A 72089-nucleotide genomic window follows, 5' to 3' on the forward strand; every position below is an offset into this window, starting at 1 on the left:
CGAAAGGCACGCGTTTTAGCTCACGCAGGCTGGCGTGAGGTCTGGAACAGGTCAAGGAAATTAGACTAGCAAAAAAGGACGTAGCTGTGGAATACTTAACTTTAATCCATAAATGGTGAACATTGTTCTTGACGGTACATGTTTTACAGTATCAATAGTATCTGGTAATGGCGCCTTGCTAGGTCGTAGCAAATGACGTAGCTGAAGGCTATGCTAACTATCGTCTCGGCAAATGAGAGCGTATTTTGTCAGTGAACCATCGCTAGCAAAGTCGGCTGTACAACTGGGGCGAGTGCTAGGAAGTGTCTCTAGACCTGCCGTGTGGCGGCGCTCGGTCTGCAATCACTGATAGTGGCGACACGCGGGTCCGACGTACACTAACGAACCGCGGCCGATTTAAAGGCTACCACCTAGCAAGTGTGGTGTCTGGCGGTGACACCACACCTACCATCAGTGAAGTTGCGACCGCCTTAGTTGTCGAATATCTTCAGCGACAGAATAAAACGATTCAACCTGTCGCTGAAACACATTGATCATACAATTCGGTGCAGTATCCCATAGTTTTTTGGGTGGGACAGGACGGATATCATTTGCAGATAATACGTACAATTACAGCTAAATACTGATAACTTTATTTCATTTTATCAAATGAAAATATTACTTTCTTTTTAACTTTCAAATAATTTTCTTCTTCTTTTTTTCATCATACACAAAGGTTAAAACTCAGCACAAGTGTATCAGCAATGAATTATTATTCATACCAATAAATGATGCCTTAGCAAGGAACAATTCATTTTCTGCAATGCCATCAACTATTACAACAATACGTGGTAGACTTGTGTGAAAAAACTGAATCCGAAGTTTTGTTATTCATTCACTTAAATCAAACATCATTGTCCTCTGAAGAATACGTTTTTTTACGCCGGCCGCGTTGGTCTAGCGGTTCTAGGCGCTCAATCCGGAACCGCGCGACTGCTACGGTCCCAGGTTCGAATCCTACCTAGGGCATGGATGTGTGTGTTGTCTTTACGTTAGTTAGGTTTAAGTAGTTCTAAGTTCTAGGGGACTGATGACCACAGATGTTAAGTCCCATAGTGCTCAGAGCCATTTGAACCTTTTTTTTTTTTTTTTTTTTTTTTACGATATGCAATGGCAAACGATGGAAATGTTTCCGACATTGGCAAAGTGGTAGTATTTCCAGCAACGTTCACTGGCAGCCCATGACGTATTCATGAATACGCAAAGATGCATGACATGTTTTCGTTCATATGGCCGCCCCAACTTCATCACATTTACTTGTAATCCAACATGGGACGAGATAAGAAGAGCTTTTATTGCTCTCTCAGCGTACATTCGTTCGACAAAATTTAACTGCACGAATATTAAAGCAAAAACACACTACATTGATGAACTTAATTGTGAAACATCACATTCATGGTGAAACTTGCTTCTGGTTGTAAGCAATTGAATGGCAGAAATGAGAAGTTTCACGTGCTCATATTGTCATATGGCTCAAAATGAAAATACACGCAGCTCAAATTGATGATGTCATTTCTGCAGAAGTTCCTAATCCTGAAGAAGATTCACTGCTGTTCTAAACTGTGACAAAAACGTGGTGCATGAACCAAGCGGAACAATGAACCCACCGTTTCCTTGCTTGGCAGACAAAAAAAAAAATGCACGGAAAAGGATCCCACCGTCTCCTTGCTTGGTAGATAAAAAACTCCACTGGAAACTATCCCATAGACTTAGTTCATGAAACACCCGCTAATGACGACGAAGATACACAACACAGACGCCGAAAACCAGAAGATGGAGGTCCTGCAATAACAATCAGAGTGAGGAATGTTTGCATTGAAATCGGTAACAGATGGATTGTGCCACATTCTCCTTTGTTATAGATAACATTTAATACACTCCTGGAAATTGAAATAAGAACACCGTGAATTCATTGTCCCAGGAAGGGGAAACTTTATTGACACATTCCTGGGGTCAGATACATCACATGATCACACTGACAGAACCACAGGCACATAGACACAGGCAACAGAGCATGCACAATGTCGGCACTAGTACAGTGTATATCCACCTTTCGCAGCAATGCAGGCTGCTATTCTCCCATGGAGACGATCGTAGAGATGCTGGATGTAGTCCTGTGGAACGGCTTGCCATGCCATTTCCACCTGGCGCCTCAGTTGGACCAGCGTTCGTGCTGGACGTGCAGACCGCGTGAGACGACGCTTCATCCAGTCCCAAACATGCTCAATGGGGGACAGATCCGGAGATCTTGCTGGCCAGGGTAGTTGACTTACATCTTCTAGAGCACGTTGGGTGGCACGGGATACATGCGGACGTGCATTGTCCTGTTGGAACAGCAAGTTCCCTTGCCGGTCTAGGAATGGTAGAACGATGGGTTCGATGACGGTTTGGATGTACCGTGCACTATTGAGTGTCCCCTCGACGATCACCAGTGGTGTACGGCCAGTGTAGGAGATCGCTCCCCACACCATGATGCCGGGTGTTGGCCCTGTGTGCCTCGGTCGTATGCAGTCCTGATTGTGGCGCTCACCTGCACGGCGCCAAACACGCATACGTCCATCATTGGCAGCAAGGCAGAAGCGACTCTCATCACTGAAGACGACACGTCTCCATTCGTCCCTCCATTCACGCCTGTGGCGACACCACTGGAGGCGGGCTGCACGATGTTGGGGCGTGAGCGGAAGTCGGCCTAACGGTGTGCGGGACCGTAGCCCAGCTTCATGGAGACGGTTGCGAATGGTCCTCGCCGATACCCCAGGAGCAACAGTGTCCCTAATTTGCTGGGAAGTGGCGGTGCGGTCCCCTACGGCACTGCGTAGGATCCTACGGTCTTGGCGTGCATCCGTGCGTCGCTGCGGTCCGGTCCCAGGTCGACGGGCACGTGCACCTTCCGCCGACCACTGGCGACAACATCGATGTACTGTGGAGACCTCACGCCCCACGTGTTGAGCAATTGGGCGGTACGTCCACCCGGCCTCCCGCATGCCCACTATACGCCCTCGCTCAAAGTCCGTCAACTGCACATACGGTTCACGTCCACGCTGTCGCGGCATGCTACCAGTGTTAAAGACTGCGATGGAGCTCCGTATGCCACGGCAAACTGGCTGACACTGACGTCGGCGGTGCACAAATGCTGCGCAGCTAGCGCCATTCGACGGCCAACACCGCGGTTCCTGGTGTGTCCGCTGTGCCGTGCGTGTGATCATTGCTTGTACAGCCCTCTCGCAGTGTCCGGAGCAAGTATGGTGGGTCTGACACACTGGTGTCAATGTGTTCTTTTTTCCATTTCCAAGAGTGTACTAATATCAACGTCGAATATTGTCATTCAGTCAAATCGATCAAGTATATATCCAAATACGTCAACGAAGGCACCGATGTGGCAGTAGTCAGTAGTGATGGACCTGCGCGCACTGATGAAATCAGCCAATTTCAAACAGGTCGATATATCAGCAACAACGAGGCATTTTGGCGTGTTTCGAGTTTCCCACTTCTCAATCTCCAGCTCAGTTGTTCATCTTGAAAATGGACGAAGTATTTTTTTTCTCTGCTTGAAGATGAATTTTCCAAGACTTTCCTGTACACAGAAGTTCCAGAGTACTATACATGGAATGTTACATCCAAGCAATTCTAACGACGGGAGCACGGCTTCCGTGTTGAAGGCTAAGAAAATCTGTATTCGTCTGGCGCACTGGGCCGTATTTACACAGTACATTCAAATATTGCCGAGAGTTACTATTTGAGAAGGCTATTGGTTAATGTCAGATATCCTGTTTCATTTGCAAATTTGAGATCGGTTGATGGTGTAGAATGCCGGACGTATATAGAAGCTCGTCAAAATCTGCACTGGGAAACACCATTGAAGAACGCAGGTGCCAGCTGTCATCCGCAACAAGTTCGAACAATGTTCGCCATCACTTCGACGAAATGTCTGCCATCCAACCTAAACGGTTTCTTTGAACAATTTAGAGAGGATTTGAGTGAAGACGTTTTGATCCGTATTCGTACAGTAGCAATAATTCCATAGAATTTTTTTTCGGACGGTATTTTCAATCAAAGCTCTAATCAATATCGAGGACACACGCTTAACCATCAACAACAAAGAGCTCACTCATCTTGGTATGATTGCGCCAGAACGTACTACACTTGACCTTTATGATTGCGATTTAGTGAGAGAACTGCAGTATAAACTAATGATTTGCGTGCATTTTTTGAAGCAAATGAACAACTTTTGTTTGCAGAGCAAAATTTGGTCTGCGGCACAATTACAAATGCCCTGCCAAATGGCAGAGGTGATCTGCTCTTCACTGATGCGCCTGGCTGTACTGGAATAACGCTCATCATCAGTTTGCTAGTTGCTCACAACTCAAAATTGAATTGCTTTCGCTCTTGCTTCACCAGGTATTGCGGATATATTATTAGATGGTGGACGAACTGTGTATTGGGCAGTCAAATTGCCAATGTAGATGCGTTTCTCGGATGCTACAACATGTAACATTTCAAAAGGATTTCACATGGCTAAGGTGTCTTGAAGGGAGGATATAAGATGAACATCAACAAAAGCAAAACAAGGATAATGGAATGTATCCAAATTAAGTCGGGTGATGTTGAGGGTATTAGATTAGGAAATGAGACACTTAAAGTAGTAAAGGAGTTTCGCTATTTGGGGAGCAAAATAACTGATGATGGTCGAAGTAGAGAGGATATAAAATGTAGACTGGCAATGGCAAGGAAAGCGTTTCTGAAGAAGAGAAATTTGTTAACATCGAGTATAGATTTAAGTGTGAGGAAGTCATTTCTGAAAGTATTTGTATGCAGTGTAGCCATGTATGGAAGTGAAACATGGACAGTAAATAGTTTGGACAAGACGAGAATAGAAGCTTTCGAAATGTGGTGCTACAGAAGAATGCTGAAGATTAGATGGGTAGATCACATAACTAATGAGGAAGTATTGAATAGGATTGGGGAGAAGTTTGTGGCACAACTTGACCAGAAGAAGGGATCGGTTGGTAGGACATGTTCTGAGGCATCAAGGGATCACCAATTTAGTACTGGAGGGCAGTGTGGAGGGTAAAAATCGTAGGGGGAGACCAAGAGATGAATACACTAAGCAGATTCAGAAGGATGTAGGTTGCAGTAGGTACTGGGAGATCTAGAAGCTTGCACAGAATAGAGTAGCATGGAGAGCTGCATCAAACCAGTCTCAGGACTGAAGACCACAACAACAACAACAACAAGGTTAAGAAATTTTGCAACGACATTGTCTGAGACGAATACACCATGACTCAAAAGAAATCGCTTGAAGCGCTTGGTCGAACTATTAAAGATTTACTATCAAATGCACAACCGTTCGGTGGCACCCTCATTTTGTTATCTAGCAGCTTCCGACAAACTCTTGCAGTAATGCACCTTCTGCCAGGATAGTGGCCGCTCCTTCAGCGAGGTCCGGACAGGAGCGGGGGGTAGGGGTTTGTTAGTAATCGGGAGCTGCAATGTTAGGCGGGTCGTGGAGCCCATCAGGAACGTGGCGGCTAGGGCAGGGAAGAAGTCCAACATTCACTCGGTGTGCTTGCCGGGGGGCCTTGTCCAGCATGTGGAAGAGGCTCTTCCGGCGGCTATCGAGCGTGCGGGGTGCAGCCAGCTGGAGATTGTTGCACATGTCGGCACCAACGATGCCAGTCGTCGGGGTTCCGAGGAAATCCCTGGGTCCTTTCGACGGCTGGCTACATTGGCGAAGGCGGCCTCCATCTCTCGAGGAGTAGAAGCCAAGCTGACGATTTGCAACATCGTACCCGGGGAGGACCGGGGTCCTCTGGTTGGTTGGTTGTTTGGGGAAGGAGACCAGACAGCGAGGCCATCAGTCTCATCGGATTAGGGAAGGACGGGGAAGGAAGTCGGCCGTGCCCTTTGAAAGGAACCATCCCGGCATTTGCCTGGAGCGATTTAGGGAAATCACGGGAAACCTAAATCAGGATGGCCGGTCGCGGGATTGAACCGTCGTCCTCCCGAATGCGAGTCCAGTGTCTAACCACTGCGCCACCTCGCTCGGTACCGGGGTCCTCTGGTTGTTGGTTGGTTTGGGGAAGGAGACCAGACAGCGTGGTCATCGGTCTCATCGGATTAGGGAAGGATTAGGAAGGAAGTCGGCCGTGCCCTTTCAGAGGAACCATCCCGGCATTTACCTGGAGTGATTAAGGGAAATCACGGAAAACCTAAATCAGGATGGCCGGACGCGGGATTGAACCGTCGTCCTCCCGAATGCGAGTCCAGTGTCTAACCACTGCGCCACCCCGCTCGGTGGGTCCTCTGATTTGGAGTAAAGTGGAAAATATAAACCAGAGGCTACGTCGACTCTGTGACGAAAATGGTTGTAGATTCCTCGACCTATGCTATGGGGTGGAAGGTTGTAGGTCGCCCCTCGATAAATCAGAAGTGCACTACACACAGGAAGCAGCTACATGGGTAGCACAGTACTTATTTTTTTATTTTATTTTATTTTATTTATTTATTTATTTATTTTTTTTTTTTTTAGATTTGGTTCCTCCCCACGGTAAACAAACCGTTGGCCTGAAAAATTACCAGTTCATGACACTGATGTGGGTGTGCCAACTGTAAAAATTGTTAGTTCGCCTAAACAGGTCATTCCAAAGGATTTAAATATGCTAAATCTCATGTTAGTAAATTGTCGAAGTGTCTGTCTAGTAGTCTGTCGAAGTGTAGTAGTGCCAATATTGTATTAGGTACCGAAAGCTGGTTGAAACCAGACGTAACTAGCAGTGAAATTTTGTACTCGGATTGGACAATGTTTAGGAAGGATAGGACTGATGCTATGGGAGGTGGTGTGTTCATTGCAGATAAAAGCTGTTTAAACACAGTTGAGATCGATATTGGGTCGGACTGTCAAATAGTCTCGATAAAGCTGTCAATCACACAAGGAGTAACCATTGTATTAGAATGTTTTTTATAGACCACCAACATCCGCAACAAACGTCGCAGAACGTTTCAGGGAAAGTCTTGAGTACATAGGAAATAAATATCCAAATTATCCATTAGTTATAGGTGGTGAATTTAATCTGGCGTCCAATGACTTGGAAAATTACACGTTTATCACAGAGGCAAAAGCAAAGACTCGTGTGAAGTTACTCCAGGAGCGCTCTCAACATACAAGCTTGAGCAATTGGTTAGAAAACCAACTCGAGATGGGAACCTATTAGATATCTTGGCGACAAACAGACTTGATGTTTTTGAGTAAGTTAATCTAGAAGAAGGTATTAGCGACCATAATATCGTTGTGGCTCCTATGTCAGTGAAAGTTGGAAAAAGACCAAAGAAACAGAGTAAAGTTTTCTTGTTTGGGAAAGCAAATAAAAGTGTCATTAATGAATATCTTCGTAGTCAGCTTCAAGCATTCACCGCGGGACACCAAGATATTGAGCATCTTTGGTCGGAATTTAAAGGTATTGTCCACCACGTTCTAGAGAAATATGTGCCTAGCAAAAATATAGGGAAGGGAAAGGATCCACCTTGGTTCAACAAACATATTAGGAAGTTGCTGAGAAAGCAGAGAATTTTGCACAGTCGTTTTAAACGTAGTCACGGCCCCGCCGACAAACAGAAATTATGCGAAATGAAAGTAGCTGTCAAAAGGTCAATGAGAGAGTCTTTTAATGAATTTGAAAGTAATATTTTATCTGAAGATTCTAAAAATAACCCCAAAAAATTTCGGTCGTACGTAAAATCGATGAACGGTACAAATAATTAAATACCTTCTCTTGCTGACAGTACGGGTAAATGTAACGGATGATGATAAACAGAAAGCCGAAATTCTAAACCCAGCTTTCAAAAACTCGTTTACGGTAGATGACTGCAGCACCATTCCCCGTTTCAATTATCGAACAAACGCAAGGATGGCTGACATAGTGTTTAGTGTATCTGGAATTGTAAAACAGTTAAGATCCTTAGACGCCAGGAAGGCGTTCCGCCCAGATGGTATCCCAGTAAGATTTTATGGTGACTATGCTACAAATGTTGCACCATTCTTATCCATCATCTATCAGAGATCACTGGAACAGCGGAAAGTTCCACGGGACTGGAAGAAGGCCCAGGTCATAACAATCTATAAAAAGGTTAGAAAATGGGATGCACATTATTACCGGCCAATTTCGCTGACATCGATTCGTTGTAGAATAATGGAACATATTTTGTGTTCAGACATAATGATCTTTCTAGACTCCGAGAAGCTCATCTGCAGAAACCAGTAGGTTTTAGGAAACAGCAGTCATGCGAGACACAGCTGGCCCTCTTTGTGCAACAACAGGCTCTAGATACTGGTTCCTGTGTTGATGCCATATTCCTCGACTTTCTAAAGGTGTTCGACTCAGTTCCGCACTGTCGCTTGCTCCAAAAAGTGCGCGCTTACGGTCTATCCGATGACATATGCGGTTGGACAGAAAGTTTGCCGGTCAGCGTGGCCGAGCGGTTCTAGGCGCTTCAGTTGACTTCATGATAGAAATTTGCCAAGGACAGTACTCCTACTGATGGCATGTATCGGTTAGAAAAATGCACCGATGATGATCAGTCAAAATCGGTTTGCAGAAAGATAAATAAATTATGTTTCCGCGACTTGTTGCTACATTCTTTACATTTTTATATTCCACGGACGCTGCGCAGAAAGGGAACCTTATGGAGCCCAACATTCATATGTACAACAGCCACGATTATTAATATAGGGAGTAATTACTTCAAACAAAAATGCTGAAGTGTCCCATATCCAAACCCCCACACAGAATGTAGACTGTCCTGAAAATTCATTTTGCCTGTGTATTTTCTAAATCTACATTCACATACATATTATGTGAAACACTGTGCTGGGCGTGACAGGGGGTACTTAGCACGGCTCACGTGCGTTCCTATCAAGTATAAAAAGCGGGAAGAATGAGTGCTTACATGCCTCTGTGCATGGGTCACTTAGTCTAACCTTGCCTTCACAGTACACATGGGAGCAGAACGTTGGAAGATGGAAAATGTCTACTAGATCCTTCACATAATACCAGGTCTTGAAATTCTGTAAGCAGTCTTTCAAGGGATAACTGTTGTATAAACCGTAAGTCATCTGCGGATTCAGGTGCTTTAACATTTCCAAGTCCGCTCCCTCCCCCCCCCCCCCTCCCAAACGAACCCCTGAACTACCCGTGCTACCCTTCTTTGTAGACTTCTAATACCTGCAGTTGGTCCTGTTTGGTAACGGTCCCACACAGTTGAGCGATATTCTAAAATGGGTCGCACAAACGATTTTTTAGGCAGCCTCCTTTGTTTTCTGACTGCGTTTTTCACAGTGTCGTGCTGATGAACTGGAATCTGCCCCCTAGCTTACTTACTATTGAGCCTTTGTGATCATTCAGTTTCATATCTCTGCTATTTGTTACAACCTGGTACTTAAATATTGTCTGCCAGGTCTTCATACACGCGAAAAGCAAGTGTCCCAAGACATTTCCTTTGGGAGCACCTGAAGTTACTTCTGCTTCTGTCAATGACCCTTTGTCGATAACAACATGCTGCATCATCCCTATCAAGAAACCGTCAACCATTCTCCAATTTCGTTTGGGAGCATATCTAATTCCATTTTTGCTAGCATGTGTTTGTTTGCTATCAATTTTACAATAAATTTATGTCTTTCGAGGTGAAATAGGATTCGTGTGCCAACCCTGACTGGCAGTGCTAAAAAAATACGTTTGTCCTGCGGTGCTTGTCTCCCTGCAAAGAAAGCCATATTGGATGTTTAGAACAGCGTGACTGTGGCAATGATATTTAAGAAGTGACATTACAACCACTCACTGATTTGTCTTAAAAACTTGATTAAACTTTATCGGTTACAGGTTTCGGATGTGTTTGCGTCCATCTTCTGAAGATGAGCGTTTTTTATGCCATCCTAATACATTTCAAATGTACTGAAACAATTGTTCCCATTTGCTTGTTTTTCATCTCCCCTAAAATTGTAGCCCTAGATCTTAACGCCTTTGTGAGGAGCTTGTGGTAGCTCCAAAATACCAAAATGAGTAGTCAGTAAGAGTGAAAAGAGTCAAACTACAGAGTATCCACGTAATCATGATCAGGTTGTCAGTTCTGACGACGAAGGTCTGGGGCGCAAATGCGTAAAACTGAAAATCATTATACAGTATGCCTTAGACGAAAATGTGCCCACTAAGGTTGTGAGGAATGGAGAGGGCCTTTTGTACTTGAACACCCGTTTTAGAAAGTTACTCGGAAAGCAAAGTGACAGGTCTCCGATGTAAGCAAGTCAGGCGTGGTGGAAGCTGAGTGAAGCCAAAATGAATGCGATAAGCAGTCAGTGAATCTCAAAGTAAAATTTTGCCTAATGATCTGATTAAAAACCCTAAGAAGCTCTGGTCTTACTTAAAGCCAGGAAGCGGGTCATATATTCTGTCGCTCATTGATCATACGGAAACATAAGATGACAGAGACAAGGCCGAATAACTGAATTCGGTCTTCGGGAAAAGTTGCGCTGTGGAATAACATAATGAATTTCTTCCTTTTGTAACGCTTAAATGCATCTCCTCCTATTTCCATCTATTGTACTATAATTTTTTTCCTTGTTTTGTTACCTCAAGATAAGACATTTCTGTGTCTTTATATATTGTAATTGTTTTACTATTTGTATATATATAATGGATTTATATCGATGTATAATTGGTTGTTTTGTAAATATTATTTGTATTTTTACGCTGGGTCTTGCCTAGGGAAAACTATGCTATCGAACGAATACATCGATAGGTCGTGTGGAGAACCAGAGTGTTTAGGATCTTTGGTAGTGTTAACTCTGCCGCGTGGAGCGCGGGCAGAGCAGAGAGAGTCTGGCTGGAGGAGTGCGGTTGAGCAGGTGTGTTGTGTAACGCTCCCACGAGTTGCCGGGCTTTTGGGGTTTGGCAGCATGTAATTGCGCTCGACTTGCGATGATAGTTTCTGACACGGTGTCGCGGACGGGAAGCATTAGCTGGCGCACATCAAGAGCCCGTTTCACCTGGTGACCGTGTCGAGAATAAGGCGCGCCAACATCCAGCTTCTGCAACAGCGACGGACGACAATGAGTGACTATCGCCGCCTCCCCGACCGACGACTGCAAACCTTCAGTCAACCAACAAGGAAGACTGGAAGCACGTAAAGTTTTAGAACTGTATGGCAGAACTCAGCTTTTAAAATTATTCCATTCACAAAATTACAGCGACTTAGCATGAACCTTTGTTGCTAGTTGTCCCAATTTCATTACCAAGCAGGGTCCCTGCCTTTTCCTAAATGAACCCGAGTGTCGTTGAAATTCAAACGCCAGCATTAAAGTAATATCATTCCATTTCACTGCTTTAATTTCAAAGTTCAGTTAATGTAGTCATAGCTGGCTACAATATTTAGATTACACAAGCACAAATTAAGAGTGCGAGTTTTGTTACCATATTTTCACTTACCTGTGAGTGCAGCTCAGCTTGGTACGTACTAAATTTTACTATTGTTAATTGTTCAGAATCATTTAGTTCAAGTTCAAAGTTAAATCTCTTATTTCTAAATTGCGTAGATTCAAGCAGCTTTTGAAATGATTGTTGAGGTAGCCCAAGACTAACCTTATTTTACTGAATTTCGTAGTGCTTCAGAAACGAAGCTCACTATTAATTTCAGTCACTAAATTAACTTTCAATTTTCCGGTTTTATTAATTCTTTTGCTAAATTAAGTCAGAGTGTAGCGAAATTTATTACTCCTGACAAACTTTCAGTTTTCACACTACACGTGTCAACCTTCAGTTGCCACGCTTCCAGTGCTAACTATATGTGCAATAACCTTTCTTTTTCAGTTACTATAGTAATTGTTCATAGGACTGGCGACCGTAATTTCCCCCAAATCTCAAATATCTAATTACCGCTAGTTAATTGTTAACATAACGGCCGCACATTTACTTTCTTTATTAACTTTACCCCTTTTCAAAATTAATTTCCACCAGTTTCATTTGCATTTTTCCTTTCATTTAGATGTAACCCTTTCCTCCCTCTTTACCGACAAATTAACTTCGGTGATGATTGCTTTTCCCAAATTTCCATTAGGTGCACACGGTTTAATTTTTCACTGTCATTAAGGTCGATAAGTGAGGAGGAGGTTACACTTTGTTATCCCTCAGTGGCAAGTACTGAGATCGCGGAATAGAAAATAAACAAAAATACTCAAAAGAGGAAAGGCAACGAGTTCGGATGAGAAACCTGTCAGTTTCTAGAGAGATTATCCGAAATAAATTGCACCCCCTTTTTTTTCTATAGTTTATCGCAGGTCACTAGAGCAACGAAGAACACCTAGCGATTGGAAATAAGAGCATGTCATTCCCTTTTTCAAGAAACGCTAATGAATAGGAGAGCTTTAGTGAAGGCCAGTAGCACTGATGTCAATTTGTCACAGATTATGGAACATGTTTTATGCTCACATATTATGAATCTTTTTGAGAACGAAAATCTCCTGTGTAAATCTGAATATGGTTTCCACACACAGAGAGATTGTGGGCCTCACCTTGCTCTGTTCGTCTGAGATCCACTGCCCAGCAGACAACGGCTCCTAGGCTGCTGAAGTGTTCCTCGATTTCTGGAAGGCATTCGCTAGAGCTCCGCACTGTCTTTTAATGAACAACATGCGATTTCACGAAGTATCTGACCAAATTTCGTGGAGATAGAACTCAATACAAAATAAAGATAATTTCGAGAGTACCCCAAGGGAGTGTTATAGGTAACTATTATTTATAATTTATATGAATGGTCTAGTGGATAATGTCTGATGCTCTGTGAGGTACTTCACGGATGATGCTGATATCTATAGGAAAGTTACAATGCCAAAAGACAGTAGCGAAATGCAGAGAGCTGGCGATTGGTACAGGGACTGTTAATTGACCCTGGACGTAAATAAATTAAACGTAAGGCAAATTATACCACTGACGACAAATTACTGAAAACAGTAACTTAAGAAAAATGCTTAGAACTAACCATCCGAAGCGACCTAAAGTGGAACGGCCACATAAACCAAATAGAAAGAAAGGCAGATTTCAGATTGAAGTTCATTGGAAGACTCGTAAGGAAGTGTAATTTATTCACGAAAGAAGAAGCTTATAAAACACTTCTTGCATACTGTTCGTGAGACTGTGACACTTGCAAAGTACGAATAGTAGAAGACATAGACAACATAACTTTGAAGAGAGATGAGTTTCTTCAAGAAATCGTTTTAATGGGCACGAGAGTGATAAACAGGTGGTAGAAACGTGGGAGATACCACAAGAGAGGCGTTGTGCACCACGGAAATAGTAGGGTAAGGGAGTTCCAAGGACACTTTTGATATCAAAGTGACATGAAAATTAATTAAATTAGTCAACCCCCACTATTGGATGATGTCACGTGTTTTCCCAGCCAGCATGTGAGATCCCACCCCATCCCCCTCCCCACCCCTACAACTCCCACTCCCCCACCTACCCTATTGGTGGAATTACGAATTTTGGTGGTGACTGCGAATTTTGGCGGGGACTTCGAATTACTACAAGCAAAAGTTGCCCTAAAACAGAGATGGCATAAAACAAGTAAAAAAATCCCCAGAACAACCAAGGGAGGTATATTAAGTCCACTTACTAGAACGGGTGTCAATCGAGAGTCTTTATCAAAGATGGTTAGACACAATAATGGGCACAGTTCCAGAATCAGAGAGTATTGAAAATGAGTGGGAACAGATTAAGAACATATTAAGAATTGCAGCCAGTGAAGTTTTAGGTAAAACGAAAGGGAACACAGTAAGAAGAAAAAAGGCCACATGATTTGGACAAAAGAAATTGAAGAGGCCGTTGAAATAAAGAGAAAACTATATAAAAATATCTACAACACCCAAATCAGGGGAATAATGAAGCATACAAGAAGTAGACAGCAGAAATGTAAAAAAAATAAGCAGGAAACTCCGTCAAGATGGTTGGAATAACTTTGTTGCCAGGATCGAAAACGATGTCCAGGGAAGGCAAACACTTGCATGTAAAATGGTAAGACACTTGAATAACAGCGAAAAGATATGGCAAATATCAATGTAATAAAGAACAAAGACTGGCTGCATTATTACAAAGAAATGTGAACTGATGAAATGAACACAGAAAATGATGAAGATCTTGAAACAAATCCAGATCATCTTGAATTCCAAGAATTAGAACATACTCTCAGATATACAAAGAACCGAAAGGTACTAGGAAGTAATGGCACTCACAGCGAACTAATAAAATAGTCTTCAGTAGTATTTAAAAAAAATGGTTCCTCAGCTTTTTGAATCTTTGGTAGATAACAAAGCAAATCCCAAAAGAATGGAATATCTCACTTATAAAATCAATATTTAAAAAAGGAGACAGATCAAAATCCGAAAGTTATAGAGGTATATCACTATTAAATACAGCGTATAAATTATGTGCTAGAATAATAACCGAAAGACTAAAACACATAATGGAGTGCCTGCTGTCATAGGAACAAAATAGATTCAGGAAGGGCAGAAGCAGTACAGACAACATATTTATGCTGGAGCAAATTATTGAAAAACATTAGGAATTCAATAAAGAAACACATATCCTTTTCATCGATTATGTAAAGGCTTTTGATAAAGTAAATAGACAGCTACTGTTGGAAATTTTAATAAGAAGTATACCAACACACATTGTACAGGTAGTTCAAAAGACCTATGTTAATACAAGAATCCAAATAATTGAGGATAATGAAGAAACAACAAAGGTTATTAATTTAGGAGTTCGACAAGGTTGCAACCCCTCTCCCTGCTTTTCAATATGTACATTGACGATATTATACGGCAGTGGTGAATGAAACTGAAGAACTATACATGTAACTTCAACCAAAACGATTACGTTATGACTTTGTTATTAGCAGAGGACCAAGTGTTAATTTCGGATAATGAAGATGGACTGCAGAGAGCTGCCTACGAACTATACCAAACATGCCAGATATATAATACGTCAATATCAATACAAAAAACAAAAGCCATGGCTTTCTGTGGAAAAAATCCAGTAAGAACTAAAATAATTATAGACAACAAGATTATAGAGCAAGTAGATAGATTCAAATTTGTAGGAACTGCTGTCATACAGGGGAGGATACTTCAAAAAGAATAAACGTGATGCTGCACATAGGGCCTTCAAGCGTAACCCAACTCCCGAGGCGTACGAAGCTTATAGGAAACTCCGAAATAGAACCAAGCAAAGCGTGAGGAATGCCAAAATCAGACATGCCCGCTCTGTCGTATGCGGTATAACAAAACCTGCTGCACTGTGGAAAAAGCTGCGCAGTTTCGGTATAGGGCAGCGAAGATCTGACGCTGTTTATCAAGCGTCTGCAGAAGAATTCAATGATTTCTTCTCAACAGCTATAAACTGCCACGCAGCGACAAATTACCAGCCCCAAGATATCAATCTCTCGAGAGACAAGTTTTTCCTAAAACATGTAACTACTGGCACAGTACACAAGGCAATTATGAGAATCTCTTCCGAGGCAGTAGGAAATGATGGAGTGAGCATTGGCATGATTAAGAACGTCGTAGACACTATTACTCCAGTTATCACAGACATCTTCAACCTGTCTCTTGTCAGTAGTACATATCCTACTGAGTGGAAGCAAAGTTTAATTTAACCTATACCCAAGACTGACAACCCTAAGTCGCCAGGTGACTACAGGCCGATCAGCATACTACCTGCAATATCTAAAGCCCTAGAATACATCGTCCATGAACAGCTGACGGATTACCTCAAAACTCATAACATCCACAACAAATATCAGTCAGGCTTTCGAAAGCACCATAGTACAGCAACTGCATTAATCAAAGTAACTGATGACATTAAACATGCTATGGACAGACGTGAAGCTACCATCCTAACACTGCTTGACTTTAGCAAGGCTTTTGATACAGTTGACTTTGATATATTACTAATTAAAATGAAACAGCTGAATTTCTCAAACAGCGCTATACACTGGTTCGACAGCTACCTCAAAAACAGAAGTCAACAAGTCATTTGTGGGTCGGAAAAGTCATCATGGAAAAACGTGCGCTCTGGAGTTCCCCAAGGCTCCGTCCTTGGTCCATTACTCTTCTCACTGTACATTAATGATATTTCTTCAGTGATTCACTCCTGCAACTACCATCTATATGCCGACGACATCCAACTGTACATAAGTGCAAGCCCCAAGAACATTGCTGACGCAGTAGCGAGTATGAACGCAGATCTTTGCTCTGTTTCTCAATGGGCGCAGAACCTAGGTCTGAAACTAAACCCCAAGAAATCCCAGGTCATACTTATATCTCATCCAAAGTTACTCAGTCGGTACTTTCGCGAAACAGTCCCTCAAATACTCCTCAATGGTACCCAACTACCATACCAAAAAACAGTAAAAGACCTTGGAATAATCTTGGATGAACACCTAAACTGGGAAGAACAAACAGTCACAGCTTGCCGGAAATCGCTCTCCTCCCTACATGCAATTCAAAAATTTAGAAAAATATTTCCAACCCATGTTAAACAAAAATTAGTCCAACCACTAGTCTTGCCTAATCTTTACTACTGTGATGTAGTTCAACACGGCACAAATAGTGAAAATTCGAGATGCCTCGAGCTAGTGATGAATGCTAGCGTTAGATACGTATGCAATATACGGTTGTATGATCATATCAGTCCTTCATACTCCCAGCTAGGTTGGATACGCCCACATAAGGCACGCGATCTCCACACGATGTGCTTACTTCAACGATTTCTTAGCCACTGGTGCCCCCAATACTTATCTTCTCACATTAAACACCTATCATCATTCCACAACCGCAATACCAGATCGGATACATCTAGCATCTTGGCTGTACCTTTACATAACACAAAATCTTTCTCTGTGTCATTCTCCATCTCAGCCATACGACTATGGAACGCGCTCCCCTGTGATCTGCGTCTTATCCAGAACCACTTAACATTCAAGAGGGAACTCAAGACTTACATATTAGGGACGGTATAGCCACCATTGTCGTGCCCCTCTCATCTTTTTCTTTCTCCTCTCCATCATAGCTTCGAATTTTACCATTCTATTTCTCCTCCTCTAACTTATCTACCTTTTCTATATCTCTTTCACCCCATTCTATCGTCTTATGTCTCTGCTTGATGAGAATAACTCACAAGCTGCAAGAATATAACGAGAAAATTCCCAATTAGCAATAGGACTGACATTCATAAAAGAAAAAATATGTTCACTTTCCTATACATAGTCATTACTATTATTATTATTCTTGATTATTATAATTATTTTTTGATGGTTATAATTATCATTGTAGTACTTTTATAATCTCTAATTTTTTCTGTAACATTAATACTGTGTAACATGTTATATGTCCTTAATGTTCTGTAGAAACTGAAATTTGTTGAATCTGAGTATGCCTGGTTAGGTGTAAGAGAGGGCCTGAAGGCCCTAATCTTGCCAGGTAAAATAAATGCATAAATAAATAAATAAATAAATAAATAAATAAATAAAATTGAGAAATTTTAACTACTTAAATGGCACATCAGAAGAGCCCTCCAACGTTAAATAAGAACAGAAACATATCAAAATATTTATAAAGTTATGTTAGTACCAACATTACTACACTCCTGGAAATTGAAATAAGAACACCGTGAATTCATTGTCCCAGGAAAGGGAAACTTTATTGACACATTCCTGGGGTCAGATACATCACATGATCACACTGACAGAACCACAGGCACATAGACACAGGCAACAGAGCATGCACAATGTCGGCACTAGTACAGTGTATATCCACCTTTCGCAGCAATGCAGGCTGCTATTCTCCCATGGAGACGATCGTAGAGATACTGGATGTAGTCCTGTGGAACGGCTTGCCATGCCATTTCCACCTGGCGCCTCAGTTGGACCAGCGTTCGTGCTGGACGTGCAGACCGCGTGAGACGACGCTTCATCCAGTCCCAAACATGCTCAATGGGGGACAGATCCGGAGATCTTGCTGGCCAGGGTAGTTGACTTACACCTTCTAGAGCACGTTGGGTGGCACGGGATACATGCGGACGTGCATTGTCCTGTTGGAACAGCAAGTTCCCTTGCCGGTCTAGGAATGGTAGAACGATGGGTTCGATGACGGTTTGGATGTACCGTGCACTATTCAGTGTCCCCTCGACGATCACCAGTGGTGTACGGCCAGTGTAGGAGATCGCTCCCCACACCATGATGACGGGTGTTGGCCCTGTGTGCCTCGGTCGTATGCAGTCCTGATTGTGGCGCTCACCATCATTGGCACCAAGGCAGAAGCGACTCTCATCGCTGAAGACGACACGTCTCCATTCGTCCCTCCATTCACGCCTGTCGCGACACCACTGGAGGCGGGCTGCACGATGTTGGGGCGTGAGCGGAAGTCGGCCTAACGGTGTGCGGGACCGTAGCCCAGCTTCATGGAGACGGTTGCGAATGGTCCTCGCCGATACCCCAGGAGCAACAGTGTCCCTAATTTGCTGGGAAGTGGCGGTGCGGTCCCCTACGGCACTGCGTAGGATCCTACGGTCTTGGCGTGCATCCGTGCGTCGCTGCGGTCCGGTCCCAGGTCGACGGGCACGTGCACCTTCCGCCGACCACTGGCGACAACATCGATGTACTGTGGAGACCTCACGCCCCACGTGTTGAGCAATTCGGCGGTACGTCCACCCGGCCTCCCGCATGCCCACTATATGCCCTCGCTCAAAGTCCGTCAACTGCACATACGGTTCACGTCCACGCTGTCGCGGCATGCTACCAGTGTTAAAGACTGCGATGGAGCTCCGTATGCCACGGCAAACTGGCTGACACTGACGGCGGTGGTGCACAAATGCTGCGAAGCTAGCGCCATTCGACGGCCAACACCGCGGTTCCTGGTGTGTCCGCTGTGCCGTGCGTGTGATCATTGCTTGTACAGCCCTCTCGCAGTGTCCGGAGCAAGTATGGTGGGTCTGACACACCGGTGTCAATGTGTTCTTATTTCAATTTCCAGGAGTGTATATGGAAATGAATCTTGGGTAATGAAAAAGAAAGATAAAATAAGATTACAAGCGAATGAAATGAAATTCCTCACGTACATAGCAGGATATACCAAGCTAGATTACAAAAGAAATACAGACATCAGGAAGGAATTAAATATTTTTGATATTAACAGTAAGGTTGACGAATACCAACAAAAATGGATATCCCATCTCTTATAAATAGACAAATCGAGATTACCACTACATTTTTGGCGATATACTCCGCAAGGCAAAAGGTGCATTGGAAGACCTGAAAAGCGATGGAAGGATCAGATGTAGCTGCAACAGCCTGAGGGAAAGCCTAATTCATGACCGAAGAAGAAGAAGAAGAAGAAGAAGAAGAAGAAGAAGAAGACTTCGATTTTGGGAGGGAATTTTGAATTTTGGTGGGAATTTCTTTGTCTCAGGGCTCTGCTGACATCCCACCCCACCCCCTACCCTGAATTGGCGGTAAATTCAAAATGGCGGTGCCCTTTCTGGGACTCGAACCACAGTCCTTCAGGATGGAAAGCTCAAGTGAACCTCCCACGCCCCATCCCCATCATATGGCCACTGTCCAGGTGCAGGAGAGAAAGGTCATGTTACTGTACTTTATTTATTTTGGTTGGGAAACTGAAATAAAGATCGGTCCTAATTAAGTAATTAATCATAAGGATCGGTCGTAATTACACAACTACAAGCCTAGCGCTACACAAGGGGCATCTAAAATCGCAATACAATTCAAACATTTATGATTCCATACTCCTGGTGTTATCCTGCTGGGAAAAAAGGTCACAATGTCACTTGTAGCTAGTGGCAGACATACTCAGATTCTACCCTTCACCTAGAAGCTGGCGGGAAAAAGGCTTGAGTGGAAGGTACTATCTTTATTTTCCTGGTGGGAAATGACTTGTAAGCATATATCTGAGGACTTTATCTGTCGCCGTTTGATGTCTGAGTTTACTACAGACGTCTTCCCCTGCATTGCTCGACAATCACACTGCAACTCAGATAATCGAAATTCAGGAAAGCCAATACACACTATCACAACTGATGAAAAACGCTTTATTGTACTAATTACACATCGAAATTGTTGGGGGAAAAAACCAGCACTCATAATCAATGGCTCATGATGCAACACTTGTACTGGGGACTAGGAAAATCATGCACCAACAGACTGTAGGATACAATTCGCATCGCTCCCCCCCCCCCCCCCCCCATTATTTTGTGGACACCTAACGAAGTGAAAAAAACTACAGCACTGCCACTGATTACTGTTGACCAAACTACAGTTTCAGTTTAGTGGACGTAATTACGTGGCTTCAGAGCATCTCTCATGTTAAAATCAGTGTCTGTAAATATATTGTCATTCAAGTGTGTACTACACACATTTCAGACAAGTGAAATAACATTACAGAATACAGACTTTCACGCCATTTGCTCATATGTTGGAAAAACACAATCATTTTACGTTTAACAACAATAAACTATAATTCAAGAGGAAATTGATGATTTGTACACCATAGCAGGTCCCATTTTCTATTTTACCAATGAAGTGTGATATCCCTCCCCATGAACCATGGACCTTGCCGTTGGTGGGGAGGCTTGCGTGCCTCAGCGATACAGATAGCCGTACCGTAGGTACAACCACAACGGAGGGGTATCTGTTGAGAGGCCAGACAAACGTGTGGTTCCTGAAGAGGGGCAGCAGCCTTTTCAGTAGTTGCAAGGGCAACAGTCTGGATGATTGACTGATCTGGCCTTGTAACAATAACCAAAACAGCCTTGCTGTGCTGGTACTGCGAACGGCTGAAAGCAAGGGGAAACTACGGCCGTAATTTTTCCTGAGGGCATGCAGCTTTACTGTATGATTAAATGATGATGGCGTCCTCTTGGGTAAAATATTCCGGAGGTAAAATAGTCTCCCATTCGGATCTCCGGGCGGGGACTCCTCAAGAGGATGTCGTTATCAGGAGAAAGAAAACTGGCATTCTACGGGTCGGAGCGTGGAATGTCAGATCCCTTAATCGGGCAGGTAGGTTAGAAAATTTAAAAAGGGAAATGGATAGGTTAAAGTTAGATATAGTGGGAATTAGTGAAGTTCGGTGGCAGGAGGAACAAGACTTCTGGTCAGGTGACTACAGGGTTATAAACACAATGTCAAATAGGGGTAATGCAGGAGTAGGTTTAATAATGAATAGGAAAATAGGAATGCGGGTAAGCTACTACAAACAGCATAGTGAACGCATTATTGTGGCCAAGATAGATACGAAGCCCACACCTACTACAGTAGTACAAGTTTATATGCCAACTAGCTCTGCAGATGACGAAGAAATTGAAGAAATGTATGATGAAATAAAAGAAAGTATTCAGATAGTGAAGGGAGACGAAAATTTAATAGTCATGGGTGACTGGAATTCGAGTGTCGGAAAAGAGAGAGAAGGAAACGTAGTAGGTGAATATGGATTGGGGCTAAGAAATGAAAGAGGAAGCCGCCTGGTACAATTTTGCACAGAGCACAACTTAATCATAGCTAACACTTGGTTTAAGAATCATGATAGAAGGTTGTATACATGGAAGAACCCTGGAGATACTAAAAGGTATTAGTTAGATTATATAATGGTAAGACAGAGATTTAGGAACCAGGTTTTAAATTCTAAGATATTTCCAGGGGCAGATGTGGACTCTGACCACAATCTATTGGTTATGACCTGTAGATTAAAACTGAAGAAACTGCAAAAAGGTGGGAATTTAAGGAGATGGGACCTGGATAAACTGAAAGAACCAGAGGTTGTACAGAGTTTCAGGGAGAGCATAAGGGAACAATTGACAGGAATGGGGGAAAGAAATACAGTAGAAGAAGAATGGGTAGCTTTGAGGGATGAAGTAGTGAAGGCAGCAGAGGGTCAAGTAGGGAAAAAGACGAGGGCTGGTAGAAATCCTTGGGTAACAGAAGAAATATTGAATTTAATTGATGAAAGGAGAAAATATAAAAATGCAGTAAATGAAGAAGGCAAAAAAGAATACAAACGTCTCAAAAATGTGATCGACAGGAAGTGCAAAATGGCTAAGCAGGGATGGCTAGAGGACAAATGTAAGGATGTAGAGGCTTATCTCACTAGGGGTAAGATAGATACTGCCTACAGGAAAATTAAAGAGACCTTTGGAGATAAGAGAACCACTTGTATGAACATCAAGAGCTCAGATGGAAACCCAGTTCTAAGCAAAGAAGGGAAAGCAGAAAGGTGGAAGGAGTATATAGAGGATCTATACAAGGGCGATGCACTTGAGGACAATATTATGGAAATGGAAGAGGATGTAGATGAAGATGAAATGGGAGATACGATACTGCGTGAAGAGTTTGACAGAGCACTGAAAGACCTGAGTCGAAACAAGGCCCCCGGAGTAGACAACATTCCATTGGAACTACTGACGGTCTTGGGAGAGCCAGTCCTGACAAAACTCTACCATCTGGTGAGCAAGATGTATGAAACAGGCGAAATACCCTCAGACTTCAAGAAGAATATAATAATTCCAATCCCAAAGAAAGCAGGTGTTGACAGATGTGAAAATTACCGAACAATCAGCTTAATAAGCCACAGCTGCAAAGTACTAACACGAATTCTTTACAGACGAATGGAAAAACTAGTAGAAGCCGACCTCGGGGAAGATCAGTTTGGATTCCGTAGAAATACTGGAACACGTGAGGCAATACTGACCTTACGACTAATCTTAGAAGAAAGATTAAGGAAAGGCAAACCTACGTTTCTAGCATTTGTAGACTTAGAGAAAGCTTTTGACAATGTAGACTGGAATAGTCTATTTCAAATTCTAAAGGTGGCAGGGGTAAAATACAGGGAGCGGAAGGCTATATACAATTTGTACAGAAACCAGATGGCAGTTATAAGAGTCGAGGGACATGAAAGGGAAGCAGTGGTTGGGAAGGGAGTAAGACAGGGTTGTAGCCTCTCCCCGATGTTATTCAATCTGTATATTGAGCAAACAGTAAAGGAAACAAAAGAAAAATTTGGAGTAGGTATTAAAATCCATGGAGAAGAAATAATAACTTTGAGGTTCGCCGATGACATTGTAATTCTGTCAGAGACAGCAAAGGACTTGGAAGAGCAGTTGAACGGAATGGATGGTGTCTTGAAGGGAGGATATAAGATGAACATCAACAAAATCAAAACGAGGATAATGGAATGTAGTCGAATTATGTTGGGTGATGCTGAGGGAATTAGATTAGAAAATGAGACACTTAAAGTAGTAAAGGAGTTTTGCTATTTGGGGAGCAAAATAACTGATGATGGTCGAAGTAGAGAGGATATTAAATGTAGACTGGCAATGGCAAGGAAAGCGTTTCTGAAGAAGAGAAATTTGTTAACATCGAGTATAGATTTAAGTGTCAGGAAGTCATTTCTGATAGTATTTGTATGGAGTGTAGCCATCTATGGAAGTGAAACATGGACGGTAAATAGTTTGGACAAGAAGAGAATAGAAGCTTTTGAAATGTGGTGCAACAGAAGAATGCTGAAGATTAGATGGGTAGATCACGTAACTAATGAGAAAGTATTGAATAGGATTGGGGAGAAGAGAAGTTTGTGGCACAACTTGACCAGAAGAAGGGATCGGTTGGTAGGACATGTTCTGAGGCATCAAGGGGTCACCAATTTAGTATTGGAGGGCAGCGTGGAGGGTAAAAATCGTAGGGGGAGACCAAGAGATGAATACACTAAGCAGATTCAGAAGGATGTAGGTTGCAGTAGGTACTGGGAGATGAAGAAGCTTGCACAGGATAGAGTAGCATGGAGAGCTGCATCAAACCAGTCTCAGAACTGAAGACCACAACAACAACATGCGATATCGCACTGGCGTTAATGAAACAAATCTGGTAGAGAACCCTATAAGATTCCTCCAATACATCTAAGACAACTACCATATGTGTGACGACATCTGACATACTTTGCTCCATAACTCGTCTATAGCGATTCGTGTGTAAGGTTTATGTCATCCAGCAGTCAATCATTCGCAGTAGCAGCAGATTCTTGAGTTCTAATTTTGTAAGCAATTTGGTTATAATAGAACAGCCTGTTTCATGTAGTCTACTCATATGTCGAGAACAATAGTACCATTTCTAGGTTCCACAACGAGCTATAATGAAAGTGGTCCCTACTGTATAATTTGAGGTTGTGAAGAATGAAATAACACAGGACTTCTGTTAACAAACATTTTTAAACTTGCGGTCTTGACGATATTAAAAAAACAATCATGATACCATGAGAAAAGATACGGTCGATTTCCATTAGTTTTATAAGCAAAATCGTTGCAGTTTTGAGAGCATTTTGCATGTTCAAATTACAAATTGTCTTGCATGAGGGCATTACATTAATTTCAGATGTATGAAATTCCGATACGGTTCAGCACCTATAGCATAATTTAGTACATTCGAGAGCACTCCTCGTCATTATTTTGTAACATCCAGAGTAGGAAAGAAACTACAAACTATTTTCATCTAAACTTTAACCAGTCGTATCACTTCTTGTAATAGAACCTCCAAGATTTTACCGTATCTCTCACTTCTGATATATCAAAAAAAAAAAAAAAAAACAACAAATACATCTGTGTCTTGACATCGAGGATATTACTCCATTGGACAGGTGACCAGTGTTCGAAGTTGCTTTCACAGACTTGTGTAGAGTTTTGTCACTTACGCAGGAGGGAGACCATATCCAACAGACTTTTATAAGCAGTCCAGTACATTGTTTTTCAGCTGTAATACATTCAAGAAGTGTATGATTACAGCTTTGTACACAGCGAAACACTTTGTTTTTCTACCATAGCATCGAGATCTGTATCAGGTGCTTAACCATCATTAAAATGTTTCTATCGATTGGCTCTCGCAGAGAGCTGACCACCACATGATGTAAACTATGCAGCCCCACAGCACACAGGATTGTAGAAATAAAACACAGAGCGATGTTTCTCATTGATAAAAATATGGAAGATATCGCAACATATGGAAACTCAGAGTTTGAAGCATTGTAGAGTATTTCCAAACAGCTATCCGAAGGTGATGACCTATACGAATAATCTCATTTTCCACAATGATGAGATAGCAGATGTCTCGTTGTTCTATTTCGAATAGCATTGTTTCCTCATTTTGCAGTCATGTACATGATTACTGTCCCAGTGTTGCCGATCGCTGGAAGGTGGTGTTCGCAACACATGTTGGGTAGCAGAAACAAAATAGGGTACTGTTACGTTACTTGTGGAAAAAAATGTCGAGAGCATCGCAGCGACTTCTAATCAAGCTGCGGGCCTATGGGGTATCGTCTCAGTTGTGCGACTGGATTCTTGATTTCCTGCCAGGAAGGTCGCAGTTCGTAGTAATAGACGGCAAATCATCGAGTAAAACTGAAGTGATATCAGGTGTTCCCCAGGGAAGCGTCCTGGGACCTCTGCTGTTCCTGATCTATATAAATTACCTGGGTGACAATCTGAGCAGTTCTCGTAGGTTGTTCGCAGATGATGCTGTAATTTACCGTCTAGTAAGGTCATACGAAGACCAGTATCAGTTGCAAAGCGATTTAGAAAAGATTGCTGTATGGTGTGGCAGGTGGCAGTTGACGCTAAATAACGAAAAGTGTGAGGTAATCCACATGAGTTCGAAAAGAAATCCGTTGGAATTCGATTACTCGATATTTAGTACAATTCTCAAGGCTGTCAATTCAACTAAGTACCTGGGTGTTAAAATTACGAACAACTTCAGTTGGAAAGACCACATAGATAATAATTGTGGGGAAGGCGAGCCAAAGGTTGCGTTTCATTGGCAGGACACTTAGAAGGTGCAACAAGTCCACTAAAGAGACAGCTTACACTATACTCGTTCGTCCTCTGTTAGAATATTGCTGCGCGGTGTGGGATCCTTACCAGGTGGGATTGACGGAGGACACCGAAAGGGTGCAAAAAAGGGCAGCTCGTTTTGTATTATCACGTAATAGGGGAGAGTGTGGCAGATGTGATACGCGAGTTGGGATGGAAGTCATTAATGCAAAGACGTTTTTCGTCGCGGCGAGATCTATTTACGAAATTTCAGTCACCAACTTTCTCTTCCAAATGCGAAAATATTTTGTTGAGCCCAACCTACATAGGTAGGAATGATCACCGAAATAAAATAAGAGAAATCAGAGCTCGAACAGAAAGGTCAAGGTGTTCGCTTTTCCCGCGCGCTGTTCGGGAGTGGAATGGTAGAGAGATAGTATGATTGTGGTTCGATGAACCCTCTGCCAAGCACTTAAATGTGAATTGCAGAGTAATCATGTAGATGTAGATGTAGATATGGATATAGGACATATCTGCAGCATTGAGGGAAGCATTCAAGCAACTGTCTGAAAGCGATGACTCCTACATTTAATCCCATGCTCCACAGTGACGAGTAGTAGATGTCCAGTGTTCTGCCAATGCTCTCTCCATCTCAAACAAGTGGAGTCAATCAACCATGATGTGATAATCAATAGCATACCAGTGGACAGATGAGATGGAAAAGACACTGTCGTTATGGGATGATACACTGTTGGTAACAAGATCAATTTTAGTAATTTTGCCGGTCAGGTTGCCGAGCGGTTCTAGGCGTTACAGTCTGGAACCGCGTGACCGCTCCGGTCGCAGGTTCGAATCCTGCATCGGGCATGGATGTGTGTGATGTCCTTAGGTTAGTTAGGTTTAAATAGTTCTAAGTTCTAGGGGACTGATGACCTCAGAAGCTAAGTCCCATAGTGCTCAGAGCCATTTGAACCATTTTTTAAGTAATTTTACCACTTGTTCCGTAATTTCAGCGCCAGCCGATGACACTGCGGAGTGCTTCCCAATTTCTGTATTTTCGCCAAATCACCCTCCACTACTTTGCAAATACCATATATATATATATATATATATATATATATATATATATATATATATATATATATATATATACACTAGACTGCAAATGCAGATAGATGACTGTGTAGTATGTCCATTCGGTAATATACTCCAAAGTAAACCAGACAGCATCATATATCGATGCAATTAGGTTATCTACATATTCCTAGTGTAACCTTCCCGTATCAAAATAATAAAAAGGCTATTTTATTTTTCAAATATCTTAACTCATGAAAACTGATAAATTTTGACGTAAGCTGCGCTACGCCATGGTCCTGTGAAATCAATCTGAATAAACTGTGCAGCCGTCTTCGGTTGTTTGCTGATGATGCTGTCGTTTATCCACTAGTAAAGTCATCAGAAGATGAAAATAAACTGCAAAATGGTTTAGAAAAGATATCTGAATGGTGCGAAAAGTGGCAGTTGGCCCTAAATAACGAAAAGTGTGAGGTCATCGACATCAGTGCTAAAAGGAACTCGTTAAACTTCGGTTACACGATAAATCAGTCTAATCTAACAGCCATAAATTCAACTAAATACCCAGGTATTACAATTACGAACAACTTAAATTGGAACACATAGAAAATGTTGTGGAGAAGGCTAACCAAAGACTGCGTTTTGTTGGCAGTCACTTAGAAAATGTAACAGACCTACTAAGGAGACTGCCTACACTACGCTTGTCTGTCCTCTTTTAGAATACTGCTGCGTGGTGTGGGATCCTTACTAGATATGGCTCAAATGGCTCTGAGCACTATGGGACTTGACTTCTGAGGTCATCAGTCCCAGAGAACTTAGAACTACTTAAACCTAACTAACCTAAGGACATCACACACATCCACACCCGAGGCAGGATTGGAACCTGCGACCGTAGTGGTTTCGCGGTTCCAGACTGCAGCGCCTAGAACCGCTCGGCCACCACGGCCGACCTTACCAGATAGGACTGACTGAGTACATCGAAAAAGTTCAAACACAGGCAACACGTTTTGTATTATGGCGAAAAATGGGAGAGAGTGTCACAGAAATGATACAGGATTCAGGCTGGAAATCATTAAAAGACAGATGTTTCTTGTTGCGACGGAATCTTCTCACGAAATTCCAATCACTAACTTTCTCCTCCGAATGCGAAAATATTTCGTTGACATCCACCTACATAGGGAGGAACGATCACCACGATAAAATAAGGGAAATCAGAGCTCGTACGGAAAGATATTTTTTCCCGAGGACATGCAGCTCTACTGTATGATTAAATAATGATGGCGTCCTCTTGGGTAAAATATTCCGGAGGTAAAATAGTCCCCCATTCGGATCTCCGGGCGGGGACTACTCAGGAGGACGTCGTTATCAGGAGAAAGAAAACTGGCGTTCTACGGATCGGAGCGTGGAATGTCAGATCCCTTAATCGAGCAGGTAGATTAGAAAATTTAAAAAGGGAAATGGATAGGTTAAAGTTAGATATTGTGGGAATTAGTGAAGTTCGGTGGCAGGAGGAACAAGACTTTTGGTCAGGTGATTACAGGGTAATAAATACAAAATCAAGTAGGGGTAATGCAGGAGTAGGTTTAATAATGAATAAAAAAATAGGAGTGCGGGTTAGCTACTACAACCAGCATAGTGAACGCATTATTGTGGACAAGATAGACACAAAGCCCATGCCTACTACAGTAGTACAAGTTTATATGCCAACTACCTCTGCAGATGATGAAGAAATAGATGAAATGTATGACGAGATAAAAGAAATTATTCAGGTAGTGAAGGGAGACGAAAATTTAATAGTCATGGGTGACTGGAATTCGTCAGTAGGAAAAGGGAGAGAAGGAAACATAGTAGGTGAATATGGATTGGGGGGAAGGAATGAAAGAGGAAGCCGCCTTGTAGAATTTTGCACAACTTAATCATAGCCAACACTTGGTTCAAGAATCATAAAAGAAGGTTGTATACCTGGAAGAATCCTGGAGATACTAAAAGGTATCAGATAGATTATATAATGGTAAGACAGAGATTTAGGAACCAGGTTATAAATTGTAAGACATTTCCTGGGGCAGATGTGGATTCTGACCACAATCTATTGGTTATGAACTGCAGGTTGAAACTGAAGAAACTGCAAAAAGGTGGGAATTTAAGGAGATGGGACCTGGATAAACTGAAAGAACCAGAGGTTGTAGAGAGTTTCAGGGAGAGCATAAGGGAACAATTGACAGGAATGGGGGAAAGAAATACAGTAGAAGAAGAATGGGTAGCTCTGAGGGATGAAGTAGTGAAGGCAGCAGAGGATCAAGTAGGTAAAAAGACGAGGGCTAATAGAAATCCTTGGGTAACAGAAGAAATATTGAATTTAATTGATGAAAGGAGAAAATATAAAAATGCAGTAAATGAAGCAGGCAAAAAGGAATACAAACGTCTCAAAAATGATATCGACAGGAAGTGCAAAATGGCTAAGCAGGGATGGCTAGAAGACAAATGTAAGGATGTAGAGGCTTGTGTCACTAGGGGTAAGATAGATACTGCCTACAGGAAAATTAAAGAAACCTTTGGAGAGAAGAGAACCACTTGTATGAATATCAAGAGCTCAGACGGCAACCCAGTTCTAAGCAAAGAAGGGAAGGCAGAAAGGTGGAAGGAGTATATAGAGGGTTTATACAAGGGCGATGTACTTGAGGACAATATTATGGAAATGGAAGAGGATGTAGATGAAGACGAAATGGGAGATAAGGTACTGCGTGAAGAGTTTGACAGAGCACTGAAAGACCTGAGTCGAAACAAGGCTTCGGGAGTAGACAACATTCCATTTGAACTACTGATGGCCTCGGGAGAGCCAGTCATGACAAAACTCTACCATCTGGTGAGCACGATGTATGAGACAGGCGAAATACCCTCAGACTTCAGGAAGAATATAATAATTCCAATCCCAAAGAAAGCGGGTGTTGACAGATGTGAAAATTACCGAACTATCAGTTTAATAAGTTACAGCTGCAAAATACTAACGCGAATTCTTTACAGACGAATGGAAAAACTGGTAGAAGCCGACCTCGGGGAAGATCAGTTTGGATTCCGTAGAAATATTGGAACACGTGAGGCAATACTGACCTTACGACTTATCTTAGAAGAAAGATTAAGAAAAGGCAAACCTACGTTTCTAGCATTTGTAGACTTAGAGAATGCTTTTGACAATGTTAACTGGAATACTCTCTTTCAAATTCTGAAGGTGGCAGGAGTAAAATACAGGGAGCGAAAGGCTATTTACAGTTTGTACAGAAACCAGATGGCAGTTATAAGAGTCGAGGGGCATGAAAGGGAAGCAGTGGTTGGGAAAGGAGTAAGACAGGGTTGTAGCCTCTCCCCGATGTTATTCAATCTGTATATTGAGCAAGCAGTAAAGGAAACAAAAGAAAAATTCGGATTAGGTATTAAAATTCATGGAGAAGAAGTAAAAACTTTGAGGTTCGCCGATGACATTGTAATTCTGTCAGAGACAGCAAAGGACTTGGAAGAGCAGTTGAACGGAATGGACAGTGTCTTGAAAGGAGGATATAAGATGAACATCAACAAAAGCAAAACGAGGATAATGGAATGTAGTCAAATTAAGTCGGGTGATGCTGAGGGAATTAGATTAGGAAATGAGACACTTAAAGTAGTAAAGGAGTTTTGCTATTTAGGGAGTAAAATAACCGATGATGGTCGAAGTAGAGAGGATATAAAATGTAGACTGGCAATGGTAAGGAAAGCGTTTCTCAAGAAGAGGAATTTGTTAACATCGAGTATAGATTTAAGTGTCAGGAAGTCGTTTCTGAAAGTATTTGTATGGAGTGTAGCCATGTATGGAAGTGAAACATGGACGATAACTAGTTTGGACAAGAAGAGAATAGATGCTTTCGAAATGTGATGCTACAGAAGAATGCTGAAGATAAGGTGGGTAGATCACGTAACTAATGAGGTGGTATTGAATAGGATTGGGGAGAAGAGAAGTTTGTGGCACAACTTGACTAGAAGAAGGGATCGGTTGGTAGGACATGTTTTGAGGCATCAAGGGATCACAAATTTAGCATTGGAGGGCAGTGTGGAGGGTAAAAATCGTAGAGGGAGACCAAGAGATGAATACACTAAGCAGATTCAGAAGGATGTAGGTTGCAGTAGATACTGGGAGATGAAGAAGCTTGCACAGGATAGAGTAGCATGGAGAGCTGCATCAAACCAGTCTCAGGACTGAAGACCACAACAAACAACGGAAAGATATAGGTATTCATTCTTTCTGCGCGCTATACGAGATTGGAATAATAGAGAATTGTGAAGGTGGTTCGATGAACCCTCTGCCAGGCACTTAAATGTGATTTACAGAGTATCCATGTAGATGTAGATGAAACTGAAAAATTCTTACCTCATGATGGTGTCGCCGGATAACGCTTTCTATATATCTGCTCGTGAATTGCACAGCCTAGTGCAATGCTGGCCTATCTACTAATACTGGACAGCATTTGTCTGAGATCTGAATCATTAGAAAAACTGACTTTGCTTATTGACACAGCTGAACAGCTGGTCGTCTGATTACTAAAAAAAACACATGACTATGCCCTGAAAAATTTCTGAAATATTTATATTTAAATAAATGACTGGATCGGGACTGGTAATGACTCAAGGCAAAATTATTCAGTCCTTTTTTTTTGCAGACTGGTAAAAATTTTATTCTGAAAATCGCTTACATTATACATAAAGGTCTGCAATCCCTTGTATGAAAAATTGAATATTACAAATCTGAGTCAACTGGTGCTGACAAATCACAATTCATATTAACGTCTCAGTCAAGTGACTTAACTAAGCGCATGAAAATAAAAATAATAAAATTTACCTTACAATACATGGCTATGAACTGAGCTGTACCAGCGACAGACTGCTACTGCACTGTAGCAGCGATTGACTGCAACAGCAGCCGAGACTGCTCTGACCTGCGACTCTATTGCAGCAAAGATATTTTCTGTCGCAGGCAGCTCGTGAGCAATACATCGAAATTACATTTACTCCTGCAGGGTGGTGAACCCTTTACACTAGCACATCAATAATCGTGCAGTATTTATGATTATGGCTCTGAGCACTATGGGACTCAACTGCTGTGGTCATCAGTCCCCTAGAACTTAGAACTACTTAAACCTAAGTAACCTAATGACATCACACACACCCATGCCCGAGGCAGGATTCGAACCTGCGACCGTAGCAGTCGCGCGGTTCCGGACTGCGCGCCTAGAACCACGAGACCACCGCGGCCGGCATTTATGATTACGACTGGCTATCTTTCCCTGTGTGGATTGAAGTCACAGAGTGTTCTCATATTCATATGATAGAGTTGGAGACTGACAGATCCGAGTCCCCCCTCCCCCCCTCCCCCTTGTCCTTGCCCAATCCTCCATTAAACATATTTGCCAATTTAATCTTCGGCTGACCAGAAGTATGAGGGTACTATACCCACTACATTCCACATCTCATGAACACTGTTCTATACCAGTCTTACCCATGGCGCCCACCCAAGTGCACAAGACGTCTCCAGATCCGTGCTTGGTGAGGACGGTAGCTCCCCTTATCAGTGTATAGTAAACATGAGGTGGAGGATAATTAATTTATCAATTTAACTAATTTGCATTTCAATTTGATATCATGAGTGTCCTCAGAGCCCCTGTACCCACTACTCACAGACAGGTCTCATTTCGGAATTTCGATACCTTACACTACCTGAGGCATCAAGCAACATTGTTCTTTCTCCCACAGACGTCTTGCAAAATGATCATGCGAAAGTTGAAGATGATATATGGAGCTTATCCGACAATCTTTATTCATGCACCATTTGCAAATGGTGCAGGAAATGGGGGGAAATGATAGTTGTACAGAAGTACCCGCCATCAAAAACTGTTAGACTGCTTGTGGAGTGTAGATGAACATGAGTTGGTTTCATTTTCTTTGCTGAGTATGTAAAGTAGCATGTTGTTGTTGTGGTCTTCAGTCCTGAGACTGGTTTGATGCAGCTCTCCATGCTACTCTATCCTGTGCAAGCTTCTTCATCTCCCAGTATCTACTGCAACCTACATCCTTCTGAATCTGCTTAGTGTATTCATCTCTTGGTCTCCCTCTACGATTTTTACCCTCCACACTGCCCTCCAATGCTAAATTTGTGATCACTTGATGCCTCAAAACATGTCATACCAACCGATCCCTTCTTCTAGTCAAGTTGTGCCACAAACTTCTCTTCTCCCCAATCCTATTCAATACCCCCTCATTAGTTACGTGATCTACCCACCTTATCTTCAGCATTCTTCTGTAGCACCACATTTCGAAAGCTTCTATTCTCTTCTTGTCCAAACTAGTTATCGTCCATGTTTCACTTCCATACATGGCTACACTCCATACAAATACTTTCAGAAACGACTTCCTGACACTTAAATCTATACTCGATGTTAACAAATTCCTCTTCTTCAGAAACACTTTCCTTGCCATTGCCAGTCTACATGTTATATCCTCTCTACTTCGACCATCATCGGTTATTTTACTCCCTAAATAGCAAAACTCCTTTACTACTTTAAGTGTCTCATTTCCTAATCTAATTCCCTCAGCATCAGCCGACTTAATTCGACTACATTCCATTATCCTCGTTTTAGTTTTGTTGATGTTCATCTTATATCCTCCTTTCAAGACACTGTCCATTCCGTTCAACTGCTCTTCCAAGTCCTTTGCTGTCTCTGACAGAATTACAATGTCATCGGCGAACCTCAAAGTTTTTACTTCTTCTCCATTAATTTTAGTACCTACTCCGAATTTTTCTTTTGTTTCCTTTATTGCTTGCTCAATATACAGTAGCATATAAATCTGTATAAAGTCCAGAGTAATTCCTCAGTTAAATAATAAGCTAGGACGACAGACTATGTTTGCTTAGCTGCGCCACCGCTACGGTCCCAGGTTCGAATGCTGCCTCGGGCATGGATGTGTGTGATGTCCTTAGGTTAGTTAGGTTTAAGTAGTTCTAAGTTCTAGGGGACTGATGGCCTCAGATGTTAAGTCCCATAGTGCTCAGAGCCATTTGAACCAATCTGTTTGCGTAGCGATAGTATTTGCTGTTTGACTCTTGAGTTGGCAAAGCACTAATAGTGTGCGCACGCAGTGTCCAGTTCAGTCGCACTGAGCTGCTGCTAATTTCAGTGCATGCACCACAAACTGCCAATCTGCAAAGTGCTTCTGAAAGAACCCAAGGACTGTTGAAGCTGCTCCTCACTTCACTGTCCCAAGACAGAAGACAGAAGTTATTCACACTTGCACTTGCACACCACAGGCACGGGCAGACCACACAGATAGCCAACGCACTTGCAGGGCTGTACTGCCTACTGCTTCCCAATATATTTAAAACTTAATGAAATTTGTTGTTAAAATTATTTCTTTTTTGAGCCATCAGTCTTCTGACCGATTTGATGTGGCATGCCACAAATTCATCAGTGCAAACCATCTCATCTCAGAGTAGCACATGGGATCTATGTCCTCAGTTATTTGTTGTATGTGTTCCAGTCTCTCTCTCTGTCTCCACAGTCTTTACCCTCTACAGCTCCCTCTAGTACCAAGGAAGCTATTTCCTGATGTCTTAAGAGACGGTCTACCATCCCATCCCTCCTTCTTGTCAGTGTCTGCCATAAATTCCTTTCCTCACCTATTCTGCAGAGAACCTACTAATTCCTAACCCTATCATTCCACCTAATTTTCCACATCCTTCTGTAGCAACACATCCCAAATGCTTCGATTGCTTTCCGTTCCAGATGTCTCACAGTCCATGAATAGTATAGTAGTGGGCTTTTGGGTGTAGATAGCGATCTTATCACATCCAGTTTCGTGTCACACAACTAGTGTCAGGTTACTCACTTGGGCTCCTTGATGTCCCCAGTCGTTCTCCCCAGCAGAACCATTGGGAAATAATCAAGGTCACCCAGGAGAATTTGTGCGGCTTATATTCGAGGTAATGACATAATTCTGTAATTGTCATGTGGCATAAAATATGGTGGAAAACATCTTTCAGTCAGTGTGAGCACAATAAAATGGACGGATACCCCTCCTCTCTCTCTGGACCAATGAGGTTGAAGCACCTCTCCTCCCTGCCCTCATCACCTTCTTTCATAACTGGGACACGTTAGTGGACGCAGATAACCCAGGGGGTGGGCAGCAGAGGGAGAGGATCAGGCTGTGTGTATGTGTTAATAATAATAATAATTTAATATTTCCTCATCTGACACACCAGCAGACACCACAATCAGACAGATATGTAAGCATGCTCATTTATTTACACTTTCCACTTTTAACACTTTTAAGCATTTTACACTGTTAAGTGAGTTGTGTGCCAATGTCACATCAAAGTCTACGTCATGATGCTTTCAATCAATTACAGTGCAGCATTGGTCGTGATTTATTTATCATTATTAAACCACCAATCCATTACTACTGTGTGAGTGCGCGCGTGTGTGTGTGTAGGGGGGGGGGGGGGGGAGCACAATTGCGTGCACGAGTGCATGCATGTGACGTCTTAGTGTACGTGTTCTTCTTCTTCTTCTTCTTCTTCTTCTTCTTCGTTGGCTCTACAGTCCTTCAAGAACCTTGGCTTCCTGTATCACCTGCCTCCATCCTTCTCTGTCCATCGCCTTCCTTCTCCAGTTTCTTATTCCCATCGCCTTTAGATCTTCCATATCGCCCCGCCACCTTTTCATGGGTCTACCTCTTCTCCTTCTCCCGTCAGGTTTTCCCATGAAAACTTTATTGACACTCCCACTTTCTGGCATTCTCTGTACATGTCCTGCCCATCTTATTCTTCCCAGCTTGATTTTAACAATATCCATCTGTCCAAAAAATATTTGTAGTTCTACATTTGTCCTTGCTCTCCAGCCATCTTCCTCTCTCACTGCTCCAAAAATCCTTCTCAGTATCTTTGTTTCCCATCTCAATTACCAGTTAATGTCAGTACCCAGCCATCTGATCCATATACTACTATAGGTCTTAATACGGTCGTGTATATTTTGATTTTTGTATTCCTACTAACATTCCTGGAATTAAATACATTCTGCAAGGCAAAATAGCAACGATTTCCAATCGCTATCCTTTCTTGAATTTGTACTGCTACTTTATTGTCCTCCGTTATTACAGAACCTAAATATTTGAATGCTTTCACTCTTTTGTATTCTTTCCCATTCATTACTATTGAATTCTTTTGTCCGTTTATATTGGGCTCCCCCATCACCATATACTTTGTTTTGTTTATGTTTACTTCTAAACCTATTTCTCTTGCTGCTTCCTCTAACACATCGCAGTCCCCCTTTAGTGCCCTTACATTCCTTGCCGTGAATGCTACGTCATCCGCATATGTTACCACTTGAACATGCCGATTAAGTATAATTCTGGGTTTATTGGCATTTGTCGCATCACCTTTTCTGAAACTGTAGCACCGTAGAGATCACATCTCCCTGTCGTAGCCCCCTCCGTACTTGGAACTGACCAGACAGTTCTTGCTCTATTCTTACTTTACACACTGTTGCTTTCATTGTCATTTCTGTTAAACTGACCAGTTTTAGTGGGAATCTAAATTCTTTCATGATCTGTATAATTTTCTACCTGTGTAGTCTGTCATGCGCTTGCTTAACATCAATGTGCAACTGATGTAGTCGCCTGTCACACTCATAAAACTTCTCTAGAACTTGTCTTGATAAAAATAGCAGATCCACCGTGGATCTGTTCCTCCTAAATCCAGCCTGATAGTCCCCCAATATCCCTTCTATCATCCCTTCTAGTCTGGAGGCTAAAATTTCACTAAAGATCTTACATGTGCTTGGGTGATGCCAGTAGCTACGCTACCGTCGGCACAGCTCTCGACTTCGTCAGAGCGCACAAACCCTCCCGACCGGCACTGAAGGTGCCTACGACAAGGCGATGTCCCCTGGGAGGGAGTGTATGTCTTAGGAGCTAAAAAATTGACGTAAAAAAGACTTACTGTATAAACGATGCCATGGCAACTTCTCTAATCATTGTCAGTTTCTAACCAAAGATATTGTATGTATAAGAAATACCACACTTCAATAGACAGTACATCACCATACTACTCGATTATGTGACATCGTACTAAAATTTTGATGCTTCGAACAAAAAATGGTGTATGTACGGCACAGCGCTACAAAATACGCCTCTAGAGCGGTGAGTAGTACTGCGGCAACCCCAAAGAATAACATATCTCCTACAGAATAGCTCATCCCTCAGACTATAGTAGTAGGGTGTAGCTGTGAACACTGTAACCGCCTCCCCCCCCCTCCCCCCAAAACAAAACACGAATGGCTGCGAAGGTTGCAGGGCAATCCTCTACAGCCTGGTGGCTGGCAGTGCTGCTTTATCAGTTCTGGCCGAGGGATCTTCCACCAGTGGTAATAACGGCAGATAGACACAAAGTGTCGGTGAAAATATCAAAGACTCATTCAAATACACGCCTAGATTCCGACGAACTCTCCCCACCATTTACAGGTCGAAAGAGTCACGTGGGATGCTGGTAAGGTGTAGAAATCATAGAGCAGCCGCGTTTGCCTTGTAACCCATGACTGCAAATGAAAGAACTGCACATGTCAACCCAATACTAACCAGATCTTCTTTCCAGTCATGGTAGAGAAATTTTCATTATTTAATCAATAAGTATGAGTAATCATCTCTGATCTGGTGGCTGGCACGAAAGACATTCAGCCACTCAGTTAGGGGACGTCTCACCAGAGGAAACCTGTCTTCACTAGCTGACTCCTTCGATCATAACTGATGCTAACAGTTTTAACGCCCAACACTTGCATCACTTGCCCCTTCCTCTCTAGACAAATAAGAAACAAGGCTGCCCTCCTCCCCCCAACCATCATGCTTTTAAAACTTGCGTGCGCAACTCTATTTCTCAGCCAGGCAGAATTCCCAGGTGGAAAAACACTCGTAATTATAATTAAGAGGTCTAAACCAACCCTGCCGTTTTATTAGTATATGCAACATTACTATGAGCTGTTAATTAACTACAGTAAAATCCGAATATGCTCATCACTGTTGACGTATTTTCGACTAATCCACAGAATTCCAAAGACACAGGCTGGACAGCTAGCACACTGAAGTATTTGGCAGTGCTATAAATCCTGTAAATAGAATCCTGCAAGAACACTGACTGGACGAGATCTGCCAGGCAGAATATATAGACCCGTAACTCTCGCAGTGTTCGTGCATGAAGTCACTATGAAACGCGTAAATAGATGAAGAAATAATCCGAAGTACAGGCTTCCTCGCCACGTGCAAACGACACTCAGAAATGGCGACAGTGCAACAAAAGTAAACTCTTCCTACATATTAACAGAGACTCAGAGATCACGATGCCTATCTCGCTGAATGACAAATAATGACCTTAGACATCGAGCACAGACTGCACGTACTTGATAACGTTACAATCACCGCTATGTTAATGACGAGATGCTGTGCATTTCTGTTGAAGCTAACGACCCAAGACAGCAGGCCGTGACTCAGGGGCGCCCGCTGGGGGGGAGGCAGTTGCCCCCCTAGTGAGAATTCATTCAGTTTACGAATATAAAAAATACCTGTACCTTTAGGGCTCAGTTATGTATGTTTAAAATACCTGTAAAATTACCACTAAAATAACCGGAAAATATCGATAAAATGACGTAAAAATTATATAACACACATGTAAACAGAATTACAGGATGAACTAGAGCAATGAAAAACTTTAAAGGAGAATCGAACTAAAATTAAAAAATTATGATAAATTTAAAAATTGTGCATGTGCAAAATTGTTATATATCCGTCTTACAGATATTGCCTACGAAGTATCTTTATTTTTATTTCTACACCCACACGTGGTAAAAATTAACAACAGCAAGTGAGGCAACAATGGGAATAATAAGATGAAAACAAATGCATTCTTGAGCAACATTCAAGCGTTTTTCCTGACGGCATTCCCATTGTTCGTTCTTTACATATTAAAAGAATCAGTTGTGTCATAAAGGGACGTTAAACACAAACGTAAAAAAGAACAATAGTAATTCAGTAAGCATATTAGAATGCTTAGGCCTATTCCAAAATAGACTTGTCTCACATGAAAGAATCGTTCTTAGTACACTACGCAGCTGCGGAACACTATTGTTAAGTGCATCAAAGAAGCTTTCACAGTAATGTAAGTGAATTTGACCAGGTTTACACAGTTGAGTGTAGTGAACCGTTTTTTTCCGGACTGTTAATTTAAATCCAACTGCGTTCACTGCATGAGCAGTGTTTTTAAGCGCTTAGACAATTATTAGCGGTAAGAAAACAATTTATTGGCAGAGTACGGTTCAGAAACATAAAATCTGAGTATATATATGTGGTGAAAATTTTTTGCCCCTGCTGAGACAAAAACCTGCGGAGACCCCTGCCGTGTCTCTGCGGAAGCGAGACCCGGGCTATAGCCGGCCGGAGTGGCCGTGCGGTTCTAGGCGCTACAGTCTGGAACCGAGCGACCGCTACGGTCGCAGGTTCGAATCCTGCCTCGGGCATGGATGTGTGTGATGTCCTTAGGGTAGTTAGGTTTAATTAGTTCTAAGTTCTAGGCGACTGATGACCTCATAAGTTAAGTCGCATAGTGCTCAGAGCCATTTGAACCCGGACTATAAGCCGATGGGGACGTCCCATCGCCCCTCCAGCTAGTCTCAGAGAATAGCCATCTCATTGGCTCCAAGTATTCGGGGAAAACGGCCTACATCAAACTGATAAAAAAGGAGGAATCACCGTCCTGTGAGTCCATCGAGTTAATGAACAGAAAATTCCTTCTCCCCTGCGCCCATGATTAGAGCGCTCAGAAGACTGTGGCCGCAATGCAGCCGTTACGAAGTGCTTTGTGAGCAGTAGACTTGGCCACTGTTTCTATGTTTCGATACAGTGTATCGATACCTGGAACTGTCTCAGTGTTTCGGAACGGCTATGGTTCACTGTTTCGAAACAGTGGCGTTTCATTCCGCCCTTGTCTCGGTTCTCGAGCTAGACACAGAAACTGTATCGTTGTTTCAAAATAAGACTGTTTCAGTCCACCTGCGCCTGGAACGGACTAAATGTATCGAAACAGTGATGTTTCATTCCGCTCTGTGTCGGACGAGATTCGGGCTCGGCACAGGTACTGAAACACAACATACCACTTCATGAAACACTTTCAAGAGTGTCGAAATCTTTTGACAAGCAATATCATGAAGCTCAAGATATCCGAAAATAAAGCTTCGTTTCTAGCTGACTGTCCTATTCCGAAATGGCGTAGCATCTGCTTTATAAACACTAACCAAACAATAAAGCAACGCATACTATTCGCATTCAAAATAATAAATATGTGAAAATCATTCAGTTAAATTACACTTTTTTTTATAACATACGCTTCTCTGTTCATGTACAGTAATCATATTAAGAAACGCAAGTAAGACTACAACATTTTAAATAAAAAAGGCGTAGAGTGACAGGTATAATTGCAAGCAATCTGTTTGACAGTGTAATGGTGTAATGGTGAACGGGAAGCATCGTAAATTCATAGTAACGGTTCGAAACACCTTGAAACACAATTTTTTTCTGTTATATTTTGTTATTTATTCGAATTATTTGGCGTTATTTGTGAGTCTATAGTCATTGTGTCTATTATCCAAAATGATTCCCTTTGTGTGCATGGAAATTAGGAGGATGGGTATATTAGCCATACTAATGGAATGTGGGAGTCCCAGTAGCGATGTTGTTTCTGCAGTTTGCTCCCACCTCCAGTTCCGTTCGTGGTGGTTCTTCTGTCTTCAGCTAAGGGTTTCCTCACAGTCACATGACACAAAAGCAGCGCATTTGCTGCAGGAAATACGAAACTGCCAAGACGCCTAAGTGATAGTTTCATACTTTCTGCGATATGATTAGCGCTCTCGCACCTCATTTGTGTTTATATGGACATACTTATACAGTAGACATTGAAGATGATAAAATGTGTAGGTTTATTAGATTACAAAACAAACTGTTTCACTGTTTCGAAACACCGTATCGAAACATTACATTGTACTGTTTCATTTGTTTCGAAACATTTACGTGTTTCAGTTTGCCCATCTCTAGTGAGCAGTCTCCACACGGTAGTGCCAGCGGCTATAATCGCCAGAGGCCATTTTGGTAAGGCTACCAGCGTGCCATATCTCGAAACACGAAGGAGCCAGAGGAATCGGCATGAATAAAACATTCAAATATTATTTTATTACGCTATTGTGATCTGCTGGATTTATCCATACAGACTTATTAACAAAAATGCATTATTTGGTAGGTAGTTGTTGCAGTAATATCATCAGGCGTATAGCACTGCACGCTAAGATTTTACCATGAATCCACATCCCTCCAGGTTCCCAAATATCATTAGAGCTCTGACAACAGACCGTCTACGACATAGTTGTCGATGACGAATCACCAATTAGATAATATGGGAGTCATGTTGAGGGCCAGAAGAGGAGGCTGTCGAAAGAATATTGCTAAATCTTTTTATCGTTATCTTCTAAGATGGTAAAAGCAACATCTCATCTGAAAAAATGGTCCTAATCCTCGTGTGTCATCTATTCCTCTTATAGGACTCTGCTGTATAATTTGTTTAGATATCATGCATTAAAAACAGGGTGCGTATTCCACACCTATTAAGTCAACTTAGTATTGATTTCAGCGTGACAAGCAAATTTATAAAATGACTTTTATCTTAATAATATGAATATTTATATATGTGTTTGGAGAGACAGAGACTGATTTTGATTGAGACTTTTAAGTCGTAACTGGTACCTGAATTTTGGTTGCTGCCTCCTAAAATGAACAGCTTCTGCACTAGTTGGCGATGTATTACAATGTGGAGGAAGTTATTTTTCTTTAAGATTTAAAGTACGACTCTGTTGGTTACTTGGCCGTATTGCGGATAGCTTTGAGCCCAAGTTTTCGTAGCTTATCGTACCTTAGGGACCACTGCTGTAAGTAAATACGATCAAAGAGCAATCAGTCGTGCTTACGGAAGGACCTACACCAACATATGCAGGGTTCGATGGTACGAGCAGTAATATCGACTTTACGATAGCAAATAATGCAGCAATGGTTTACGTAACAAACTGGACTGTACACGACAACATAACCAGTAGTGATCATACTGTCATAACATACACACTAACTCACACTCAGAGCACAATGACCAAGTCACACACCAGACACTTGCTGTTGCACAAAGCAGACTGGAACAAATCAACGGAAATTATCCAACGACACGATCTACAAAACATCAATGAAAGTATCGATTATAGAGCACACAAGTTAACACAGGTAATACAACATGCACAAAACACTTCAACACTGACAGCAAAGAACACAAATTGCTCACCAGTACCATGGACCAACGAACTCACGAGACTCAAACAGGACGCAAGACGGAAACGAAAATTATATCAAAGGGCGATAGCAGATAGGGACAGACGAATAAGACTTGAAGCATATAGGCATGCACAAGACTTATATAGACAGACCCTATACAACACGCGTACACAACAATGGGAGCTATTTGTAACACCACAAACAGAGCAAAATATATGGGGGGAACCATACAAAATACTGACAGAGAAGATAAAAACCCCACTAGTTCTGGGAACGCTAAGGCAGGATGACGGCACGATGACGACGGGATGGAGGAATACAGCGGAGTTTCTGCTGTATAAACTGCTCCCTGACGACGTCATCGATACAGACACACAATATCATGCAACACTAAGAGAAAACCTACACACCATACAACACTGCAGCTGTCACCTGTCCTTTTGCGCAAGAAGAGGTTGCGCTAGCAATCTCAGAGCTCAAAAACAAAAAAGCACCTGGCCCATATGGTATCCACTCGGAAACACTGAAAAAACTAGCACCGCAGATCACCCCGTTCCTAACAACGTTACTGAACGATGCCTTACGACTGGGCATGGTACCTAGAGTATGGGAAACCTCCAAAGCAGCCATTCTTAAGAAATCAGCGGACAGGGATCCTTCAGATCCAAAGACTTACAGGCCAATATGCCTAATAAACACCCTAGCAAAGATTCAGGAGAAGCTACTGTGTAAGCGCCTTCAAACACACAGAGCTCTCTGGGGTATGAGCCAACACCAGTTCGGCTTCAGAACTGGCAGATCAATAGATGATGCCATCAACCAGGCCCTGCACATAGTTAACACCACAAAACAGAAATACGCCATGGCAATAATGATTGACATTGCCGGAGCATTTTATAATTTCTGGTGGCCTGCACTGTTTCAGAGGCTAAGACACCTGGAGGTACCGCAGCCACTGTACAACAGTTTTCTAGACTACTGTAAAGACCGAGTAGTCGAATGGCAGATGGACAGTCGGAAAGTAATTAAAAGAATTACCAAAGGCTGTCCTCAAGGGTCGATCTGCGGCCACATCTTCTGGGACATAACAATCTAACCCCTCCTACAACTTCTGGATGGGGATGACAGGTCAGACGGAACTGTCGCCTAAGCAGATGATCTATTAGTTGTAGTCCCTGCAAACAAAAGAGCCCAGTTAGAAGAGAAAGCCAGTGGAATACTACAAACAATTACTCAGTGGTGTCACAACAACAAACTCAGGATAGCCGAAAACAAAACGACAAACACTTTACTGAAAGGATCACTCCAAAGGAATCCTTCGGTTAAAATTGGGGACACAAACATCAAACGAGCACACATTACGCCCTATCTTGGGGTGCACATAGATGAAAAATTGAATTTACACGAACACATAAGGCTAACAACGGACAAAGCAGAAAAAATGCTACACAAAATGGTGAGGCTAAATTCAAAACAGTACAGACTACCTTTACCAGTCATACGTACATACCACTGTGCGCTCTTCGAATCAGTACTCAGCTTTGCAGCTAGCACGTGGGCACATAGACTGAACGTGGTCACCAACAAAGCATCCGTCAGACGAGGGCAGAGACGTGTTCTACTTAGGCTATCTGGAGCCTTCGGTACCACCTCAGCGGATGCACTGTGTATGGTGCTCGGGATATGCCCCATAGATATCATGATCAAACACAGAGCTGCAAGGTACTGGTTAAAGCTGGGGAGACTAGATAAGGTACTCGCAATAACTGGTGTGCCGATAGAGACGATACGTCATCTTAAAAGTTGGCGTTTGGATACATGGCAAAGGTGAGTGGGATGTAAGTGATAAGGGACGTAGACTGCACGACCTCCTCCCTGACATAAGGGAGCGGTTGAGAATGAGACATATCGATCCCAGCCGCGGTATGGTACATTTCTTAACCGGACACGGACCTTATCACCACGCACTTAAACCGCGTGAATCTGAGGCAGACATCTACATGCACATGCGAGGAAGAAGGTACCCCATAACACACTGTCTTTTTCTGCGGGCAATACGCGAACAATAGACATACACTACACTTAGACTACGCAGATACAGACATAGATATATACACAGCAATAAGAGACGAAGAACAATGGGCACAATTAAACGCACTGACAAACAGTATTTCAAAAACAACACGTGAAGACTACATGCGGACACGACATTACAGACATGCCTATGTAACAACAATCTCCAGAGGGTGGGCAGCGATACCCACAGTGACAGCGAAAATAGTGACAATGAGGAGGAACAGGAGGAGGAAGCTGAGATGTGACAGTAAATAAGCAAAAGTGCTGGCGTTCTAGCCAAGAAAACACCAAATGCTGTACATGGATGGGTACCTAAAGTAGTTAATACATAGGATTAGTAATAAATAGGATAAGCAACATTATTTCTCTACTAATAACCATTTGTGTGTGTGTGTGTGTGTGTGTGACTTTTGGCGGTCAACGGCTCGAAGAAACCATTCCGAGGTATTCACCGTCTATCACATTCGGAGATGGTACTAACAAATCTCTCCTCTATCCTGTCTTCTTTTTATGTTGTTCTTAAAAAACAAGATTTTATTTATATTTCAACCTTAAATTATTGTTATTTTGTAAAGTATAAGTCTTTGTAAATGTTGTAGATAAAACAAAAGAAAAGAAAACTGTAAAAAGATGGAAAACGAAAATTGTAAGATGTAGGACCTTTTTTAAACATCAGGTAACAGGTCTATAATTTGGCAATAAATAATATAGAACGTTTTGCTACTGAAAAAAATCAGTTGTGCTTGGGTGGCTCAGATGGTAGAGCACTTGCCCGCGAAAGGCAAAGGTCCCGACACACAGTTTTAATCTGCCAGGAAGTTTCATATGAACGCACACTCCGCTGCAGAGTGAAAATCTCATTCTGGAAACATCCCCTAGGCTGTGGCTAAGCCATGTCTCCGCAATATCCTTACTTTCAGGAGTGCCAGTTCTGCAAGGTTCGCAGGAGAACTTCTGTAAAGTTTGGAGGTAGGAGACAAGGTACTAGCAGGAGTAAAGCTGTGAGGAGGGGGCGTGAGTCGTGCTTGGGTAGCTCAGATGGTAAGCACTTGCCCGCGAAAGAACAGAAAATACATAGGATTAATTAAGTGCTAAAAAAATTTATGTCTAAGGTTTTATGGCCAAAGGATAGTATTTCTGGAGTTATGCTTTTATTTACATCGAACTTTTGAAAGCACCGAGATCAGCTTCTGGTCTTTCATATATTGTAATTTACTGTTTTGGCGACAGTAACTATCCAGTTCGTGTGTCTCTTTCGTATCATCATGGGAAATAAAATGTCATTTGGTTTATATTTACGCTCCTCCTGAGCGTTCGTAGAACTGTTTATACTCTGGCAATCTTTTGACAATCGGAAATATTGTTGACGTCTACCCCGTGAGCTAAGCACGAGGGCAGATGCGCGGAAGTAGCTGCGCATGGCTAGTGGCGTGCTGCTGATGAGTGCACGTGACCAGTTGCGCGCGCACCTTCGACGACTGTCGGTAATTTACATATGACGGTCGTCATTTCTTTTCCTGTGATGTGTTGCTCATGAAGACATAGTGAAGTGAAAACTCGATTGGATCCACTATACTGTCAACACACCGAGTCATATCTGCAGAAACAGTGAGCTTCAAGAGGTAAGCCCAAGTTGTCGCAAAATCATGCTACTGAAAGATACACTTTTCACTGGTCACTTAGCTGATTGCGATGCACACGGGGGTTAAGACTTGTCACACGCAATATTATCTGCTGAATTCGCCGATTATTCGTGGTACTGCGGTTTTAAACAGTGAATACTAAATTAATCCGTTGCACGAGTCATTTATTGAAACAACAGTATTGTGCAACTATCAGATGTCATTTCCATTTTAATGTTGTCTTTATAAACGTAATGTTCCTGTCTATCTTTCCATATCAGTCTATCATTGTTTCATGGAATGTTCTTTAACTAATACCAGTTCGTGAATGACTCTCTCTGACCTCGGAATAATGCATTCTCATTTGCAATTCTTTCTTACTAACTTATCCTCTCATTAACCTTGCAAAATTACCGTTACTCGGCATTACTGTTACTCATTAACAAAACTGCATATTTAACTTATGATAAGCATACGACATTACGGAAATTGTATCTCTATTAAAATTGTTCTCCGCGTTGAGAACGGATTGTTAACAATGAATCCATTCTCTTTAGTATTGGGCCGCTGCAATACTGAACTCGTTGTCGTAGCGTCTTTCGAGAAGAGAAAAAAAAAAAATCATTCGAGTGGTTCCCATTTCTATTTCCGTCAAGGGTAGAAAATTCCATTACCACACTCTCAAGTCACAAACGCTGAGATGTGTTTTTTTTTTTCGATAGGTTCACAAAGATCGGCTGTACATATAGATGATATATATGCATAAACTTTAGTTGCATGTAAACACAAGAAATTCAAATTACATGTGAAAACTTTCAGGTATTTTAATAAAAGAATATAGTTATTTTGCATTCAAATGTTGCAATGTTGCTCTCCAAAACTGCACCACGCAAGCTTCCTCGGCGATGCGAGTGTTTCTTATTCAGTCGTGTTCTAATCAGCGCTAACATCTGTCAAAACTCGAATGCGAGGGTGTTACCTAGATTTATTCTCCCACAAAAACATATCTAACTTACATGCATATCTCAAGGGCTTTGCTTTTCAGAATCACCGCATATTCTTATATGGACCTAAGTTTTATCATCTTGTACTGTTATTCTAAAGTGCATCTCATGGAAATGTATACGTCACTGCTAGTTGAACACATTAACTTATTCTTACTTCGAGCGCTTTCTCTAAAGTGACATCATCAAACTCATGTTTACTCTTTCAATTGACGTTAGCCTGAATATTTCCTGTATGTATTAACCTGTCGTGGTGAATTCGCGTTTCTGTTGTTCAGACAGCTAGAAAAGTTTTACACTGCGCATTTTTACATCATTATTCTTAGAAATACATCGTTCCTCAAACATTGGGTTCCTTATAACTAATAAGAAGTCAGCGCGTCGACTCGTCCTTCTCTTCTTTTGTAGACTTACCTGGCTCTTTGGCTCAATGTAATCTGACAGAAACTTATAATTATGACTTAAATCTAAATGTCATTCAGATACGAAGATTCCCTTAAATTTTCTGACGTGCTTGACGTTTTCCACTTACAATACGTATGATTCCTATTTCCACATTCGTTTACTGTAAATATCAGTATTTCAGGTGTACTTACTATACTTGTCATGACTTGTCTCTTGTAAACACGTTATCATAATGAGTTTCTTAATGTTCTTCTGCTAAATATATTCAGTTTATATGTGTTGTATATATTTTAAATTCAACAGTGATACTTTTTGAGGTCGGCATGATGGTAAAGGCCTTTGACGCGCCCAGTAATCGGATCGGCGATGAAATAACACTCTGTATGCGGTTTTCTGAATATAATGTATGGGCTTCGAAAAAATTCTTTCCATTTCTTGTTTCGCTTGTGTAAAAGAGATGGCTTAAATGGCGTTCTTATTAGAATTCTTTCACCTTGTTTGTATTCTGGTACTTTCTTGATCTTAGAATCAAATGCTTTCTTTAGGAGTTGTGCTTGGGTGGTAAGATTATGTAATGCCTGTCTTACTTAGGCTTCCAAATCAGCTTCTTGATTACGGATTTTGGAAATTGGTGTTGTCCATTCATTACTTTACAGTCGATGCATCATTAACTCATAAGGAGTAAATCCTGTCGAAATGTGTGCAGTAAGAGATTTACAATTTCTTCAAAGGCTGAAATGTAATCGACACATTTTGTGTGATGGTTAGGTATGTATGTTCTTATAAATCTATTCAGCTCTTTAAAAACTCATGCTTTCTGGTTGCTTTGTGGCCTAAACTTAGAGATAAAGATCTGTTGTATGTTGTTGTTGCTTAAAAAATATCTCCAAAGTTTACTAACGAATTTGGGACCATTATCTGACAACATGTTGTTGTTGTTGTTGTGGTCTTCAGTCCTGAGACTGGTTTGATGCAGCTCTCCATGCTACTGCATCCTGTGCAAGCTTCTTCATCTTCCAGTACTTACTGCAACCTACAACCTTCTGAATCTGCTTTGTGTATTCATCTCTTGGTCTCCCTCTACTATTTTTACCTTTTTGCCCTCCACGTTGCCCTCCAATACTAAATTGGTGATCCCGTGATGCCTCAGAACATGTCCTACAAACTGATCTCTTCTTCTGGTCAAGTTGTGCCACAAACTCCTCTTCTCCCCAATTCTGTTCAATACCTCCTCATTAGTTATGTGATCTACCCATCTAATCTTCATCATTCTTCTATAGCACCACATTTCGAAAGCTTCTATTCTCTTCTTGTCCAAACTATTTATTGTACATGTTTCACTTCCATACATGGCTACACTCCATACAAATACTTTCAGAAACGACTTCCTGACGCTTAAATCTATACTTGATGTTAATAAATTTCTCTTCTTAAGAAACGCTTTCCTTGCCATTGCCAGTCTACATTTTGTATCCTCTCTACTTCGACCATCATCAGTTATTTTGCTCCCCAAATAGCAAAACTCCTTTACTACTTTAAGTGTCTCATTTCCTAATCTAATTCCCTCAGCATCACCCGACTTAATTCGACTACATTCCATTATCCTCGTTTTGCTTTTGTTGATGTTCATCTTATATCCTCCTTTCAAGACACTGTCCATTCCGTTCAACTGCTCTTCCAAGCCCTTTGCTGTCTCTGACAGAATTACAATGTCATCGCTGAACCTCAAAGGTTTTATTTCTTCTCCCTGGATTTTAATACCTATCTCCGAATTTTTCATCCTTTATTGCTTGCTCAATATACAGATTGAATAACATCGGGGACAGGCTACAACCCTGTCGCACTCCCTTCCAAACCACTGCTTCCCTTTCATGCCCCTCGGCTTTTATAACTACCATCTGGTTTCTGTACAAACTGTAAATAGCCTTTCGCTCCCTGTATTTTATCCTTGCCACCTTTACAATTTGAAAGAGAGTATTCCAATCAACATTGTCAAAACCTTTCTCTAAGTCTACATATGCTAGAAACGTAGGTTTGCCTTTCCTTAATCTTTCTTCTAAGATAAGTCGTAAGGTCAGTATGGCCTCACGTGTTCCAACATTTCTTCGGAATCCAAACTGCTCTTCCCCGAGGTCGGCTTCTACCAGTTTTTCCATTCGTCTGTAAAGAATTCGCGTTAGTATTTTGCAGCTGTGACTTATTAAAGTGATAGTTCGGTAATTTTCACATCTGTCAACACCTGGTTTCTTTGGGATTGGAATTATTATATTCTTCTTGAAGTCTGAGGGTATTTCGCCTGTCTCATACATCTTGCTCACCAAATGGTAGAGTTTTGTCAGGACTGGCTCTCCCAAGGCTGTCAGTAGTTCCAATGGAATGTTGTCTACTCCGGGGGCCTTGTTTCGACTCAGGTCTTTCAGTGCTCTGTCAAACTCTTCACGCAGTATCATATCTCCCATTTCATCTTCATTCTCTTCCATTTCTATAATATTGTCCTCAAGTACATCGCCCTTGTATAGACCTTACATATACTCCTTCCACCTTTCTCCTTTCCCTTCTTAGCTTAGAACTGGGTTTCCATCTGAGCTCTTGATATTCATACAAGTGGTTCTCTTTTCTCCAAAGGTCTCTTTAATTTTCCTGTAGGTAGTATGTATCTTGCCCCCTAGTAAGATAAGCCTCTACATCCTTACATTTGTCCTCTAGCCATCCCTGCTTAGCCATTTTGCACTTCCTGTCGATATCATTTTTGAGACGTTTGTATTCCTTTTTGTCTGTTTCATTTACAGCATTTTTGCATTTTTTCCTTTCATCAATTAAATTCAATATTTTTACTAGCCCTCGTCTTTCTACCTACTGCTGCCTTCACTATTTCATTCCTCAAAGCTACCCATTCTTCTTCCACTGTATTTCTTGCCCCCATTCCCGTCAATTGTTCCCTTATGCTCTACCTGAAACTCTGTACAACCTCTGGTTCTTCCAGTTTATCCAGATCCGATCTCCTTAAATTCCCACCATTTTGCAGTTTCTTCAATTTTAATCTACAGTTCATAACCAATAGATTGTGGTCAGAGTCTTACAATTTAAAACCTGGTTCCTAAATCTCTGTCTTACCATTATATAATCTATCCGATACCTACTAGTATACCCAGGATTCTTCCATGTATACAACCTTCTTTTATGATTCTTGAACCAAGTGTTACCTATGATTAAGTTATGCTCTGTGCAAAATTCTACCAGACGGCTTCCTCTTTCATTTCTTTACCCCAATCCCTATTCATCTACTATGTTTCCTTCTTTTCCTTTTCCTACTGTCGAATTCCAGTCACCCATGACTATTAAATTTTCGTCTCCCTTCACTACCCGAATAATTTCTTTTATCTTATCATACATTTCATCAATTTCTTCATCCTCTGTGGAGTTAGTTGGCATATAAACTTGTACTACTGTAATAGGCATGGGCTTCGTGTCTATTTTAGCCACAATAATACGTCCACTATGCTGTTTGTAGTAGCTTACCCGCACTCCTATTTTTTTATTCATTATTAAACCTAATCCTGTGTTACCTCTATTCGATTTTGTATTTATAACCCTGTAGTCATCTGACCAAAAGTCTTGTTCCTCCTGCCACCGAACGTCACTAATTCCCGCTATATCTAACTTTAACCTATCAATTTCCCTTTTTAAATTTTCTAACTTACCTGCCCGATTAAGGGATCTGACATTCCACACTCCGATCCGTACAGTGCCAGTTTTCTTTCTCCTGATAACGACGTCCTCTTGAGTAGTCCCCGCCCGGAGATCCGAATGGGGGACTATTTTACCTCTGGAATATTTTACCCAAGAGGACGCCATCATCATTTAACCATACAGTAAAGATGCATGCCCTCGGGAAAAATTACGGCTGTAGTTCCCCCTTGCTTTCAGCTGTTCGCAGTACCAGCACAGCAAGGCCGTTTTGGTTAGTGTTATAAGGCCAGATCAGTCAATCATCAAGACTGTTGCCCCTGCAACTACTGAAAAGGCTGCTGCCCCTGTTCAGGAACCACACATTTGTCTGGCCTCTCAACAGATAACCCTCCGTTGTGGTTGCACCTACGGTACGGCCATCTGTATCGCTGAGGCACGCAATCCTCCCCACCAACGGCAAGGTCCATGGTTCATGGGGGGGGGGGGGACGACATTTTCTTAGGAATGCCAAATCTTGGAAAGTAGTCACTTTCTATATGCTTAATAAGTTGCTTGGTGTTTGCTGTTTTCATTGCATATAGTCTTACATGTTTTGTGAAGAGATCAATAATCCAAGCAACATACTGTAAGCCTCTACATCCGCGAGGATACAGACCGGTAAACTCAATTCCTATGATCTCTAAGGGTTTCACTGTTAAAATTGGATTCAAAGGTAATGCATTGGATAAATTATAGGGTTTGGCCTTTTGACAAATCACGCAGTTTCACAGTAGCTTGTGTATTTTAGCATGAAGACTTGGAACATAACAATATTGAGAAAATCTTGCGCTTACACTTCTCAGGACCAAAGTGGCCCCATGCAATATGAGCATGCCATAATAAATGCTCTTCATATTCTCTTGGAATACAAACTAATCAAATCTCCTTTTGTGGTGGTGTACAATGAAACAGCACATTATTAAATAATTCATAAAATTGGCACAGAGAATGTTGAAGATTAACTGTTATGAGTTGCTTTACTGCCTTCCACTTAGGATCGGTATCTTGGAGTGGGACTATTTGTTTGCATAGCTGCAAAAAGTACTTGCAATGCATCGGATCCTTCTGTTGTTGGACATTTGCTCAATTAATTCATTGGTAGTAGAAGATCCTTCAGGCATTCTCGATAAGGTGTCAGCTGTTCTATTGTCTTTGCCCTTTATATGCACAATTTCGAAGTCGTACTCCTCAAGAAATAGACACCAACGTGTCAATCGAGGGTGAAATACAGTAGTTTGCATGAGAACAGAAAACTTAAAGCTTGATGATCAGAAAAAACTTTTACCTTGCGTCCATATATATAATGATTAAAACCCTTGAAAGCCCAAACAATAGAAAGAGCTTCCAATTCTGTCACAGAGTAAAATCGTTCTGCTTGAGTGAGGACTCAGCTTGCAAAACTGATAATTCGGATTTCTTTTTGTTCATTCCTTTCCTCGAGTTGAAACAAGAATCAACCTATTCCCTGGCAAGAGGCATCTGAAGCCATACAAAATTCCTTGTTCATATCAAGATGATGTAAGATGGGACTATTTACCAAGGCATTCTTAATTGAATCAAAAGCTTGTTGACACTCGTCGGTCCAGTTCCAGTGGACATTTTTCTTTAGCAATGATAAAAATCTGTCCAAACAAAAGTTTTCGAAAAAATGAGCACATGCCAAGGAATCCTTTTAGCTGCATTTTGGTAGTAGGTCTTGGAAAATTTCTAATGGTACTAATCGTTTGAGGGTCAGGTTTTATTCCAGAGGGAGAAATAATGTGACCTAAAAATTTGATTTCTGATCGGGCTAATCGGGACTTTTGAAGATTTGCAGTCACTCCAAATTCTCTGAATTTCTGAAATATACAGCGTATAAGGTGAAGATGCTCTTCCCAAGTTTTTGTGGCAATGAGGAGATCGTCAACGTAAATGGTAACTTGATCAACTAAGTCATCTTCTAACACATGATCCAAAGTGGATATGAATACACCGGAACTAATGTTCAATCCAAAGGGCATAACTCGGAATTAGCAAGAATGCGCTGCAAAGATGAATGCAGTATATTTTCTAGATTCTTTATGTAGTTGCACCTGCCAATATTACATTTTTAGGTCAATGCTGGTCAGATATCTCACATCATAAAATTTCTGTAGGTGTTCGTCTATGGCTTCAGGACGATCTCTGACTGGTACTATAATTTTGTTTATATTCCTAGCATCAAGATCTAGTCGTACAGTATTATCAGTCTTCGGTATAGTTAGCAAGGGGCTATTACTATACGGTGAATCATATGATTCAATCGCCTTCCACGTTAACATTTTTCTAATTTCAGTTTTTACAGCTTCCCGTCTCGAGAATGGTATCGAATAGGTAGTGCGACAGAAATTGAGATGGGGTATAACTTCCATTCTATATTGAAAGACTCGAATTATTCCAGGTCTCGTCCAGAAAGCACATCTGAAGTCAAAAAGGATTTGAAATAATTCTTGTCTCTCTTCATCTGTCACATTAGTGGATTCTGCCGCTTTAGTTGTAATTTCGTCTCTGTCTGGTAAGTAATCTGTTTCATCTGGCTCTTGTATGTCACAGTCGGAACTGTTCCAGCCGTTGTGTATTAGTGTGCTTTTTCTGATAAGTTTATGTATTCTAAAGATGTTTCCCGAGGGATAATTACGTACTTTCTCATGTGTGAGTCTGACAATGATTACTTCTTCATTTGCATTTAGAGTGCAAGTTCCTTCGGCGAAATCAATCTTGGCCTTCGTCTGTTTGAGAAACTCAATACCTAACAAGCAGGGTATTGGCAAGTTCTTTACTACGAGGAAAATACATTTAGTTGTTACTGTTGTATAACAACAGGGATCAAAGCTTGCATCTGCACTTTCTGTGTGTGTGTGTGTGTGTGTGAACTAATAGCTCCTATAATGCAAATTTCTTGTACGGGTAATGTGGGTATTTTTTGTGTGCCTGATATCTGTTTGAAAAAACATAGTGAGATTGCATTTACGTTTGAACCAGTATCCAGTATTGCTGCAGTTACATATCCTGCTAGTGTGATTTGGGTTGTCACCTGAATTTGGTCGCCTTCTTGTCGGTCTAAGTTTGTCACATTATTCTAGTGTAGTAACTCGTCACGAATGTCAGTACTGTCATTGCGACGTCGTACTAGCACTGTATTAAGGTCTTCGTCATTAACGTAGTTACTCTCTTCCTGCCGCACAACACCCTGTAGGGAGTGATAAGATGCTGTGATTAGTTTTCCGGTGTTGAATAGTTGCTGGTACAGCCATTGTTATTCCTATCAGGTTGTACACTCATTTCAGTTGATTGCGGCGAATAAAACTGAGTGTTGTGAATTACTTGGGTATCAAACTGTGATGGTTCATTTACTGGATAAAAAGTCGGAAGATTGTCAGCTTCAGTGAAAAATAACTGTGGGTTGTACCGTTTCCTTTGCATTTGGTTATTTCCTCTATTCTGAGGTTCAAATTGCGTCTGAAATTCTCGTCCATGCATGGTTTGGTGCCGATGTTTGAAATTGCTAATTATTCGGCTTGAATTTTTGCTGAGTATTATTTGGATTTGTATGTTAGTCTACGTTCGTGTTCCGCGCGCCAGGATTCCATTCTTGCACTTGCTGTGGGCATCTGCGCTGCCAACTTTTGTTGCCGTATTCATTGCCATACGCAGTGTGATGTGGCTTGTTGCCGTAGTTAAAATTGTTTACCTGATTCGTCGGGTGATATCTCGCTCGGTTGTACATCTTATTACCTTTAAATTGTCCATTTCCATTCTACTTGCATTATACTGATTGTGTCCGTTTAAATGCTTTTTTCTATCTGAAATATGTGTACCATTGTTGTTACTCGTACGTGAGGAATTCCACCTGTTGTTGCGCGATTTCTGCTTATTGCTTGCTCTCTGTTCCTCATGTATAAGGTCAGATGAATCTAATATGGAAAGAAATGTCTCTTCGTCATCATCATTGACGTTAACTAACTTTTCTTGAACTGATACCGGCAATTTCGACTTCAAGATCATAATCACATCCTCACTTAAGATTGGTGTATCCCAGTATCTAATTTTCCCCAAATACTTTTCGAAATATTTCCTTAAGCCTCCATTTCTCGGATCGAAAGATTCAGCTTGACATACCTCTTTCCTCAGTCTTTTCTGAACTCCCTAGTTCCAAAACTTGGCTAAAAATGCCTGTTTAAAATCACGGTAAGCAAGACATCGATCGACCATTTCGGTTCCCCAAACAGCAGATCCTCCTGTAATATGTCCGATTACAAACTGTAACTTTTGCTTATCATACCAAATTGGCGGAAAAATTCCGGGAAATGATCGGAGAAAAACGATGGGATGAAGGTTTCTCTTTTCGGGATTAAATAACTGAAAGTTTCTGTGTTTCAATAGGCTTTCGTCTTTCATTAACTGCACTAATGAATTTGTCATTTACTGGAATTTGTTTTGTTCTGGGTGGTGAATATTCTCTACTTTGATGTTCAGAGTTTTGCTGCTCAGGACCATCATTGCTTATATCACTGAGTGAAAACACAGTGTTGGTAGCTGGGACATGTTTCTCTGTCTTTGTTTTGAAATTGTTGCTCCAAGCTTTGTATTTTCTGAGTAACCTGTTCTTGCCAAGCAGGCAAGTCTGTTGTAAATACTCTTCTGATGACACCTAATTCTATGAAAACAGTATCTCCAGAGGTACCTGGTGCCGCTAATATGTTAAGAGTGGCATCCTTAACAGTGTCATTTAACTCGGTTTTTATTTTGTTTTCGGTCATTTTATATTTCTCCGCTAACTAGTCTGTACATTGTTCACTAAAGTATTGTATTTGTTCTTTTAACTTTTGTTCCACTTTTTTTCTCTATTCACAGCCAACTGAGAGAATTTGTTAGTCAACTGCTTTACTTTGTCATTCACTATGTGTAAAGTGTCTTTATAGATAATAACTTCTTTGTTAACTAGCACGATTTCTGATTTTACTTCATATACGTCCTTCTGATATTGTTTTACGTTATCCTCCGTCTGCTTTGCAAGTTCGTCATACCTTTTCTGAATCCTATCATCAATTTCTTGCTGTTTCTTTTTACTCCATGTTTCTAACTTCTGATCAAGTTCAGTGATTAACTCTTGTTTTGCACCTTGAACTGCAGTAACTACTTTAGTCTCGAGGTCACCTTTCATAGCTATTGCAATGCTATCAAGTTCAGTCTTAGTTACTAGATTTGCTAACTTTTCATCGAGGCTACTCGTTAGCGCTTCTAATTTAGAATCTTACTTTGAATCAAGCTTTTCGTCAAAACTTTTGGTTTGCGCTTCGAACTTACCATCTAAACTATGGATACATTCTTGTCCTTCCTGTTCCCTTTGTGTTCGTTCGTGCTGTTTCTCTTGTTCCCTTTGTCACCAGGCGCGCAAACAAGACATCGATTAAATTTGAAACATCATTGAAGGTTGAAGTCGGAATTATCTGAGTGGTTTGTAGTTCCTGTACGCGGCTGGGCGATACGTTTACTACAGTACTATGTGCGGTGATTATTTCATCTGGCCTATCAGGTGATAGTTCATTCCTGGTCGGTACGACTTGCGATCTAAGTTGGTATTGTGTGTCAATAATTTCTTCACTGTCGTCTACAACGGAATGTGGTCTGCTCCCTGTTATTGTTTGGTTCGCGCACGGGGTTGTATGAAATTCCTGAGCGAGAAAGTTATGCAGTAGCTTGCTAAGCCTTCTGGGATACACTGACGTAATGATGACGTGTACCTAACAGTTGCCTACGCTCGCACAAAATGACACAGTGTGCTACTGATCAGAGACAACTGAATGTCAACGCCGTAGACAACGCCGTTTATGCTATATGGAGGTGCAGACAATTGAACTTTTTTAAGCTAATACTGACTATATCAATACCTGAAATTATACAATGCAGCTAAATGTAAATACCTCCATGCACTTTCTACTGGATTTGGATAGGTTGATGGAAAAAAAAACGCAGAATCTTGTTACATGAAAGGGCATTAATGAAGCTTTTCAACGGAAATAAAAAGGTACTCACTCTTGCAACTGCTGACGAATTTTCCAAAGTCCAAAATGTTCTTTTCACGGCAAATTTTATCATCCGTTCCGCATTTTATCTACCAGCTCAGCAAATCAGTATTGTTTCCGGCACAGTTTTGTAGTGGTACATGAAAATAAGTGACATCGATTAGCAACAATGAAATAGAATTTTTTTTACAATATCTTAAATATTTCAAGTGTAACAAATAGAAGATAATCACAAAGACGTTTCGAACAACAGCATGAAATATTTTTAATTTCGTTTCGCGTCCCTCTTCGGACGCCAATATAAAATGACTTTCAATAATATGAATATTTATATATGTGTTTGGAGAGAGAGAGAGAGAGAGAGAGAGATTGCTTTTGATTGAGACTTTAAGTCGTAACTGGTACCTGATTTTGGTTGCTGCCTCCTATAATGATCAGCTTCTTCACCAATTGGTGATGTATTACAATTTGGAGGAAGTTATTTTTCTATAAGATTTAAAGTACAACTCTGTTGGTTACTTGGTCGTATTGCAGATAGCTTTGAGCTCACGTTTTCGTAGCTTATCATACCTAAGGGACCACTGCTGTAAGTAAATACGATCAAACAGCAATCTGCTTTTCGTGAGAAAACGAGATTGCTCTGCACACAAACTTCCTTCAAACTACACGGCCTGCTACGTCAAAATTGGTCAGTGGAGTTCAGCACCATACTATTGTACATGATCATAATCCAATTACTGTAATTAATAAATTATGAGAGGTTGTTACGTATTGAATGAAAACTACAGACAATGCATTTCCTTTCCAGTATTTTAGTGAACTTTGTACACTTACAATTCTGTCGATTGATAGCCGGCAACGACAAAGTAGTTCACCTCCTTTTCCAAAAACAAGATACTTCTATTCTTCACTTCCAGACAATTTCTATACTCAAATGTTTGGCAACTCTTACACATACTTTACTCAGTTTTATCACTACAATAGCAATCTTCATTACATGTAACAATACGTTCTGAGCAAGGTTATTTAAAAGGGAGGTTGGGCCCGAAGCTAAATCGGCTGTGATTGGCTGGCGCAGTGACGTCACTGTAGGAGCAAACCAAGGCTAGCGCAGCAAGTGACTCTAAGGACAAGCAACTACTTATAACACCAATAAGTTCTCAGGAAATTATTTAAAACAATTGATTTACCTGTTTAGATGTTTGCAGTAGAAGAAGAGTGCCACTGTCTTGGTTTCCGCTTCCGTGCTGCTGCTGCTTTCTGCATTTTATGCTTCGTATTGAGGAACCGCATACGAATGAAAAGTCGTGTTCTGACATATAGTTTTATAACGTGTGACGAAAATTCCGGATATTTAGTTTGGACAGCAGTGCATATTGTTTTCGCTATATTTTTTTCCTTGGAAATACTATCCAATCCATTAAATTCATTAAAAATTAGTTCAAACTGTAAGCCCACCGCGAGATAGAAATTCAATCCAACCATAATTTTCATTTTTTGGAGGACTTAAAATATCAGCAGACGGCGTTCCCAGTGTCTTGTCACAGTTCTTTGCACGATATGCAATGTAGCCAGCCAGGTAACGGAATCCTTCTGCAGAGCAATCACATCCATCTTTGACAGCAGATTCTTCTGGTGCAGGGTGGACAGGAACGTTAATATCTCGTAGCTCTTTTTCACCATCTATAATTTGCAATGCTTCGCTCATGTCAGGCAAAATGTGACGTCAGGCAGATATGACGTCAAAAATCCGTCACACTCATCTGCCTCTACTGATGTGTCACTTGACAGAAGAATGTCATGAGCATTGTGTCTCAGCAGCAACAGCCGTAATCGATATTTTACTTCTGTTGGAGAAGGGTTCAAATGGAAATGACCAATTCCTCTGATCTGTGAGAAAAAATTTTCCAGTGCATCCTGGTTCAATCTTGCAGTTATAATATATGTTATTTGTAGTGGCTGAAGATCTGAAAACAGTCCAAATAATGACCGAACAGTTGTCATAATGCCTTTCTGGAATGGGAGCAAGTGATTTGCATTGCCTACGCGCATTTTTTCGGCACACGTATACAGTTCTCTCAATATTCTTTCTTGAACATCCTTTTGTATCCCATAACCACATAACACATTCTTATTGTACCTCCGAGCAATCAGAACGTCAAACGCGTCGTTTGCTAACTGAAAAAAATTTGCTGCTTCCTCTTCTTCAGGCATTAGGTACTTTATGGCTTTAGCTGTGCTACTCGAAAAAAGTTGCATTGCCAAATGAACCCTTTGACACTCTCTCCCCTTGACACTGAGATGAAGCTGTGACAGTTTAGGACACAACTTCATTTCACTCCTGTCTAATGCGAGCAGTCTTTCTACAATAGATTTATTAACAATTTTCCCACTTGGAAGCTTTAGTCCATCATCCAGAAAGTGGTTCGTCATTAATTTAAACAAATGCGGAAAATCAGAAAACACCCAGATTCGTTTATTTTCGTACTGCGGATTGGAAAAGCAGGAATTTGTTTCTGTCACATTAAAATCTTTCCACACAGATCGATTTTTTGTTCCAAGGTCGCACACTACAGCAACAACATCGTAACCAACATCTTGTACAGAGCAGATAATACAGTTTAACCGATCAGCTGTTATTTGTGTGTCAGAATCATAGTAAATGGGTTGCTTCCACCCAGAAAACAAACCACGTACCATAACAAATAGCACGTTACTGTGTGGCCCTACAACACGATCTTCAACAGGATCATAATTAATATTGCTGTCTACATTCATTTCGTCGAATGATAGCACACACACACGTTCAGTTTTTGTCAATACAGATGAGTGGGCTTTAATTAGTTGCAAAACGTCTGTCAGCACACCAGGAAAGCATCTGAAAGAGCGTGACGTCCATCTCTTAAGTGTTGACAGTCCTGGAAGTGGGAAACCGACCTGATTTCTTAAAAACAAATAACACTTCCTAGACACAGCACGAAGTGTAACCGCTTTACAAATATTTTCCCTTTGCCATTTTGCTCGTTTCTTTCCAGTCAACTAGCAGTTTCTCTGTGTTTTTGAAAGCAATTTGCGTAATATTTGAATCCCTTTCTCCTGCACTTGTTTCTTTTGACACTTTTGTTGATATTTTATTTTCTCACCACAAGCTTTCACTTTGAGTTTCAAACACTTCTCACTACACCTGAGATTTGCACACATAGCTGTCAGTCTGCGGTTCCTGTATTCTAATTCTTCTATACGTTTACAGAGTTCGCTGATCCGTTTACTATCAGTGTCACAGTCATCTGTCGCTGTTGACTGGTCTATTTTTCTTTCTTTCGGAGACACACTAACCAGGTGCTCAATTGCATTTTTCATTGTCTTTCTTGCCTGCAACCTGTCTGCCCTATTCGGAGAAACTGTGTCATCAGGGCCTGAATTTCCACTAACACTGGGAACACTTCCTGGTATATTCACACTCGGCACTGCGTCTGGTTTTTTTCTTCGGCGGTAGATTGAGAAGTTCTGCTCGCAAGTCACGTAGATAATCATCGGATGTGAAATGCAACGAACAAGCAGTTGACGTCGCAACATTGAAGCGATGTTTTCGGTGGCACTTCATAATCCAGGCCTTCTGCACTTTAACGTCTTTTGGGAACGAATGATAAATTATATTCGTGCCTTTTGTCTTTCGGCTGTGCGACAGACACCCTGTTACAGCACACCCCAGGCATTTTAACGCAACACTTTTACAAATCACCACAATAACACCACAAACTAAAGCAAAACAACAACACCGGTAAAACAGCTCTTTTGGCGCCTCGACACAACGTGTTCCTGTGCTGACGTCAAGCGCAGAACGACGAAATATTCGCCGATCTGCGCAGGACATTTGGCCCCCCCTGGTTCTGAGCGACGACCTAACAATTCGTCCTCTTTCCACAAGATACAGATTAACAGTCCCCCTTTTTTTTTAATAAATCAATTGTCTTTTTTTAGAGTCCATACTCAAAGATTCGCAGCTACTATCGTTTCGGGGATTGCGCGCTAAAGAGTTTCGTGCTGTCCAGATGCGATTCAATTCACTTCAAGTACTTTTCGAATCACATTTACATTTACGGTATTTACATACATTAGTGAGCTTCTCAGAATAAAACCAGGCACAAATTAGTTAAAAAAAGGGCAGTGAGGCTCACATAACATTTCAAATTCCATAATGTGATTTTATAAACCTGCTGACCACACTTCATAGCAGGGTATCCTTTGTCACCGTAATACACAACTTACAGGGTAAGAATTATTGAACTACAAGGTGTACAACTTTGTTTCCGCCGTTTTCCCCCCAGCATTTGAGGCTCTAATGAAACAAATTGGTTACACATGTATCAGTTCCAAGTATTTTCCATCGCTGGCCACTACTCTCTCCCATCTTCCGGGCAGTGTATGAATCCCGCGTCGAAAAAATTGTTCATCTTTTGAAGCGATCTACAAATCGATCCAATTTGTGACTTCTTCATGAGATTGGAAGTGTTGGTCAGCCAGGCCATGCGCCTTTGATCTAAACAGGTGATAGTCAGAGGGAGCAACGTCTGGAGAATACGGCGGGTGGGGTATAGTGAGTGTGCGTGCGTGTGTGGGGGGGGGGGGGGGGGGGGGGGAGGGGAGGGGAGAAAAGAATGACAAGAGTCATCATTGTTTCATGACCCGAAATTATACGTATGTAAGCACTGGACTGTCTGCAAAATAAGCCTCCATGGGAGTGGTTCTTACAATAATTAGTTGAGCGTCCTATCCCATACAAAAATAAAAGCCGCTTAGTTTGGTGCAGGGAGGAGGCAGCTCCACCTGCTAGGTCCAGAGAAACCCAGCAGATGGAGCTGAATGTACTCAGAGTACAGCTCTGGAAGCTGCCTCGTTCTTCACTCAAACGACCGCAGGAAGGAGGTTATGTTGTATAGTGTTCATAAGACAGGTGTAAATATTGCACGTTCTCTGTAAGGGATATTTTTTATCGAGTTTACGATCTTTTTTGTGATTTCATCGTCTTTTGATTTCATGTTTCTGTCAAGGTGAGTGAATCAGAAGAGGAAGGACTGTTTGTGACTCATCAGAAAACTGCGAGCCAGGTGAAGATGAGATGTCAACTGATTCAGAAGAAGCTTCAAGAAGCAGAGACACAGTTGTTGGGCCACTGAATAGGAAAAAAAAGGATCGCGAGAGGAATAATGGAAACGGAACAGAAAACAGGAAACAGCAGATGGTTGACGGAAAGCAGTACAAGAGCCCGAGTGGAAAAAACATGCCTCACCGCACTATAGGTAATGACTGCAGTTGCAAATACAAGTGTTTTACTGAATTTGGCGTTGAAGCAAGACATCGTATTGTTAATGCTTTTAATGGCCTAACGAATAAGCATACTCAAGATGTGTATTTGGCTGGTTGCATTAAAGGTTTACTTGTAAAAAGAAATAGGGCAAAAAGTGGAACATCAAAGCCTAGGGCGTTTTCAAATCTCTCTACTGTTAGAGTCGGTGAGAGTAATGCAAGCGTCTGTAAAAAAGCAGTATGCTTCACTGCATGGTGTGTCCAGAAAGCGAGTGGAAAACAGTGCAAAGAACTTTCTTTTGACGGAGCTATCACACCAAAACCAGATGGTAGGGGAAAGTATAATACAAGAAGCAACAAAATTTCAGATGAAACTGTGCAGAACGTTCATTGTCACACTTACAGTTTTCCTAGGCGAGAATCGCATTGCAGTCGACGAGACAATGGTAATACACAATACTGCCGACCTCACTATCAAAGAAATTCATCGTTTGTACATGGAGAATCACTCTGAATCTCCAGTAGAATATGATTTTTACTTTCGGTACTTCAGGACACACTTCAACATCATATTCGGGCGCCCAAGATCGGACACGTGTCAAAAGTGTGACAACATACAAAGGGAACTCAGTGCCTCTTCTGTCTCAGCTGAGAGACTTAAGGAGCTCTAGGGTGCCAAGTTACTTCATCAGAGTCGGGCGGAATCATTTTATCGAGATACTAAAGACAAGATGACACTTGCACAACGTAATAATGACACCCAGATGATGTGCTTCTATTACAAACAAAATATGCCCCTCCCCAAAGTTGCTTCTGAGGACGCATTTTATAAACGCCAGTTGTGAGTCTACAACATTGCGATTTCGTCTGGTAAGACTGGAAAACATTATTTTTATCCCTATGATGAAACCATCGGAAAAAAGACGCCAAATGAGCCAATAAGTTTTGTACATCGCTACATCAACCACATTCTAACAGATGATATGAAAATACTTCACCTATTTTCTGATAACTGTGTCTCACAAAATAAAAATCATTCGTTAACGCAGTACTTGTTTTATCGCTTTACAAAGATCGTTCATCGATTGCCAGAACTGGACCACAGCTTTATACCATGCGACAGAGCGTTCGGTAATATAGAAATGTGTTTCAGGACGATGGACTAAATTTCATGTCACTGAAGTGGACCAGAGATTTACTTTCAACTTTGTTGACAAGTTGAACTTTTGTTCACGTATCATTATCGAACTGTAAAAGAGGAAAATATTTAACCACGAAGTACAAAATACTTCTCTATGGACAGCCATACATCGGTGAAGGGATTATTCAAATGAAGTGCGACCGTAGGGATGACTGTCTTCTAGAATGCGCAAATGTGCAACCAAGGACCTGCGAGTGTCATAACAATGGACCACCTTCATCAGGCTTATGATTGCCCTCTCCCGCTTAAAGACCAAAAGCTTAAAGATGTCAAAGAGCTTGCCAGAAAGTATGTTGTGCAAAACGAAATGTGGTTTTACGACCAGTTGACTTAAGATGCTTCAAACGACCCTGAGGAGACTGAGGGGGAGCTAGACGACTGAAGAAGAACGGTACATATTGGTGTATTATGCCAATAATGTTGTGCTTTCTTTATTAATGTTTTTAATAAGGTTAATTATGGAGAAAATGGTCCTACAAAGAGTTTTTCATTCACTTTGGAGCAAAACTGTGGCAGCTCCAAAATTCAAAACTCCATTGAACGTACCTGATTGCATCCGTTTGTGTGTATTCTGGTCAGTAGTATTAGATACTCCACAACCTAAAACAAGGCTGACTATCTTTTGGTTTTGGTGAATACTGAATTTTTAAAACTTTTTTTAATTTGCCACAAAAGTAGATAAAGTGGAGCTGCCTCATTCTTGCACCAAACCATTCATTATTATAGCCCACATCCATTAAACCATCTTAGTAGGTGTCTCAGACTATCGCTAAAATCTCGTGTTTTGTTGTAACACAACACGAAAATCTTCAATATGTTATGTATGTAATTAATATTATTATCGATTGAAAGTCCTTCATAGGCATTTATTTAGAACAGCATACTAACATTAGCACTGGGTAGTGGAACCATGACATCAGGGTAAAAAGTATTTAAACCGACAAACTCTGGGAGGTTGTAGAGGACATCAAAACAAATATTTTTTCCTAATGTCATTTTTTCCTATGAGGAGTATTTAAACCAGTAGAGGAAGATTTCTCTGGCGGCAAATTAATTAAACCAAAAAACATTTTTCCATTTTTTTATGACCAAGATACGTAACATTAACACAACCCAAATTCAATTACAGTAGATTTTCAAAAATGCCTCCATTGACACGTAAACAAAGTTTACACTGTAGGATCATGTTCTGTCTGACACGGGCAAAAACCCCAGGAGCATCCTGAACTGTTCCTGCTGCTGCTACTATCCGGGCAACTAGATCCTCTTCTGACGCAACAGCAGTTGCGTAAACAAGGTTGCGCATCTCTCCCCGCACAAAAAAGTCCAGAGGGGGCATATCTGGGGAGCCATGGTGCAGGACCACCTCTGCCAATCCACGTTTCTGGGAACCGTCGGTCCAGGAATCGACGCACACGACGACTGAAATGTGCCGGCGTCCCGTCATGTTGGAACCACATGCGTTGTCTTGTAGGGAGCGGGACGTCTTCCAGCAATTCTGGCAATGCTCTGGCGAGAATATTGTAATAGTGCCTGCCATTTAATGGCCTAGGTAGCAGATACGGCCCAATTAAACAGTCCCCAACAACACCGACCCATACATTAACGAAGATCCGTACTTGATGAGCGCTACTAACTGTGCCATGTGGGCTATCCTCACTCCAAACATGCGAATTGTGCAAGTTGAAGACTCCATCACGCCTGAACGTTGCTTCGTTGGTAAACAACACAGAGAATGGAAATGTCGGATGCATTTCACACTGTTCCAAGTACCACTGCGAAAACTGTGATCTGGGTGGATAATCAACTGGTTCCAGGTTGTGGACACGCTGTAAGTGAAATTGACGTAACAATTGCTCTCGCTCGAAGGACTGTTCTTACATTCGTCTGATTCGTCCCCATGTTACGTGCAATTGCACGAGTGCTGATTGAAGGATCCCGTTCCACATGCTGCAAGACAGCTTTCTCAAACTGCAGCGTTCTTACCGTGCGACGGCGTCCCAGTCCAGGTAATCTGCTAAATTACCCGGTCTCACGCAGACGTTGGTACACAGCAGCAAAGGTCGTATGATGCGGGATACGGCGATTAGGATATTGTTGTTGATAAACCCGCTGTGCAGCTCGTCCGTTGTGGTGCGCTACGTAGTACGCACCAACCATATTAGTGTACTCACTCCAGGTGCATCGCTCCATTAGTAAACAGAGACAATGCACTACCTCACTGGTGGACAGCAGTTGCCTACAACTGAAGAGCGTAATACGGCCCTCTAACAACTGAAGATCGTAATGTGGCCTCCATCGGTTTAAATAATCCTCGTAGGAAAAAATGACATTAGGGAAAAATACTTGGTTTGATGTCCCCTGCAACCTCCCAGAGTTTGTCAGTTTAAATACTTTTCACCCTGTATATGGAAAAGCAATGTCACTGCGAGCCATAGCTGTGAGCGCATAATAAGGCTAGTTTCCCTGTCTTGGTTCTGTAGGAAATTACGTGGGCAGACGAGATGATTTCAATCATCAAGCACATTAACTCTGAATTCCACCATCACATTCGTTACTAAATAGCTGCCAGTATCACTGTTTTTTGTACAATTGATTTTCATGTTAAAACTGCAGGCACACAGTTTTATAAACCAACATAGGCCCTCATTGTCTCCAAGTAGTAGATCTAGGTATTACATCCTGCCACTACCGAATAAGCCATTAAAACTACACTCGTACATAGGTTTACAGCCGCGAGGAGTGGCCACGTGGTTGGAGACGCCACGTCATGAATCCCGCTGTCCCTCCGGCCGGAGGTTCGAGTCCTCCCTTGGGCCTGTGTGTGTGTGTGTGTGTGTGTGTGTGTGTGTGTGTTTGTTGTCCTTAGCGTAAGTTAGTTTAAGTAGTGTGTAAGTCTAGAGACCGATGACCTCAGCAGCAGTTTGGTCCCTTAGGAATTCACACACATTTGAACATTTTTGATCAGGTTTACACGACTAGCTAGAAATGTAATACTTACCTGTTCGAATTTTATGAGCCACAAACAGAAAAGAAGTTATGATCAACACCATCTGAGCTAGAACTACTTCCCCAGTAGACAAAGTGCAGGACGATGTTAGGGTTACATACACAATAATTTTAACAGGTTGGCTCAACCACACTGCCTCCTGTATGTATCAGGAAGGTATAATTTGTTCTGTATTACTGCAACCACATAGTCAGACTTACTAAAGATGTATAGTTGTTCTGTGCTTTCTCATATTTACACTCACTATCATTTTCCATATTCTTAGCACTGTCAAAAAACTACTGGGAAGGTTTGCTTACAGGTACGACGAATAGACAGCCATACAACCTACATACCTGTACAATCCACAGTATAACAGTTAGCATTGCTGGTTCGTGGCTCATGTAATAGATTTCCAGGTCACATAGTTAAAACAATGGATCATAGCATATAACTAATTACCAACTATGATTGTGTGGAATGTATGCACAGCCACAGAATTCAGCAGTATTTGCTTTAATTCTCTGGAAGATGTCGGTTTAGACTTCACATCAGTCAGCCTTGGTAATCATGGAAGTGTAAGGCAAACCCTTGGATTACGTCACACCGCGGCAATTTTGCCACCAACAACAAATGCATTTTTTATTTTTTTGCTAATGATGAATATTCATTGCAACAGCAAAATGCCATTGAATGTGATTAAATTCGCACTGTATTTTACACTCCGTAACATGAATACCCAAAGAACATGTAGTGGGAAGGGACGTGGGCTCCAACAAAGACGATTAACATGTGTAGTGCTATTCTCCATACCAAAAACGCATAATTAGCGGTGTATACATTCAATTTATTTAACTGTCAGCCCCCATGTCTACGAAAAGACGCAAGATGGAGCTCCAAAATCTGACAGCTACATGGATGAGCGTGATAATGCAACCTTACCACGGAGGATCGTCATAATAAATGAATGACTTTGTCGTTTTAAGTAGAACTATGACAAGTATTTTGATAAACCAATACGCATAATCTAGACTTAGGTCTTTAGTCCAGCGCTTAACCGCGCGCTGTAGTATATAAACAGTACAGAAAACATTATTTATTTCTATGGGCACACACAAACAGCATAAGTTTACGTAATCGAGTTCCAAGTCAAACAAAAGTCAGACATACGGATAATATTCCGCACAGTTCAAACACAGTTAGTCGATTATCCGTACTAATAACAGGAAAATATGAGTGAAGACTCAAGATGAGAACACTTTCGGCCATAACCTCTAAGAGTGATTGTAATTAAGCTCTGACGTGTACACCACGAGGCCAGGGGTACGATGAACGCGTTGTTATTTTCTGTACGAATGACCACAGTCTAACATAACAGTCGCGACACTTTGCCTCGATTTTGTTGCCTACAGCGCCAGCAGCGCCCCAAGCGGCTGGTAGGTTGAACTGTGAGTTCGGCGCGATCGTGAAAGCGAATAGTGATTGATTATTTTGATTTATACAATGGTTTTTACCATCGGGAGCGTTTGTAGCGCAATAAATTGCAGCAACAACAGGAAGAAGACACCACAGCTGTCTCTTTGTAGGTTTCCTAAGGATCCTGAGAGGTATATACTATCATGTTACTAAACTGTATCGTCAGGATTCACTTGCAAACTATATGTGTATAAATGATGAATGTATCGTTTTAGGAGCAGAAAATGGCTTGTTAATAGCAGACGAGAAGACCTTATGAAGAAAGACCCAGTTTACCTGTGTAATAATAATAGGTTTTGTCCGCTACCTTTCGAAGAAAACCAGTTCATGAACGCAGACAATAACAAACTCGTGTGGAATGCAGTACCCACACTGACATCCTAAATAAGCCACCTCAACTGCCGATGAAGAGGAAACTGCCACAAAGATCAGACAGTCAATCTAAAGCTGTAAAACAGTCGTATGACACAAAAGAAGCCAGTTCAGCTCTCCATGTATCAGTGCCAGATTCGTGAGAATCGTCACCACAGACGTGCTTTGACGATAAAGTGGTTAGATTAAGTGCAGCTGTTCATGGCTTACAAAAGCGTGTTAAGTGTCAGAATGTGCAGATCGAGCGAAACTATTATGGGACAAGGAAAGTGCCTACAGACAGATTGTTTGAAAATTATTCAAATATTTGGTTTTTCGTGAAATGTAATGGAATCAGCTCATTATAATGTTTTAAACGTATTTCTGCCACTATTTGGCAGGTTCTTTCCCCACTTTGAATAGTATAAAGATTAAGGTCGTACTTGTGGCAACAGACAACAATGACACACAGTAGGCCTACAGAACGATAAACGAGCTGTCGATCGCTTTTGCATGTAGAGGTACATGTCTGTGCATCTTACATGTGAATCTGTGTGTTCATATTCTTTTGATATCAACGTGGTAAGCTGCAATTCTGTCCAATGTCACAACTGTTTCTTCACGAATGTGTTGTAGCTTGCCACACTATTCATGGTTTTTGTCCATACTTGCGCTTATTTTAGAATCATTAATAGAAACATATATGCCTTCCGATACTAAACAAACTCTTGGAGGCAAGAAAATAACTCGAATAATTCGGAAATTACGTAGGAAATGGATGTAAACAAACATTATGCTTACAACGCGTCTGATGTTCACCTTACCGGCCGCTTGGAGCGCTAGTGTCGCTCCATCTGTCAAACTGCAACAACTTTTACAGCAGTGAGTGTCGCGACTGTTATGTTAGACTGTGGAATGACTATGGATGCAAGCGATACATCGATACTTTGAAAACATCGAGGTTTCATCCATAAATATTGAGATTAGCATCGTTGTTTTGTTATTGTGGTAATTCGCCAATGTATCGAGATCATTCAACAATAGATCATTCACTCCGTTCGTGGATGCTCAGCCTGTACAAAACTGACAATAAGGTCCCAGACATTGTTAAATATATTGAAGGGAGCGTAAATGCAAGTGAAGATATACGGAACAGAGAGATAGAGATGGTAATGAAAGAAGACCAAATTATTAAAAAAAAAAAAAAACTTGACGTCCACACACGGCTTTTGTATGTCGGAACAATTCCTGGAGTTAGTGTCCAATGTGGTAGCGACACTTTTAACTAGACCTGATGCTTACCCAATGGCTTCTAGCAGCGAGTTAGACTGTATCAAAGAAACGGCGGAAATGGTACGACCGACTGAATAATTGACAAAATGAATCTCAAGGAGCATTTATTTTACAGTAAGAAAAATAATCCAGTTAGCCACTTGCGCTCTGCATGTAGTCGAAAATGTAATACCTATAAACGAAATTTAAAATCTAAATAAACAACTGGCAAGGAAGTTAGACAACTTGGAGCATTCCGCCATTATAGTAATTCCCTCCTGATCCAAGATTAAAGTTCATACATTCAAAAATGCCGTCGATAAATCAAAGTCAATTAGTTACTTAAATAAATATGTACGGGAATTTAACGTATGTGCTGTCAAGAACGACTCATCCGATGTGTCGGATAAAGAAGATTCAGAGTCAGACATCTGGAAATACCACAAGTAGTTGGGACACACAACTGTGACAAGTAAGTGATCAACATCTTCTGGAAACATTAGTGAAAATGAGGTTCAAATGTACCTGCCGTCTCTTTGGAGGACATGAAGTCACTTCTCCCAAATGTTGCAAAAAATTGCAAAGGTATATCGTCATGTCGTCACCACATCCATGGCGAATGGGTGCTTGTTCCCGGCTGCCGATGCAACCTTCACCCACAAAGAAACATACTTCTAGGAACCAAATTATCTAAACTTCGTTTTCTAAATTCAGGATTAAAATCGTTAAAAATCGAGGAAATAGACCTGTTTTAATGATAAAAATTTAACTTTTTTTTACAGGATCAATTTTACTCAGTTCCATATTCTAAATTACATGAAGACGGTTAATCATCGCATCGGTCAGTATCATTCTGTGTAATGTAACTTAATGTTAGGAAAGATAGGTAGAAGTAGGCAGAGTCCCGGAGAAATAGGTCTCTATTTCAAATTGATTTGTGTTTTAAAATGTGTCTGACCACTCAGTTCACCTTCTTTTATTAAGCTACTCGCAAATAAAATCATTTTGACATGCTTTCCCCTAACATTTCTAAAATAAATAGAAACTGTTGTATCCTAAGCCAGCCGTGGTGGCTGAGCGGTTCTAGGCACTTCAGTCCGGAACCGTGCGACTGCTACGGTCGCAGGTTCGAATCCTGCCTTGGGCATGGACGTGTGTGATGATGTCTTTAGGTTAGAACTACTTAAGTAGTTCTAAGTTCTAGGGGACTGATGACCTCAGATGTTAAGTCCCATAGTGCTCAGAGCCATTTGAAACTTTTTTGTTGTATCCTAAATTTAATGCAACCAGAGGAGATTTGGCTCGTTGCCATTTTATCGTACGCTGAGGAGCACGAGGAGAACAATGAAACCCTGATAATGATTAGTGACAAGAACAACCACATATACTGACGAACAGTACAGATCAGCTCAGACAGCGAATCCTGAAGTTCACCTGCTATTCGAGAAACTAAGGACAGTTGTTGTTCCACTAAAAAATTCACTGAAGATGGGCTGGTGCGGACGCTCTAGAAGCGGACAATGCGGTGCGATATATACAAGTAGAAAAGGCGGTCTTGTTACTAGTCGAGCTGAGTTGGAACTGCCCGTTCTGCTGTTGCGCTGGCTCATATCATTTCTCTGATGGCGCCGCCGATGCGACTTCGTGGTACGGCAGTCGCTGGGCTATACGCCCTCCCTGGAGTCGGCAACTCTGGTGCTGCCTCCTGGTGTGCACTGTGCTTATGACACTACAGAAACATAAAACCGTCTATCGATTGATTCCAGGTGCAATGTGGTAATTATACTTGGCCACTGTTTCTATGTTTCGATGCAGTGTATCGACGCGTGGAACTGTTCAGTTTCAAAACGGCTATGTTTCACTGTTTCGAAACAGTGGTGTTTCATGCCGCTCTGTGTCGGATAACGGGACCAGATTCGATCTCGAGCCAGACACGGAAACTGTATCGTTGTTTCAAAATAACGCTGTTTCAGTCCACTTGTGCTTGGAACGGGCTAATTGTATCGAAACGGTGATGTTTCATTTCGCTCTGTCTCGGACGAGATTCAGGCACGTCACAGATACTGAAACACGTTTAACATACTACTTCATAAAACACTTTCAAGAGTGTCGAAATCTTTGTGACACACTTCAGCATGAAGCTTAACATTTCCGAAAATAAAGCTTTGTTTCTAATTGA

Source organism: Schistocerca cancellata, chromosome 2 (assembly GCF_023864275.1).
Source record: "Schistocerca cancellata isolate TAMUIC-IGC-003103 chromosome 2, iqSchCanc2.1, whole genome shotgun sequence".
NCBI classification, from domain to species: Eukaryota; Metazoa; Arthropoda; class Insecta; order Orthoptera; family Acrididae; genus Schistocerca; species Schistocerca cancellata.